The sequence below is a fragment of the Pelodiscus sinensis genome, chromosome 1 (genome assembly GCF_052426305.1).
Source record: "Pelodiscus sinensis isolate ZL-2025 chromosome 1, ASM5242630v1, whole genome shotgun sequence".
NCBI lineage: Eukaryota > Metazoa > Chordata > Testudines > Trionychidae > Pelodiscus > Pelodiscus sinensis.
The window spans coordinates 356,429,190-356,499,799 of NC_143052.1; the positions used below are offsets into that span (position 1 = coordinate 356,429,190).

Here is a 70,610-nt window from a genome sequence, read left to right on the forward strand (position 1 = left end):
GCCAGGCCGATATTGGCCACCATGCCATTTGTGAGGATAGAGGGATGTCTCAGGGGATTACAAATGGCTACGTAGCGATCAAAAGCCATGGCCACAAATATCCCAGATTCCATCCCTGAGAAGCAGTGAATGAAGAACATCTGGGTGAGGCAGGCATTGAAATCGATCTTCCTGGAACTGAACCAGAAGATGCTCAACGTTTTGGGCTGGATTGACGTGTACACTGTCTACACTGGCCCTCTTGTGCAAAAGCATTTGAGCAAGAGAGCTTTTTCCCGAATGGGAGAGTCATTGTATTTGCGGAAGAATACTGACAATCTTACATTAGATCGTCAGTGTTCTTGAGCAAATTCAAAGTGGCCAGTGTAGACAGCTGGCAAGTTTTGCCGCTAAAGCGGCTGCTTTTGTGGAAAAACTTGCCAGTCTAGATGCAGCCTGACATTTCTAGCAATGGATGTGAATCTGCAGTGTTACAGAGCTGGGAACGGGAAGGCTCTGGGGTCAGCGATGTTTGTATCTTCCCTTCCTGCTTCAGTTTTGTGTTGGGGGTGTGATGTTCCTGGAGTGTGATATGTCTTTACAGATCACTGCTGCAACCACTGTCATATGATTGCAGTAAATCTTGTACGAAGGGGGCCACACCATGTGTCTATAAGAACATACAAATAATAGAATAATAGAATACAAGGATTGGAAATAACCTCAAGAGGTTCATCAATCCCAGTCCCCTTCCCTCACGGCAGGTCCAAGCAGCATCTGGACCATCTCCGACAGGTGTTTCCCCAACCTTACCTTAAATATCTCCAGGGATGGGGATTCCACAACCTCCCTGGGCAATTGATTCCAGTGTCTGACCACCCTGACAGTTAGGAAGATTTTCCTAATGTCCAACCTAAACCTCCCTTGCTGGTTCAGGGTGGGGCTCCAGGAAAACAGTGTGCGACGGCCCAACACTTTGTACAGGATCTACACAAGGGAGGTCTCCTTGCTCAGGAGGGCTGCAGGCAGTTCGCCAGCCTTGGTGGAAGGGGGAGGCTGCCACCCAAATGGTGGATGAGGGGAGCACAGGCCCGCCTACTCCACAGTACCCCGGCCCAGTGCCCTGGTGGCAGCAGTTTATTGCTGCTGGATCAGCGGGGGCTCCTGCCCAAAACACACTGATCTAGCCACGTCTATGTTCATGCTGTCCCCTAGGCCACGTCCCTCCTCTCCCTCAGCATGTACCTGACAGTCGCGTGGGTCTCCTGAGGGGTCACAGGGAGCCAGGTCCATTGGCCACTCCTCAGCGGCTTGCAGGGTGTTTGGGAAGTACAGGGAAGACTGTTTTTCCTCCGGCCCGTGGTGCAGCACGGCCCCACTGGTCCACACCAGCTCTCCACCTCCCCACACCTTAGCTCCCTTCCTTGAGGTGTAGGGGAGTCCTCTGGCCTCTCCAGTGGTCAGCGTCTCACTGGCCTGGTGGCAGTCTTTTTACCTCCCTGGCCCCGCCCCTTGGCTTCCGGCCTGGTGGCTCATCAGGCCAGGTGTAGCCCACCAAGGCTCTGGAAGGGGCGCCAACCCTTCGGGGTCAGTGGGCGGCCAATCCAACCTACTACACACCCTCCCTAAACTCCAGCTCCCAGGTATTGGTGCTGGATTCTTGACCTTTTCCGACTCATGATAGAAAGTCCGCATTGGCGTTCTATTACCAAGGCCGGGGCTGGACGGTAAACGTGTAATGGGTGAGGCACCACCTCATTATTCTGCCATTTATTTGGTCCTCACCCCATAGATGTTGGGGGTGAATGTGGGGGGCACCAGAAGCTTGGCCATGAGAATGTGGAAATGTAGGGGCACATTGTGGACAACCTGGTAGGTGAGAGAGGAGAATAAACCTGGGATGTAAAAGGAGAAGATGGCACAGAGGTGGGAGATGCAGGTACCAAAACCCTTGAGCCGGGCGTCCCTTGTGGAGAGGCTGAAGATGTTCTGGAGGGTCTGTGCATCTGGCGCAGCAATAAAGACAGAATACACAGAATACAAAGAGGCCGTAGGAGCTACTGATGTGGGTGACAGCACCGGCCGGCTTCACCGCAGCCATGTGCTCACAGTGCATGTGGGGGATGATGTGGGATCTGCAATATGGCCACTGCCTGGCCAGGAGGAGATAGGGCAGTGTGACGATGCCGCTGCACAGCACCACGGTCAGGCTGATTATGGCAATGACTCGGTTTCTCCTACTAGACCCCAGTCAATGTCTCCTCCTTAGGTGACTGGTAACTGCAGCAACGTCCTGGACAAGAACATGTTGTGATGTTATGTGATTGAACAGGTCCATTTTTATCATATGCAAACACTTGGAAGGTAATAAAGTGATAGGGAATAGCCAGCATGGGTTTGTGAAGAACAAGTCATGCCAAACTAATCTGATAGCTTTCTTTGATAGGATAACGAGCCTTGTGGATAAGGGAGAAGCGGTGGATGTCATATACCTAGACTTTAGTAAGGCATTTGATACAGTCTCGCATGATATTCTTATTGATAAACTAGGCAAATATAACTTAGATAGGGCCACGATAAGGTGGGTGCATAATTGGCTGGATAACCGTAGTCAAAGAGTTGTTGTTAATGGTTCTAAATCCTGCTGGAAAGGGATAACAAGTGGAGTTCCTCAAGGGTCTGTTTTGGGACCCATATTATTCAATATCTTCATCAATGATGTAGATATTGGGATAGAGAGTACGCTTATTAAGTTTGCAGATGATACCAAACTGGGTGGGGTTGCAACTTCTTTGGAGGATAGGGACATAATTCAAAATGACCTTAGCAAATTAGAGAAATGGTCAGAGGTAAACAGGATGAGGTTTAATGAAGAGAAATGCAAAGTGCTCCACTTAGGAAGGAACAATCAGTTCCATACATACAAGATGGGAAGCGACTGTCTAGGAAGGAGCATGGCAGAAAGGGATCTAGAGGTCATAGTGGACCACAAGTTGTATATGTGTCAACAGTGTGATGCTGTTGCAAAAAAAGCAAATATGATTCTAGGTTGTATCAACAGGTGTGTTGTAAGCAAAACTCATGAAGTCATTCTGCCGCTCTACTCTGCACTAGTTAGGCCTCAGCTGGAGTACTGTGTCCAGTTCTGGGCACCACATTTCAAGAAAGATGTGGAGAAATTGGAAAGGGTACAGAGAAGAGCGACAAGAATGATTAAAGGTCCAGAGAACATGACTTATGAAGCCAGGCTTCATGAACTGGGCTTGTTTAGTTTGGAAAAAAGAAGATTAAGGGGGGACATGATAGCGGTTTTCAAATATCTAAAAGGGTGTCACAAGGAGGAAGGAGAAAATTTGTTCCTCTTGGTTTCTGAGGACAGGACAAGGAGTAATGGGCTTAAAGTGCAGCAGGAGAGGTTTAGATTGGACATTAGGAAAAAATTCCTAACTGTCGGTGGTCAAATATTGGAATAAATTGCCCAAGGAGGTGGTGGAATCTCCCTCTCTGGAGATATTAAAGAACAGGTTAGATAGACATCTGTCAGGGATGGTGTAGACGGAGCTTGGTCCTGGCTTGAGGGCGGGGGGCTGGACTCGATGACCTCTTGATGTCCCTTCCAGTCCTATTATTCTATGATTCTATAATCACTCGTGCTGTCAATGCTACGTGGTTGCAACAGCTCTTGTGCAAACCATCTTCTGTCAGGTGTTAATGGAGAAGTCACTGTTTGCTAAGTATGATCATCTTGTTTATATGTGTAACCCCCTTTTTCCTCCCCGGCTTACTGGGGAGCAGGTCACACTCACAGGTGTGCCTTGGCGCCTGGTGTTTTAACCCAAAAGAGATCCTGAGCATCCCAGTGGTGATGGGGTTTAATTGGGGAAAGCCCTGTCCACCCCCTTGCTGCAGTCCCTTGCTGGCAGTGAATGTAAAGTGGCGGTGCCTCCACCTGGCTGGCCTTGTACACACACTGGTGCCTTGAGAGCCTCCAGGAATATCCTCATTCCAACTATCATATGGATCCAAAACAACAAGTACAACTCATAGACATCCCATAGAATACTTTAAAATAAACAATCTTTACTTAACTTAAATCAACAGGGATTAACAGATTAGCAATGAATAGCATTAACAAAACACAACAATTATTGAAGTTTATACAGCTACCATTGGTACTAATAGTGACCCCACCCCAGAGTGTGCACACCCCTAGACTCAGCCCCAGACGCTTGCGTGGGCGCGCTGATGTTGCAGCTGTAGTGAGGATTTGGTCCAGGCTAAACAGCAGCTCTGTCCCAGGCAGCACTCTTCCAGCAAGGCCCAAACTTACTGCCTCATGCTGTGCCTATAGGAAGCAGCCTGCTAGCTCCCAGTTCCAACAGGCATCTAGTAGCTGCAGCCAACAGCCCAACATACCTCCAGGTATAGTCATTTCTTCCGGTGTATCCACTAACAACAACTTATCCATAGGCTGAACAGAAAACTTTGGGATACCAGTGACTTGACAGGCACTGCCAGGTGGTATGTGTAATGTTCTTTTCTGTGTGTACCATACATTGCCAGACCTGGTAGAATCCTTATCAGAAACAGAGAGAGACTTTCTGTGGAAGCCTATATAGGCCTCCTAGATCTTAGGGTGAATAGGCAAGGTACTGATGCATCCTTCCCCAACAGTGTCTTTGCATAGTTTAAAAAATCGCTGGACCAGACTACTATTGGTGCCAAGCAATACTGCAACATTACTTTTGACACAAGAATCCGGGCACACTAGAATTAAGTATCCAGCTTCTCAGGAACTCCCATGATGGGCGGGAACTCAATTTGAAGGGATAAGTAGCCCTCATATGGGTATTTTTGGTTACTCAACCCCCAGGTTTCCAAATTGTCCAAGGGTTGAATAGGCAAATGGCGAAGGTAGGTTTTGTAAAATGGCTTGTACAAAATGGTGACTTGTGAACCACTGTCCAGGAGACCATGAGTATAAATGCCTTCTATTTGAACAGGCACAACCGGAGCTAGGCCTACCAGTCCACGGGGCAAATCATTCCAGCTATTTGCACCCTGTTGGTAACACTTAGTGGAGCGTATCTTCCTCGAAGCACCAGTTTGCTCCTTCACTGGGCTCCTCTGAAGTTTTCCCAAATGCTTTCTTGCCTGGATGAGCTTGCGGTTAACTTTCCGTACATCATCTTCTGCAACACAGTCTCGTTTCGTGTGACCATTCTCCCCACACTTGTAGCAGATGACGTCACTCCTACCCTTAGTTTCAACAGAAACTCTTGATTGGTGAGTAGTACCACCAGACACTGCGTCATTGCTTCTCACAAGGGCACTCCCCCTTTGGACACGAGAAGGTCTTTCAGGCTTTTCCACTCTAGTATTCAGCTGAAGTAGCTGATTAACTTGCTCAGTCAGACTCCACAGAGCTTCCTTGAGGTCAGCTATTTCGCTAGAAGGAGCAACAGAGGTGACAGTGCATGCTGAAGCCATGGGAATGTGACGAGCTTCACGAGCAGCCAGTCGATCTTCCTCTTCCCTGATATCCCGTACCAGTTTGGAGAAGGAGGGAGGATGTTGGTGGGAGTCAGAAAGCTGCAGCTTCAGGGCTATTAGGTTGCCAGAACAAGCACCCTTCAGTATTTGTTCCATTCTCACCTGATCCAAGCGGCTGGCAAGTATCCCCTTCTTTACCAGTACCTTATGTAGGAGCTTCTCTAGACAGGATACGTACTGTGACAGTTTCTCACCCTCTTCTTGATAGGTGGTGTGAAAACACAGATACAAATCTTCTCCACGCTCCGTAGTCCCGTATATATCATCCAAAGCATGGAGATACTCCATAGCACCAGCAGAAGGTTTACTCATCCATAAGGATCTAATAATATCAGAGGCTGGTCCCCTCAGACTTTTAGCTAGTCGTTGCCGTTTCATAGTATCTGAACACTGCCATTCCTCCATCATCCGGGTGGCTTGGTCCATCCAAGATTCAAAGTCATCCTCTCCAACAGGGGTAGGATGAATCCCAGAGAAAAATCTCAGCTTCCGCTATCCAACTCCTTCATAGGAGGGAGGGGTATAGCGTTCCATCATTTTTCCTAAAGCAGCTATCAGACCTTCATTAGTGACAGCTGATGGCATAGATGCTGGAGTAACAATGGTCCTCACATCTTCCACTGACTTTCCCTCTTTTTGCAGAAAAACATTCAATTTAGCTGCAAAATCAGAGCTCACAGCTTCAGTTGTCTCCTCCTCTGGGACATTCCCAGGCAGAAACACAGGCCAGGGGCCAACTTCCGGGGATACACACTGTGGGTCAAGATCAGCAGCTGCTCTCACCGATACTGACGCAATCTGGGTGTTCAAGTCACCCTGCCAATCGTAAATAGTAGTTTTCCCAAAGATTTTTACAGTTCCTAATGCCTGGTAGATAGAAGCATCCTCAGTATCTATAGGCACTTTACCCAGCATAAGCGCTCGGCTGGGTGGCATTCCTACATCTCTACACCAGGACAGTAACTTAAGGGGTTCCATGATGTTTCCACTAACAGATTTAGTAACACAAAACAAGATTTCAAATACCAGCAGATCTCAGAAAACAATCATCACTACAACACCATTAAAGAACGCAAGGAAAATTTTTCTTGCAGCAAAATTAGAGATGGTAAAGGGGATCCCTGCGGTGCCTCCACGATGTAACCAGGTTACTGGGGAGCAGGTCACACTCACAGGTGTGCCTGGGCGCCTGGTGTTTTAACCTAAAAGAGATCCTGAGCACCCCAGTGGTGATGGGGTTTAGTTGGGGAAAGCCCTGTCCACCCCCTTGCTGCAGTCCCTTGCTGGCAGTGAATGTAAAGTGGCGGTGCCTCCTCCTGGCTGGCCTTGTACACACACTGGTGCCTTGAGAGCCTCCAGGAATATCCTCATTCCAACTGTCATATGGATCCAAAACAACAAGTACAACTCATAGACATCCCATAGAATACTTTAAAATAAACAATCTTTACTTAATTTAAATCAACAGGGATTAACAGATTAGCAATGAATAGCATTAACAAAACACAACAATTATTGAAGTTTATACAGCTACCATTGGTACTAATAGTGACCCCACCCCAGAGTGTGCACACCCCTAGACTCAATCCCAGACACTTATCATAGAATCATAGAATAATAGGACTGGAAGGGACCTCAAGAGGTCATCGAGTCCAGCCCCCCGCCCTCAAGGCAGGACCAAGCTCCGTCTACACCATCCCTGACAGATGTCTATCTAACCTGTTCTTAAATATCTCCAGAGAGGGAGATTCCACCACCTCCCTTGGCAATTTATTCCAATATTTGACCACCCTGACAGTTAGGAATTTTTTCCTAATGTCCAATCTAAACCTCCCATGCTGCACTTTAAGCCCATTACTCCTTGTCCTGTCCTCAGAAACCAAGAGGAACAAATTTTCTCCTTCCTCCTTGTGACACCCTTTTAGATATTTGAAAACCGCTATCATGTCCCCCCTTAATCTTCTTTTTTCCAAACTAAACAAGCCCAGTTCATGAAGCCTGGCTTCATAGGTCATGTTCTCTAGACCTTTAATCATTCTTGTCGCTCTTCTCTGTACCCTTTCCAATTTCTCCACGTCTTTCTTGAAATGTGGCGCCCAGAACTGGACACAGTACTCCAGCTGAGGCCTAACTAGTGCACAGTAGAGTGGCAGAATGACTTCACGAGTTCCCCCATCTTATCTTATTTAGACTTTCAGCATTTGTATTCAGGACCAACACTTTGGGGTGCACGAAGGGTCACATGATCCGAATGCTATACTGGGTAGGGCAAAGGGCCAGCATCTGCCACAGCTATCCTGCCCATTGGATGGTTTGAGGCAACTGCAGTGGTCCTGCAAGACCTGAGGTTGAGCACTCCCCCTCCCTTAGGTGGCTAGCAGCTGTAGCTGCAGCATGGGACAAGAACACAAGGTGATGCTGTAGGACTGAATATGGCCTTTTGAATAATTGTTGCTGCCACTTTATTCAATTGTAAAAAAAATCTTATTGAACATATGTCCTGTCAGGTACCAAGGGGACAGTGTTGATTTTGCTTGGTGAGATTATGCTGTATATACAACGGTATCGTTGTCTGCAGTTATGACAATTGGGGATGAACTGGTACCAGAGGAACAGGGCCAGTTCATGACAGAGAAGTGGTACTGGGCAGACAGTCAGGGTTCTCAGTTTCTATTCCCAGCTCTGCCACCAACTCCATCTGTCTTGGGTGACTCATTTTACCTCTGGGTGTCTCAGTCTTTCCAGGACATGGGGATAATGCTACCTAGCAGCCTAGCTAAAAAGCTTCCAGATACAGTGAGCAAAAGCCTGATGCAGAGCGTCTGTTAGACTCAGCCTCACTGATTAATGCTGGGTAATGGGTGCCCTGTAGTTCAAGAGAGGGTATCGTGTATGCTTGTAAATAGCCAGCACGGCACAGACCTTGGTCTGAAAACCAGACATTAGGAGAAATCTTTCATCCCTTTATGGGCAAAGAACCCTAAAACCCTGCTACGGATCTGTTTGGTCCTCACCCCGTAGATGATGGGGTTCAGCATGGGGGGCACCAGGAGGTACATATTGGCTGTGAGAATGTGGAAATGCAGGGGCACATTGCGGCCAAACCGGTATGTGAGGGAGGAGAAGAAACCTGGCACGTAAAACGATAAGATGGCACAGAGGTGGGATATGCAGGTCCCAAAAGTCTTGAGCTGGGCATCCTTTGTGGGGAGGCTGAAGATGGCCCTGAGGATCTCCGTGTAGGACACAGCAATAAAGAACACATCCAGACAGAATACACAGAATACTACAAAGAGGCCATAGTAACTACTGGAGCGGGTGTCGGCACAGGCCAGCTTCACCACGGCCATGTGCTCACAATATGTGTGGGGGATGATGTTGGTTCTACAATATGGCCACTGCTTTGCCAAGAGGACATAGGGCAGGACGAGGATGCCACTGCGCAGCAGCACGGCCAGGCTGATCTTGGCAATGACTCTGTTTGTCAGGATGGTGGAATGTCTCAGGGGATGGCAGATGGCCACGTAGCGATCCAACGCCATGGCCACGAAGATCCCGGACTCCATCACTAAGAAGCAATGAAGGAAGTACAACTGGGTGAGGCAGGCATTGAATTCGATTTCCCTGGCATTGAACCAGAAGATGCTCAGCATTTTGGGCAAGGTGGACGTGGACAATACCAGGTCGGTGACGGCCAGCATGCAGAGGAAATAGTACATGGGCTCATGGAGGCTCGGCTCCCTCTTCACAATGAACAGGACGATGAAGTTCCCCAGGAGGGCTACAGCATAAATGCAGCAGAAGGGGATGGAGATCCAGACATGGGCAATCTCCAGGCCAGGGATGCCCATCAGGATGAAGGTGAAAGGGTTGGTGAAGTTAGTGGCGTTGGAATCTGACATGGAGTATGGGAGAAGATAGCCAACTGTGAGGCAGAACGGCGTCTCCTGCAGTTACCGCAAGTATCCCTGACTCCTTTACGTGCTCAGAGTCTAGGGTAATGGTCAGAGCACAAATACCTGGATAGGGAGACAATGTTAATAGGAGAGATTAAATGCGCAACTGTGGACTATTCTCCTGGGTGATGCATATTGGTCATTCTTCACTCATTTTGATTCCCTATTTTGATTACTCAGAGCAATTAACTTAGAACTGCTGACCCTACTAATGCTAGTCCCCTATTTTATCGTGTTCCTTGCATCAGATAATACATACACATCATGGTGTGGGAAATGTACAACAAATTCTTCCCCTGCCCACCTCCTCTGGAGAGTTGTGCAGCAGCAATCATGTGGTAGGCGGCTACTCCAGCAGGTAGGGTCACCTGAGACAGTGTGCTGAGGGAGATGCTGGGGTGGGGGGCCAGGACCTTCTATGGCTGCATGATGGAAAGGGGAAGCCTGCTCTGGTGTCCAGGGCTACCACATAGATGGGGGGGAGGCTGATTTTTGTGGTGGAGGCCGCCACGTGACAGGGAGTGTCGGAGGCTGTTCTGGCAGCTGGGGTCAGGAATGGGACCTGCCGCATGGCAGGGGAGGCAGGGGGTTCTGGTTCGGTGGCTGGAAATGTGTGTGTGTTAAGAACTTGGATGCCACCGTGACACACGTCCAAACCAGCATATATGACCTCAATATTAGTGCGAAGGCAAAATTCACTCTGCTCATACTTGGAAAATCTTAGGGAATGGATAGACTACAAGTTTTTGTTGGAAAAAGGGACGTCAAATGTGCTCCACATTTTGCATACCTTTTTCTGATTCTTTTGTTGGAAGAGGCTTTTCTGACATTTGGCCCATCTAGACTGGACCCTCTTGGAAGCCCCTTTCTTTCTCGTAGAAAGAGGAATACAGGGGTTTCTGAAAGAGCACGTTCAGTCTTCCACAAAAACAAGAGGAAGAGCATCACGTTCCCTGGACACGGTGGAGTTTTTTCGGGATACTGGAGGTATCCTGAAAACCCCCTACAGTCTAGCCATACCTTTGGAGGTAACATTGGGGGACACTGCTACGGGTGGGCAGACTGAAAGATCTGGGACAGATTAGTATAGAGAAGTGGCAAAGAAGGGCGGCATATGATAAAGCAGAGGAAAATCAAGAATCAAACTGATTACATTCCAGTGGACAAATAGAAAACAATTGCTATCCAGTAATATCTATATACACTCAGGTCTCTGACGCTACTCATACCACATAAACTGATTAAATATTTTCAGTTCCTTTAGAACTCAAAGAGGAAGTTTGCAGCATCCAACGTAGAACTTTAGAATTATGAACAGCAGAATTATGCACTGGCCAATCACACAACTCATTCAGAACGAGCAGAGTGCAATCAGGCAGCAGAGCCAAAACAAGAAAAAAAACCAGGGCCTGATGAAATACGTCCTAGAATATTCAAAGAGCTGATAGAGGAGGTATCTGAGCCTTTAGCCACCATCTTTGAAAAATCATGGAAGACAGGAGACATTCCAGAAGACTGGAAAAAGGCAAATCTAGTGCCCATCTATAAAAAGGGAAATAAGAACCACCCAGGAAACTACAGAACAGTCAGTTTAAATTCCATGCCAGGAAAGATTGTGGAGCAAGTAATTAAGGAAATCATCTGCAAACACTTGGAAGATAATAAAGTGATAGGGAACAGCGAGCATGGATTTGTACAGAACAAATCATGTCTAACCAATCTGATAGCTTTCTTTGGTAGGATAACGAGTCTTGTGGATAGGGGAGAAGCGGTGGACGTGCTATACCTAGACTTTAGTAAGGCATTTGATACGGTCTCGCATGATCTTCTTATCAATAAACTGGACAAATACAACTTAGATGGGGATACTATAAGGTGGGTGCATAACTGGCTGGATAACCATTCTCAGAGAGTTGCTATTAACGGTTCACAATCCCGCTGGAAAGGTATAACAAGTGGGGTTCCAGAGGGACGCAGTCTAGACGTAGCTTGAGAAAAGAAAATTGTTTTCAGCATACATATCCGGCATGTAAAACTCTTTGTCACAGACATTTCTACAGCTATGAGCACGGCTGAATGGGAATCACAAATGGATTGTCCGTGGGAGGTGGTGCTGGTGGTATGACCATTAGTTAAGGATGTCTGACACCTTCAATTAGAAGACCTCATTTTCAGTTACTTATAAGTTTGCCAGGCTTCAGCCTTTTGGACTGAAATTTCTCATGATGGGTGTCTGCTTCCAGCTGATTTTTTTTAAGTTTCAGCCATATCAGTTCAGCCAAGTCCTCGAATAGAACTAAGAGACACGTCTCTCCTATACTAAAACATTCTTCTAATTGGTTCAAAGAGGAGCCTTAGCACCTCCAGCGTGTCCTGTAGATAAAAGTCAGGTGGCAGCCCTCTGTTATTAGCCAGAGCAGGGGAGGAGATGAAGATGGCTGTGAATTAACACACAGCTGGCTCCCAAAGTCTACCTCTTTCTTACTCCAATGGGAGTTTTGCCCGAGTGGGGCCTGGGCAATGTATGGGCCACGGTCTCAGAAGTTGGCCTTGTTTTGTACATCTACTAGCAACTTTCATGCTGAAGGATCCAATGGGCAACTGAAATGCAGCCCCCTCTGGCCTCAGTTGGGGGGGGCATTGCAAGGAGTGACCTTTTGGCCCAAAACACTGAAACAAACCCATCACCTGGGGATGAGGGCCCTGGGGTGTTGCATAGCTGTGCAGAGCTGAAAGGAGCACTGCCTTATTCCCTATCCCATCAGTGCCCCTTTGCATGGGGTTGGTCAAGTAGGTAAGTTCCTAAGAAACAGACGGGTACCTGTGAATTCCGAGGTGGAAGTGTCTTCCCTGGGAATCCCCCTCAAGTAGCCACGAGACAAACCTCTCTCACGCCAGTGGCAGCCCACGTCGAGAGCCGACGCAGGGATGTGCACTGTTTATAATATCGCTCTGTGCAATCCCAGGGGGGTTCGCTCGGCCTCGGGGGGAGAAGCGGACGTCTAAAATGAAAACAGGCTGGAGATTGGAGACACACTAGCCAATGTCTCTATTCCCATGTCTGGGCTTCTGGGGTTTTCATCCAGCTTTAGAAGTAAACAACAATTAAGGGCCCTCCTCAAAGGGAGAGGAGAACTCCTGGGCTCTGGGCTGAGTTAAGAGGAATTGGATTTTTGTGTATTTGTGTGTATTTAGCAATTATGGTTGATTAGTAGGACATCTAAGGAAGATGCCTAGCTCTTCAAAGAGGCTCCTACCCCGTAACTGCTCAGGCAGGATGATGTGGAAGCCATTTCATATTTAGCTAGAAGCCACTTTGTATAACAGAAGCCATTTAAGTTTCTTGTTTCTGCACGTATACTAGAGAGTGAACTGACCTTCTCCGATGTGAGAAAGGCCGGAAGGATGAGCTGTTGGAATGCGTTAATGAACTATTTTGAATTGAAACTCTCACTCCCTAAAACCTGTTTCTTTCTTTGCTGATAATTTCTCTTTGAAGTTTGCTCTGATTGAATGCCCTGGCATCAAACTTGTTTGGTTAAGGTTAATACTAGGTTAATAAAATACTTTGGTTAATAAAATACTAGGATTGATTGTGTTGAGCAACCTTACTGGGCCCGGTCCTGCTGGGTTCATGTTTGGCTCACTCTGTGCCTTATTCATAGAATCATAGAATAATAGGACTGGAAGGGACCTCGAGAGGTCATCGAGTCCAGCCCCCCGCCCTCAAGGCAGGACCAAGCTCCACCTACACCATCCCTGACAGATGTCTATCTAACCTGTTCTTAAATATCTCCAGAGAGGGAGATTCCACCACCTCCTTGGCAATTTATTCCAATATTTGACCACCCTGACAGTTAGGAATTTTTTCCTAATGTTCAATCTAAACCTCCCCTGCTGCACTTTAAGCCCATTACTCCTTGTCCTGTCCTCAGAAACCAAGAGGAACAAATTTTCTCCTTCCTCCTTGTGACAACCTTTTAGATATTTGAAAACCGCTATCATGTCCCCCCTTTATTGATCAATAAAGCTGGTTGTTAGCCTCCTAAACACAGAGAAGTCTTCTGCTTCGACAATGGGTAGATGTAGACCAGGGATGGGCAATAAAAAAAACGCAGCCTGCAGGATTAGTCCCTGGCGAGCCACCCCCACTATGTTTACCTGCACCTCAGCAGGTATTGGAGATTCTCATCTCTGGTTGGCCATGAATCACTGTTCGCAGCCAATGAGAAGTGCAGGAAGCGCCACAGACCGGGATGCCATTTCCCGCCACTTGCGTTGGCTGTGAACGGTGATTTGCGGCTGTAGGGAATAATTCCGGACACACTGGGTGCAAGTGAAAACAAGCAGAGGATTTATTGAAAACCAGCACTGGTGGGGTACCAACCAGGGGTTAACCTGGAGAGCACTAACTTAACCAAAACATACATTAGGTTATATAGGTAGCAGATGGACAGAAGAGAAGTGATTTGATAGGTCTAGCAGCAGAAATTAATGAGCACATAAGCCAATGAACTACAAAGGTTACATAGTATCTCCGCCCATTGCCAGTTAAACACGTTATCACTAATACAGGTAGTTATTCCTAACAAGCTGAATGAGCCAACATAAACAGAATGGACATATTGAGGTTAGCTTGTTTTGCTGAAATTGTGATGTGTCTACTGCAAGATGACTACTTCCTTGTGTTGGCAGAGTCCTAGGAATCCAAGGTGATTAATCTAAAATTATAGAAGACAGTATGAAAAACCGCGCAGCTTGGCTGGTATCAGCCAGGCCTTATCAGAGTGAGACCCCTTTGGAATGTAGTTGCCAGGGGAACCAGGGTCACGGTAACTGTATGCTTCCCTGGCCTGGCCTACTGACTTAGGATTTGAGCTGCAAGTTCTCAGCAAGATACCACGGTCTACCTCAGTTTACCCTATAGCAGCCAATCAGAGCTGCAATCCTTCAATACTTGTGGAGGCTTAGGTAAACAAGGAGGTGGAGGCCTGTCAGGGACTAACCTTGCAGACCGGATCCTGCCCGTGGGCCAGAATTTGTCCACCCCGAAGTAGACAGACAGATCTGGGGACAGATGACTTAGGGAAGATACAAATACATTTCTGCACATGCATGGGACCGTTGATAAGGATAAGTGATCAGTAATTGTCATCGGTATCTATAGTTATATTGAACTACACATTTTGTTCATGGATCCTCAAAATACCTGTGACAAAATGACAGATGGACCCAGGAGTCCTGATTTCCCTTTTCTAGCCGTTGTCTTTTCAGTGGTAACGGAGTGACAAGGGGAACTGGAGTTAGAGCCTAAGTTCACCCCAGCTCCGCAGATTAGCACCCCATTGCTGAACCATCTTGCTCTGGCCAGAAGCCTGATAAATGAGAGCTTTATGACTCAGTTCACACCTCCCTCAATCAATGTTCCCTCTATTTTTTCCCATCCATTTGTGGAAAACATTGTATTGTGTGCACAGAGGCAGGCTGCTGGCTGTGGGCGGCTCGGGGCGCTCTGCTGATCACCTGGGCAGCATTTGAACCTCTCCTGGGCGGCCACCCAATGGCCCAGCATACAGGGAATCCTGCCCTCAATGTGGAGAGGACCATGCACCAACCTCTGTTCCTCAACAGATTTCTCGTTTTCATTTCAAACAACACAGTTTTAGGTTTCCAAAAATATAAAATAGATTCATTAAGTACAGTAAGATAGATTTTAAGTCATTATAAGTACTGCATGTACAAATCAATGTAGATTACCTAAGAAATGAAATAAACTCACAATCTGCTTTCTGGGGGAGGTCTAGGTTGGATATTAGGAAAAACAATTTCCTAGGAGGGTGGGGAAGCACTGGAATGGGTTCCCTAGGAAGGGGGCGGAATCTCTCTAGAGGTTTTTAAGTCCCCGCTTGACAGAGCCCTGGCTGGGATGATGGAGTTGGGGTTGGTCCTGCTTTGGGCAGGGGGCTGGACTCTATGACTTCCCGAGGTCTCTTCCAATCCTAGGATGCTAGGATTCGAGGATTCTAAGATATGTACTATCAGGAGCTCCAGCTGTTGCCCAGTAGTGATGGCTTGTGAGTATGGGAGACAGAACTTGCATGGATATTTCATTGGAGCTAATATTGTGCAAACAAGTCTCAGTGGATTCAGACACAGGACACATCCTCCCAGGTCTGTGTGAGTTGAATGTTGGATCAAGCCCTGAGACAAGCGTTCCCATACTCTTTGCTGGCACAACCCCATTTTCGTGAATTGTTTCCTCCTGGCACCCCAGACAACACGGAGGATGGCGTTTCGAAGAGCAAAATGGCACCTTCCCACACAGCGTGACGTCTTGCATATGGTGCCGGTGAGGTCACTCCCTGCAGAAGTGCCATTTTGTCAAGGAAAACGGTGTCCTCCGTGCATCAATGGCCTTGCACGCCCCAGACATGGGAGGTCCCACTATGAAGATCCAAATGGGGTCCTCTGTACACTCGGCATCGACCCAGCCTCGGCCACAAGACACGGTTTCCAAAATGCTGCCCTGACAGCCTCCCAGGCTGGGCACCTTTCATTCAGCCTTCCAAGCAAGGCATATTCCAGGTCCCGGGCCTATCCCAGTGGCGTGGGCCCCGCATGTCGAAAAGAACCTAAATCCCTGGGGTGCAGAAAGGACGTCCCTGCTCTTCAGGCTCAGTGGCTGTAAAGCTGATTTATGCAGCCGACAAAACTTTCCCAGGGGCCAGGCCCAGACTGTGGAGCACAATCCCGTTAGAAATATGGACCAGCCCCAAACTTCCCCTCCATCTGTTCCCTGTGCCAGGCGCACGTCTTCAGCCAGCCTTCTCTAGCAGGAGCACAGGGCCTTGTGGGCATTGGAACCCCCACATCCTGTCACAACGAACCCTCCACAGTAGCTGAGCAGCCACGGCTGAGAGGAGAGTGAGGGTATGTCTACACTACCCTCCTAGTTCGAACTAGGAGGGTAATGTATGCATACCGCACTTGCTAATGAAGCCCGGGATTTGAATTTCCCGGGCTTCATTAGCATAAGCGGGGAGCCGCCATTTTTAAATCCCCGCTGCTTCGAACCCCGTGTAGCGCGGCTACACGGGGCTCGAACTAGGTAGTTCGGACTAGGGTGCCTATTCCGAACTACCGGTACTCCTCATTTCACGGGGTTCGAAGCAGCGGGGATTTAAAAATGGCGGCTCCCCGCTTATGCTAATGAAGCCCGGGAAATTCAAATCCCGGGCTTCATTAGCAAGTGCGGTATGCATACATTACCCCGCTAGTTCGAACTAGCGGGGTAGTGTAGACATACCCTGAGAGACAAACAGGTCCCTGCTTTTCCTTGCCGGGGCGTACAGCATCCCATCTCTCTGCCCAACGATCCACCACTGCTCAGAAAGAGTTGAGGGCAGGAAGTGGAAGGGAAATGTCCAACCAGGTGCCTCTGCAAGGGAATCTTTCAGGCGATGCAAAGAAATTCCTCCAGTTGAAATTGCACCCGGACACCAGATTGAATGCTCCTAAATCCTTCATAAAGTCCCAGGGGAGTTTTGATTGTCACAGGCCTCTTTCTCCCCCCACCCCCTCGTGTTTGGGTCTCGCCAATCGTCTGTAACCCCAGCAGGTGAGCAGGCTGGGTGAACCCAGTAGGAGCCAAAGTCAAGACATTTTCTGGGATTGGTATTGGGTGACCCCCTGGTTCTTATACAGCCAGTCCCCGAGTTGCGAACGGTTGAGTTATGACCGTTCGCATTTACGACCAAAGTGGTCCTAAATGCGGTCTCTGAGTTACGAATGAGATCCATGCTTACGAGCAGCGCAGCTGCCATGTAACTCAATGGGGTCTCAGTTACGAACACGTCGAGTTACAGCCAAGTGTTTGGTCTGTAACTCGTTCGTAACTCGGGAGAGGCTGTATTATGGGAAGGCTTAAATTATGCTGCCTTACTTTCGCCGCTCCAGACATAATTTGATAGAGCTCCGCCACATGTTTCTGTGAAGGGCTCACCCTCTTGTAAGCGCCCCCCTGTGGCCAAGGGCATGTCCACCACTTCTCTGCCCTGCCTGACTTGGGGGGATGGAGGTTTCCCAGATGGCTTTTTTGGTCAGTTGCTTGGGACTAGGCTTCTTCTTATCCCCTTTTGCTAGCTAGTGTGGGTTTGGGGAGCCCCAGGCCCACACATTCCTCTGGGTCCCAGCCCAGGGACCCTGTAAACAGTGGGTGCCCATTGTCACTGCCATCCACTGCTACCTCACTCCCTGGGCCACTTGCTCAAGAAGCAGCTCCGTCCAGCCCCCTCTCTCAGGGACTGAGGTCAAGTTCTTACCATGCCCTGTCCAGGGTTCTGCAATTTATTTGTAGTTTATCATAGCCAGTCTTCAGCCACCAGCCCTGGGTCAGCCACGTCTGGAGAGCAGCTCTTCTGCTCTTCTCCCTGGGCTGGGGTGCGGCAAGGCCTCCAGCAGGGGGCGTCAGTTCTAGTCCACCCCATCACAGTTCCCTTCATCATCTCTTTTCCAAGCTAAAAAGTTCCAGTCCCATTAATCTCTCCTCATTCAGTTGCCCTTTTCGGTACCTTTTCCAATTCCGATAGACCTTCTATTTACACAGAAGTAATATGGTATCGTTCTGCCCCTTTGCCAATGATTTCCACAGTGACTCCAAGGTCTCTTTCTTATTGATCGGTAAACTAAAGGTCAGCCCTGGTGCTGCCTGTAGCAGGATGAGGGCCTGAAACATAAGCCAGTTGTGAGCCCTGAGGTCAAGACTTTGCTAATATAAAGCAAAGGGAAGCTGGAAACCAGGGGCAGACCCTGCCCTCAGATGTTGGCAAGAACAGGGCTGATATGAGAGAAACTCTCACACCTAAGAGGTGCTAGGTATAGGCCATAAGCACATTCCAAAGGGGTCGCAACAGAAACACCTCGTGAAGAAACCTCTCAGGACCAACCTCCTCCCCACAAATAACAGGCCTTCTCACCTAGGTTCAGGACCGGGTCCAAACCGACAGGTTGATAGACAGTGGTTGAATCCCTCAGGCATGAGGTGGTATATAAGTAGTGTCAGAGGGCAGCAACCTGGTACATCAGGAGTGACATGCAACTTGTCTGTATCTCCGTGTAAAATTTGTACCCCAAAGGAGTTGTCTTTGCCCAGGCTAAGGAGCAGTGTCTCTTCCCTGGGACTGACTGAGCTCTCCGTCATCAGGGGGTACGTGTACATAGTGGCTTGGTAGAGTCTAGTGACAGCCATTACCGGATTTGTTTGATAATAAACCTGTCCGGACACCATGGATCGTTATCTGATTTTGTGTCTTTGGGGGCTCTCTCAGAGTCTGCTGTGGTGGCTATTTGCACCAGGCAATATGGCACCCAGAGGAGCACGTGCCCACAGCCGAAGGGCTGCCATCCCTGAAGGAGCAGGTCTGTCAGGACACCACGCCAGGGAGCCCTGACTACGATGCTGCCTATTGCAGGGTAGGCCGAAATGACGGAATTGCTTCGGTATAAATACGCCGCAAGGGTCGTGACACCTCCCCACAGCTGAGCGCTACCGCGATACCAGCCTAAGCAAGAGTGTAGACGGTGCTGTGCCAATGGGAGAGCTTCTGGCCAAGGGGGTCAACTGTGCTGCATCCACGTGGCGCATTTAGTGGAACCCTTATCCTAGATACTAGACCTGGAATGGGTTGCAATGCTCTCAGATACCTACCATACGGTACAGGAAGAGAAACTGTGATGCAATGAGGGACTTCAATCCGGGAGTCAGATGCTGAGTTGGCAAAAGGGTCCTTTGCCCTCCGATTGGGGTTACATGTTCCCCTAGATCTGATCCCTGAGCTCTTGAGCCAGCCCCAGATCAGAGACCCATGGTGGCCTTATGGGAAACTCTCCAGTCCCAGAACAAACCCTGACTCCCACTTCTCCTTGGGGACGTCCTGAGCCTGAACTCTGGCATGACCAGGCAGCCACAGAGTGTGGAAACCTCAAGGTCATGGAGGAGCCAAACTGCTGAGGGTGCCCAGTCGGTACCATCACACAGAGTTGGCCAGACCCAGAGGCAGTGCGTAGCATTGTCACCTGGGCTGTGTGTGTGTGTGTGGGGGGGGGGCGTCTTACTGCCACTCAAATTTGCAGCAACTCTCCAATGTTGTGCTTTCGGCCACCAAATGACACTCAGCGATTCTCTTGCCTCCAAATTTCTGAATGACTTCAAGAACCTACAGCAGTTGAATGGGGCCAAGAGTTCCTGACCTTCAGCAAACTCTGCCTGGCCTTTCATTTGTCTGATAACTAAACAAACAATTTGTTTGATAATTACACGGTGTGTTTTCCCCATTGTCTCTGCTGGGCCCTGGCTCATTATCCTCCCCAGCTCCCTCGGGGCGTCGAATACCGAATACAGTTTGTCTCATGCACTCTGCTCAGGGGAGGCCCAAACCCTGCTGGGATTGCACCGCGATGGCTATAAACCTCCCCGCCCAGCTCTCCTCCGGCCCAGCACAGAGCCGCTCAGGACACCGCCCATTGCCCACGTCAGCCCCTCTGTGTAGCTCAGGAGCTTGGTGAGTTTGGGGCTGGGGAACTCAGAAATAACCCTGGTTAATAGTCACACTAGAGCCCAGAAGAAGCAGAGAGCTGAGATGGGTGTGGGGGACCCTGCAGGTCGTCAGAAGGCAGGGAACCTCAGAGCAGGTCGCTGGGAGCCACGTCCAGACGGCTGGTCTGCAGGAAAGGTGCTTAGCCTAGGAACATTCAGTTCCATTCCACTTTAACTGCTCAGAAGGGCAAGGCTGTCCCGTGGGGCTTGGCTGGGAAAAGTGAACTCAGGAGTGAATTTCCCTCTCCCCAACAGGCTTCCCAGCTCTCCTCCTTATGGCGGAGTCCCCTGTACATTCTGGGCGGGATGAGTGGGGCGATATTCTGTGTCTAGGCTCTTCCCTGTGAGGTCTGATTCCGCCCTCACAAAGTGGCTGCTGCCTTAGTCGCATCGGATCCAACAGCCCCCAACTGCACCGGGCTGGAGGCCGAATTTGGATGGTGGGGGACTGTAATTGTGATGACGATGTCTGCAGGCAGCTTCTGCCCTCGGACACTGCAGCCCCTGGAAATGGGGGATTTATTCAATGTATTGATAAGGGTCTCTGGTCTTCAGTTTCTGTCTCCTGGGTGTGTGCTCTCCCACAAGGTTTGTGAATGGTTCAGGTCCCATACGTGTGCGGGGCAGGGCTTTCTCTGTGGGTGGTCTGGTGTTGTTTGTAGTACATCAGTCCTCAGACGCCATGATGATCAACTCTGCCAAATTCACTCTCTGCCTGACCCACAAAGGACAGAAGAGTTTGCATCACCGCACGTGGGATGGAGTGAGCTGATTCCCGGAGCCGGCTCCGTTAGGGTCCTGTCCAGCTGCCTGAGCGTTAAAGGGGAGATTCCAAGAGAAAACCATCTCCCACGAGTGACCTGCAGGTTAGTCACACTCCTCTGGCAGCAGATCCGTCCCGTTCACATCCAGGTTAGCAGGAGTCATTTGTGTAAAGGCGTGTGCACAGTGCTTCCCGGAGCCAAGCTCAGACTTTCGTGGATCCCACATCACCACTCCCCACGAGGCTAGCATGACTGTGAGGATTTGCCCCCCACTTTGGGATACCACCTGGGATAGTGGGATACCACCGAGCCCACGTATCCTGCCAGCCTGGATACCTCTTACTATGTCCTGTTGAGCGAGTCTCTGCTGGCTCCTTCAGCACCCACACGGGCAGGGCCACACCCAGCTTCAGAAAGATACAGGCACTGAGACCAGCTCTGGAAAGACTCTGCGTTAGGGGCTTGTCCCAGCACTCAGGTGCCCACCTCCCAGGGGCTACATCTAGACGACACGCCTTTTTCGAAAAAAGCCTCTTTTGAAAGAGAGTGTCTAGACGACCAGTACTTTCGAAAAAGCGAGCCACTTTTTTGAAAGAGAACACCCCGGCAGTCTGGATGCTGTCTTTTGAAACAACACAGTTTGCATTACATAGCGCCTTTTTTCGAAAGAGCACTTTTGAAAAAAGGCCTTCTTCCTCGTAAAATGAGGTTTTCCGTGGTCGAAAAAACTGCCACGTTCTTTAGATTTACTTTCGAAAGACCGCGGCGGCAATCTAGAGGCAGGTACAGATTTTTTGAAAAAAGGCTACTTTTTCCAAAAAATCCCTGTAGTCTAGACACGCCCTGGGAGTGAAAACAGAAAATTCTGCCCTTCCCTCCATGTGGAGAAGGATATTGCACAGACCTTTGCCCCTCCCGATTATGAACTAGAGATGTAAAGGACTAGTCGACTAGTCGATTATCTGATAAGCAAATGCTTATCGGACAGTTGACAGGATAGTCGACTAGTCACTCCCCCCCTTGCTGCCTCCATCACATAAAAGTGGCGGGGGAGAGGAGGGAGGGAGAGAAGAGAAGGGGAACTTAAAAGCGGCAGCGCCAGGTGGAGCCTGGGATCAGCTGGGGACTGCTGACCGCGGGTTCTGCCACTTTGAAACGTCGGGTGGAGCCTGGGATGATGTTCCAGCAGAGCAGAGTCGCTCCAGCTCTGAGTCCTGCCACGAGAGACTCTAGACACCACAGAACCATCTGGCTGCTGGGTTTGCTCCCCTCCCGTGAGCTTACGGCTGGAACCGAGGCTGGCTTGACAGCCCTGGAGGAAGCAATAGTCCCCCATGCTATGCCCACACGCGGCATCTCTGACCGAGAGAAGCTGTCTTTAAGGATACGGAGGTCAGCTGAGTCTTCCAAGCCCACCGTGTCCTTTATGTGAAGATTCCCTCCAAGGGACCAATTAGCCCTCACTGCGCCACAGCCATCAGGATGGAGCCGTCCAATCCCAGAAGCCACGTGACTGAGAATCCTCCCTTCACTTTCCCGCCCCTCCCCTGCTGCAGCCAATCAGCCGGCAATGCAGAGTCAGTGGAAATGGTTCTGATCTGGTCTCTCTTTCAGCAGGCTGCCCTACGTTGAATCTCCGGCTGGCGTCAATGGAGACAACTTTAGTGGTTCTCTGCCCATCCGCACTAGCTCAGGACTGGGCCTGATGAGTCTCTTCTCAGCAGTATTTTTTTTTCTCATAGACCACTCACAGGGCATCTAACAAGAGGAGTGTAGGGAAAAAGAACCACTGGTCTGCATTGACACTAAGCCTCGCTCACTGCTAATCCCCGTGTAATACGGATGGAATGGCTGAGGGCAAGAGCCAAGGATACTTTCTGTCTGCTGTTAGCCCAGGATAGATGCAAAAATAATGCTAAGAAAATCCCCCTTATCCTCTTCCCATTGGCCAATTAATGATTAATTAATCGTTCATTTCAGGGTCAGGAAGCAGCCATGCTGTGGATCTGAATGCACCCAGTCAGCCTCACCATGGCAGCTTCCAACTGGACCACACCCCACCCCTCCACCTTCATCCTACTCGGCATCCCGGGGCTGGAGGCAGCCCACGTCTGGATCTCCATCCCCTTCTGCTCGGTCTACATCCTGTCCCTCCTAGGGAACTGCCTCCTCCTGGCTGTGATCAAGACTGAGCCGAGCCTCCATGAGCCCATGTACCTTTTCCTCGCCATGCTGGCCTTCGCCGACCTGGTTATCTCAACTGCTGCCATGCCCAAAACCCTCTGCATTTTCTGGTTCAGGGACCAGGCCATTCATATCGACGCTTGCCTGATCCAGATTTTTTTAATTCATTCACTTCATACCATGGAGTCCGGGTTCATGCTGGCCATGGCCTTCGATCGCTACGTTGCCATCTGTAACCCGCTGCGACACTCGGCCATCCTGACCCATCAGGCCATAGCCAAGATAGGTCTTGTTGTTGTGGTGAGGGGGATCATGTTACTAGGCCCACACCCGTTCCTGCTGAAGCAGCTCCCATATTGTGGGACCCATGTCATTTCTCACACCTATTGTGAGTTCATGGCCCTGGCAAAACTGGCTTGTGTGGACACCACAGTCATAAGTGCCTACAGTCTGGCCATAGCATTTTTCACTGGGGGGTTAGATTTCATTCTTATTGTCCTGTCTTACATCCTGATCCTCCGGGCTGTCTTCAGCCTGCCCTCCAAGCAGGCCCGGCGCAAGTCCCTCAGCACCTGCAGCTCCCACGTCTGCGTCATGCTGGTGTTCTACACCCCAGCGATCTTCACCTTCCTCTCCCACCGCTTTGGCCACGTGGCTCCCCATGTCCACATCCTCATCGCCAACATTTACCTGCTCCTCCCTCCCATGATGAACCCCCTCATCTATGGGGTGAGAACCCCAGGGATCCGGCAAAGTGTGCTCCACATCTTGGGCCTCAAACCAGCCTGATGGCCCATGGGATGGGTCAGCCGCTGCGGTGCAAGTTCCATGCAGTCAACATCAGGACCCACAAGGCAGGGGATCCAGATGGCTCGGTCACCCCCCTGCGGTAGAATCTCACTGCAGCCTGCCTGGGCAGCAGGGATAAGAAACATGATTGTCAGGCTCTTTTCACTGCCGTAGAGCACTGTTATTGGTGTATTTTCACCCAGTCCAATGAGACCAGGCCTCCTCGTATGAGGTGCTGTGCAAAATACAGCTAGAGACTGTGCCTGCCCCAGGGGGGTCAATCCAAATTGTGTTGCAGGCACCCATGTCACAGCCAGGGGGGTACAGCCTACGGACTTCCCCAAGGATCACCCAGGGAGTCTAAGACAAAGCCAGCAATTACTTCAGGCCACCAGCCGATCTCTCCTGATTGGAGGTCAGGAGGAAAAGTCCCCTAGGGGCAGGTTACCCCCTGCCTCATGCAGAGGGTCTTGCACCTTTCTCTCAAGCGCCTAATTTGGTCACGGTCAGGCAGAAGAGATATGAGTAGACTGCACCCTGGCCTGAGCCAGTAAACCCAGATCTAAGCCCTGGTCCAAACCTTACCCGCCCCGATCTACCATGTGAAGTTACTGGATTTTTGTTGGGAACATGCAAAGCTTTGTTACACCCACGGCTGTGCGGTCTCCCCAAAGGTTACATAAAGTGGGCTAAGTGAGGTGTCTATTGAAAGCTAATGCTTTGCGGATTCTCTTTATACTATTCACACGCCTGCCTTATTTTGTATAGGAAGTTGTGAGTATTGACTCTGGACAGATCTTTCAAGTATTCGTTCCTGAGAGACACCAGCAGGCCTTTCCTATCTATTGTGGACTGACAAAGGACCTTAAGTGTTGCCAATGCACATCTGAGGAATTTTGCTGTACACTTGCAGTCAAGCAGGTATGCCAGGGATGAGTGCCTAAAAAGGACACGGACCGGTGACTTGCTTGCTTGAAAATCTTAATTTTGGGAGGTATCTCTGTACAGGGAAAACAATAAGATGCCCTCCACGTGGCCAAGGGTATAAACGGAGTCCTGGGGGTTCCTCCATCTCTGTCTTCACTCTTGCTCTTCACTGCAGAATTCCCTTTGCTATGAACAAAGGGCCGAGAAGGATTTTGACCCATCCTAAGAAAGGATGTAATGTGAAGACTTTTAAGGCAGGAGAATATTCCATCTCTGCTACAAGCCTGCACCAGAATGTGGTAATTTGTCAAATCTCATTTGTTTCCTAAAACAATTTTACTCTCCACCTTTTATTTCTTTTATCAATAAACCTTAATAATAAGGGAGGGATAGCTCAGTGGCTTGAGTATTTCTTCAACATCTTTATTAACGACCTGGATGAGGGGTTGGATTGTACACTCAGCAAGTTTGCAGACTAGGGGGAGGGAGAGAGAGATACACTGGGCAGGGATAGGGTTCAGAGTGACCTAGACAGATTAGAGGATTAGACCAAAAGAAAACTGATGAGGTTCAACAAGGACAAGTACAGAGTCCGGCACTTGGGGTGGAAGAATCCCAAGCATTGTTACAGGTAGTTCTGCAGAAAAGGACCTGGGGACTACAGCGGATGGAAAGCTGGATGTGAGTCAACAGGCGCCCTTGTAGCCAAGAAGGCTAATGGCATATTATGTTGCATTAGGAAGAGCATTGCCAGCAGATCTAGAGAAGTGATTAGTCCCTTTTATTCGGCTCTGGTGAGGTCACATCTGGAGCATTGTGTCCAGTTCTGGGCCCCCCACTACAGAAAGGATGAGGACGCAGTGGAGAGGGTCCAGTAGGGGTGACCAAAATGATGAGGGGGCTGGAGCACATGACCTATGAGGAAAGACTGAGGTATTTGGGTTTGTTTAGTCTGCAGAAGAGAAGAGTGAGGGGGGATTTGAGAGCAGCCTTCAACTTCCTGAAGGGAGGTTCCAAGGAGGATGGAGAGAGGCTGTTCTCAGTGGTGGAAGATGGCAGAACGAGGAGCAATGGTCTCAAGTTACAGTGGGGGAGGTCTAGGTTGGATATTAGGAAAAACTATTTCCCTAGGAGGGTGGGGAGGCACTGGGATGGGTTCCCTAGGGAATGGGTGAAATCTCCATCCCCAGAGGTTTTTAAGTCTCAGCTTGACAAAGCCCTGGCTAGGATGATGTAATTGGGGTTCGTCCTGCTTTGGGCAGGGGCTGGACTTGATGACTCCTGAGGTCTCTTCCAGCTCTATGAGTCTATGATTCTATAATTGACTTCACAAGAGCCCCCAAAGACCACAGTCTCAGATAAGATACGAAGGCACCCGAGTCAGGTTCATTGTCAAACAAAGTTCATTAATAGCTGTCAGTAGCCAGATGGCCTGCAAGCCCCTTTGTGTTTGTACCCAGAACAATGGACACAGGTCAATCGATAGTATGGATATCACTATCGCCCCATAGGGCTGGCCAAAGAAGTAAGTGAGGTACCCCAACATTTATAGACAGAAATGAACAATCCATGATACCCAATGTAAATTCATCTTACCCACTAATCACATGTTTGGTACCTCCCCTTGGACTTTCCTCCAAAGCAAATTCACCTCCCATTTTTATGCTTTCACTCTTGTTTCAAACTATTTTATCGTGTACTTATCTGGTTGTCTCTGTACTGTCCCGCTGGAATGTATTTACACACTTCATGTGCTTTTAGCAGCACTAGCAGGTCTAGTGCCGAGAAACACGGACTCGCAGGCAAACATCTGCTTGTGACACGGCCTGTCTGTGACTTGTAGCATAACTCTCGCCAGCTTCGGTTCAAGCACCAGGCCTGTGCGCCAGGCTCTTTCCTTCTCCTCCTGTGGATTACTTCTCAGAGCCTCTCCTCTGTGTAGCCAGTGGTGCTGGTTGTGGCACAGGAGAAGCTGGGGAGTCTTGCTGGCCAGTGTGGCAAACAGAAGTGCTCTGGATGGCTGGTTTGGTTCTTCTAGAGGAGGATCCCCCGTCATCAATGGATATAAAATGGCGAGTAGGAAGTTTAGGCTTGAGATGAGACGAAGGTTTCTAACCATTAGAGGAGTGAGGTTCTGGAACGGCCTTCCAAGGGAAGTAGTGGGGGCAAAAGATCTAGCTGGCTTCAAGATTAAGCTAGATGGGTTTCTGAAGGGGATGGTTTGATGAGATAACATGATCTTGGTAACTAATTGACCATTCATTATCAGTGGGAAATAGATCAATGGAGGGATGATAGGAGTTACTATAGAGAACTTTCTGGGTGTCTGGCTGGTGAGTCTTGCCCACATGCTCAGGGTTTAGCTGATCGCCATATTTGGAGTCAGGAAGGAATTTTCCTCCAGGGTAGATTGGCAGAGGCCCTGGAGGTTTTTCGCCTTCCTCTGTAGCATGGGGCACAGATCACAGCTAGAGGATTCTCTGCATCTTGGGGTCTTCAAAGTATTTGAGGGCTTCAGTATCTGAGATCTAGGTGAGAGGATTATTCTAGGAGGGGTGGGTGAGGTTCTGTGGCCTGCACTGTGCAGGGGGTCAGACTAGATGATCAAGGTCCCTTCTGACCTTAAAGTCTATGAGTCTAGGAGTCATGGGCTGTACGAAGCCCTGGTTTTAAGCAATTTTCCCCTGTTTTACCTCTTAGCGGTGCCCCCAGAAACCTGATATGTAACAGTGGGCGCAGAGGGAGCCGGCCAAACCCAGGGGCAGCGAGTGGCACTGTGACCTGCCTGATGGGGTCACAATGCCGCTCAAATGTGCAACGACTATCACAGGTTGTGGCTTCTGCCACCAAACCCAGGTGAGTGATTTTCTTGCAGCAGATCTGTGAATGCCAAGGTCATAGCCCTTAGCAACTGAGCTTGGCTTCTAATTGGTCGGATAATAAGGACCGTTTCCCCACTGTCCCTGGCTAATTGCCCTTTACGGCTCCCCGGGGACACTGTACACCCAGGCAGGGGGACTGTCTCCATTTCTCCCTGGGGCATTACCCTCCCTCACTCCCTTAGGGTGCCGTACACCCAGGCAATGGGAAAAGCATGGGTCTCCTGCTCTCAGCTGCTCAGGGGAGGCCCAGACCCTGCTGGGATTGCACAGCGATGGTTATAAATCTCCCCACACAGCTCTCCTCTGGCCCAGCACAGAGCTGCTCCGGACACCGCCCGCTGCCACGTCAGCCCCTCTCTGCTGTGCCGGAGCTGGGTGAGTGCAGGGCTGAGGAGCCCAGAAATAGCCTTGTTAGCAGCACCCGCCCCTGCCTCACAAGGTAACACAGAGGAAGCACGATGCTGAGACAGATGATGTGTGGGGTGGAGAGGTTCCCATATGTTCTTCTTGGCCAGGGAAGCTCAGAGAGGGGCAGGAGCCGGGTCTGGGGAGAGTCACACGTCGAGAAGGCAGGTCTGCAGGAACGGTGCTTAGCCTGGGGACACTCACAGTTTCACCCTCCTTTACCTGCATGGAAGGGCCAGGATATCCAATGGGGCATGGCTGGGAAACGTGAATTTAGTGAGAATTTACCCCACAGGCTTCCCAACTCTCCACCTTGTGCCAGACTCCCCTGTATGTTCGGCCAGGGCGGGGGGTGGGGGTAATATTCGGTGTCCAGGCTCTTCCCTGTGAGGTCTGATTCCACCCTCACAAAGTGGCGGCTGCCTTAGTCTCATCAGATCCAACAGCAACCGCTTGCACTGGGTTGGAGGCAGAATTTGGCTGGCGGGTTATTGTCAGCGTAGCATTGAATCCTTCCATGCTGGGTATAATTGTGATGACGGTGTCTGCAGGCAGCTCCTGACCTTGGACACAGACCCCTTGAACCGTGCGATTAGTTCAATGTGTCGACAGCGGCCTCTGTGCTTCGGTTTCTCTCCGCTGGGAAACGGCTCTCCCGCGGGTTTGCGAATGGTTCACATGGCCTGTGTGTGTAGAGCAGAGCTCCCCCCGGAGGTTGTCTGTTGTGGTTTGTAGCACAGCAGTACTCAGACGCCATCATGAGCCGCTCTCTGCTGAGTTCTCTCTATGCCCTTCCCGCAACAGACAAAAGAAGGCCCATCCAAAATAGCTGCAAGACAAAGTTTGACAAATGCAGGTCTAGAGTCAACAAGTACAAATAACCCCTCAGTGGGGATAGAGCGATCCTGCTGCCAGGCTGCCTGAGGGCTGAGATCTGTCGGCTAAATGAGAGATGCCAAGAGAAATCCTGCTCCCAGGTTTGTAACACTTCTCTGACTGCAGATCCGTCTCATTCACTTCCACGTTAACAGGAGTGAATGATTCCAAGCCTAGGGAGGTTGTGGAATCTCCATCACTGGAGATATTTCAGAGCAGGTTGGACAGACACCTGTCAGGGATGATCTAGACGGTGCTCAGCCCTGCCGTGCGGGCAGGGGACTGGACTCGATGACCTCTCAAGGTCCCTTCTAGTTCTAGTGTTCTGTGATTCTATGAGGTAGAGGCGTGTTCATAGAGCTTATCAGAACCAAGTGCAGATACCATATGATCCCATATGAGGAGAGGTTAAAGCGACTGGGACTTTTCAGTTTAGAAAAGAGGAGACTGATGGGGGATATGATAGAGGTCTATAAAATCATGAGTGGTGTGGAGAAGGCCGATAAAGAAAAGTTATTTATTAGTTCCCTAAATAGAAGAACTAGAGGACACCCAATGAAATTAATGGGTAGCAGGTTTAAAACTAATAAAAGAAAGTTCTTCTTCACACAGCAGGTAGTCAACCTGTGGAACTCCTTGCCAGAGGAGGCTGTGAAGGCTAGGACTATAATAGAGTTTAAAGAGAAGCTAGATAATTTCCTGGAGGTTAGGTCCATAAAAGGCTATTAGCCAGGGGATAAAATGGTGCCCTTGGCCACCGTTTGTCAGAGGCTGGAGAGGGATGGCAGGAGACAAATTGCTTGATCGTTGTCTTCGGTCCACCCTCTCTGGGGCACTTGGTGCTGGCCACTGTCGGCAGACAAGATACTGGGCTAGATGGACCTTTGGTCTGACCCAGTACGGCCGTTCTTATGTTCTTATGTACTTGTGGATCCCACCTCAGCACTTCTCCCTGAGTGTCACAGTTTACCCCTTTGGGAAGCTAACTGAGATAATGGGTTACCACTGAGCCCACCTGTCCTGCCAGTCTGGAAACCCCTTACTATGTCCTGCTGAGCCAGTCTCTCTAGCATGCACACAGGCAGGGCCACATCCCACTGCAGAAAGACACAGGCACTGACACCAGCTCTGGGAAGACTCAGCATTAGGAGCTTGTCCCAGAACTCAGGTAACCACCTCCCTGGGAGTGAAGAGTTAAAGTGATAGAAAATTCTGCCCTTCCCTCCACGTGGAAGAGGATAAGCACAGCCCTTTGCCCCTTCCAATTATGAACTGTGTACACCGGGTTTGAGACTAAACAAAAAAACCCACATTCATCAGCCAGAGACCACTGGATTTTAAGTCATTATGGACTACACTGCACTATTAGTTCCAGATAACTAGCACTATTTCAAAATAACAAGGCGAGCGTCTACACAGCCATTCCGTTATCTCGAAACAATTTTGAAATAACGGACAGCTTATTCCGAAATCGGTAAACCTCATTCTATGAGGAATAATGCCTATTCTGAACTAGCCCTCACCGCGGCCATTCTAAGTTATCCCTCCTGAGGCTCTGAATTGCGATACCACATCTACATTAGGGAATCCTGCCTCGGACTAATTCTGAGGCTTCCCTATAGTGTAGACGTGCTATTTTAACTATTCCGGAATAGCTTATTTCAAAATAGCCGTGCAGTGTAGATATACCTATTCGAGCCATCAAACAGAACAAAGCAGATTCTGGAACAAATAAAACAGACGCACAAACTAGACTTAATACACTAAGGACACTGGCTATAAATAACATTTTCTCACCCCAAAGCAGGGTTTCCCAACCTATGGGTCAGGACCCACGTATGGGTCGCCATTACATTCCAAAAGGGTCACCAAGTGTCTTCCCAGGCCCTCCCTCCTCCCCCCATTTTTGAATTGCTGTGGATCACCTGAATTGTCAAAATGGGTCCCCATCTGGAAAAGGATGGGAACGACTGCCCTAAAGGCTGTTTCAGACAGATTGCATGGGTTCCTGGAATCCATCTGTACTGAACTGAAGCTTGAAACTTAGCTACTTTATGTGTATAATGGAATCCTTTGTCTTCCCATGGGAAAACATTGGCCTTCCAGGATAGGATCCAGTTCAAGGTGACTCAGTCACTTGTCTCTGTAGGGTTGTAGCCTGGTGGGGGTTTGAAGTGTCTACAGGAAGACTAAGCATGTTCATAGTCTATTCTCTTTGTGGATGCGCGCTCAGCCCTGTTCGGTTTTTTCCTTGTTGGACCTGAAGTTGTGGATGCCACCCAACAGAGCACATGTAAAATGCAGTTACAAGTTCGATATCCTTTCACTTCAGATACAATTTTGATACATATGTACTAACATAATTAGTGAACCGTAGCTTTCCCAATGACGCCTTACGTGAGTCCTCTTGTATGAAACAAGTCTTCTTTATGCCATATTCACATCAGAACAATAAGTCAATGAAAAATATGTGAGGCAAGGACACAGTGACCCTCAAAATACCAGCTGGGGAACTGAAGGTGCAAGAGGGAGGCTGAAACGCATCTGTCTGTCTTGGAGACCCAAGTCGGTATCTTAGCCACAAGTCCCTGGGCAGGATGTGTGCGTTGGGGAGCAGACATGCCACAGGGAGCGTTGGCTGGTTGATTGGACTGGCAGTCCTGCAAACCAGTCCGATGGTCTGTTTTGTCCTGGGAGTGTCCTGCCCTTGAGCCCAGGGGGTGAGGAACCCTATGGAACAGAAATGGGTTCTTTCAAAATGTGACAGGAAGCTGCGATTCCAGGACAGGTTCACTGCCCCTCACTCCAGCTTCTGGGCTGGAACATCACTGCTGCTGGACTGATACCTTGAGTGGAGTTGTCCTTACGATGTACAGGGCCCAATGGAACTACAGCCACCCGCACTGCATGTCTTCTGCCAGGGCTCAGGGTCACCCTCCCCACCCATGGACAGTCCCCCTGCCCCCTGCTGATGGCGCTCTGGAGCTTGCCTTCCTCCCCCTTGACCTGGCTCCTTCTGGGGCTTAAGGGCTTCCCAGGTGCCATGGAGCCACACAGCCGATGGGCTCCTCTCTGTCCCCATTCTTGCAGGAAGGTGCCCTCTGTTAGTTCCATGCTCCCAAGAGGAGCACATGGGGGCAGGAAGAGGGGAGAAGCCCTGCTGGGCGGCTGCCAGCAGGAGACAGCAGTTGGGTGTAGGTGCCCAGAGGGGAACCAGGCAGTAGATTTGACAGAGCCACCCTTAGGGTTACAAGCACCAGCAGATATGTAGGGCCACCAGAAAATCTGGAGCTCACCACTGTGTCCCCCGGCACTCCCGCAGGGGAGACGTAAATCCTGCAAGATGAGACTTCCATTTAGACACCAAACTCAGTCCTGCTGAAGGGTTTCTCCTCTCGCATGAGCTTACAGATGGAATTGATGCTGGCGTGAGAGCCCTGGAGAACCCTTCCGGGGAGCCAAACAAGAGTCCCCGATGACAGGCCAACCCACGGCATCTCTGATGGACAGGCAGGGCTGGATTACCCAATAGGCAGACTAAGCACATGCTTAGGGCACCAGCAAAGCAGGGGCACCAAAAAAAAATTGTGACAGTATAGTATTGTTTTTATTTTGAATTACAGAATGGGGGCACCATAATCAGTTCAGTGCTTAGTGCTTCTAAAGCAGTGGTCCCCAATAGGGTGCCCGCAGGGGCATTTTTGTGCACCCGCCAAGTGCTCGGGGCTGGCCTGGCCCTGGACATATGGTGCATGCGCTGTGCCGGAGCCAGCCTCGGGCGCATGGCGCACGGAGAGTGCCGGCCCTGGGAGTGTGGCGAACTTGCCGCCCGCGCTCCAGATGCGCAGCACATGGGGAGCACTGGCCCCTGGTGCGCTGCTATGGGGTGCGCCAGCCCAGGCACGTGGCTCATGGGGGTGTGGCATATGCGCGGCCCCACCCCCTGGTGCGCTGCTATGGGGTGCGCCAGCCCAGGCACGTGGCTCATGGGGGTGTGGCATATGCGCGGCCCCACCCCCTGGTGCGCTGCTATGGGGTGCGCCAGCCCCAGGCATGTGGCTCATGGGGGTGTGGCATATGCGCGGCCCCACCCCCTGGTGTTCTGCTATGGGGTGCGCCAGCCCCAGGCACGTGGTTCATGGGGGTGTGGAATATGCACGGCCCAGCCCCCTGGTGCGCGAGTGTCCTCGCCCTCTGGTGCCCGGCAGGCTAACGGCCATGCCCCCTGGTGCCCAGCGATGTCAAATGGTTGGGGACCACTGCTCTAACGGTCTTAATCCGGCCCTGTGGACAGGGGCTGCCAGTACGACAGCCCACTCCCACTTGTCCATTAGGCTGAGATTCCCTCCAAGGGCCCAATTAGCCACAAGTATCCGGGCGGAGCCGTCCATTCCCATGAGCCGCATGAATGAAAAGCAGCCAGCGAAAATGGTTCAGATCTGGTCTCTCTTTCAGCTGGCTGCAATGGGCCAAATGTCCAGCTGGTGTAAATGGGCACAACTTTAGCGGCACCCAGTCATTTAGTCCAGCTCAGGATTGGCCTGATGAATCTCTGTTCAGACAGGGTTTTCGTGGACCGTTCGTAGGAGGAATCCAGAGAAAAAGAACCGCTGCTCTGAATGGATCCAGAGCCCTCTCTTCCTGCCTGTAATGAGAGTGGAATGGCTGCAGAGCAGGAGCCAAGGAAACGTTATTTGTGACTCCCTTTCCATCTGCCGTTAGCCCAGGTAGATGCAGAACTGATGCTGAGATAATGCCCCCTTGTGATGTTCCCATCGGCCAATTAATGATTGTTTTCATGGTAAATTTCAGGGGCAGGAAGCAGCCATGCTGTGGAGCTGAACATACCCAGCCAGCCTCACCATGGCAGCTTCCAACTGGACCACACCTCACCACTCCACCTTCATCCTCCTCGGCATCCCAGGGCTAGAGGAAGCCCACGTCTGGATCTCCATCCCCTTCTGCTCCGTCTACATCCTGTCTGTCGTAGGGAACTGCCTCCTCCTGGCTGTGATCAAATCCGAGCCGAGTCTCCACGAGCCCATGTACCTTTTCCTCGCCATGCTGGCCTTCGCCGACCTGGTTGTCTCCAACACCACCGTGCCCAAAACCCTCTGCATTTTCTGGTTCAGGGACCAGGCCATTCATATTGACGTTTGCCTGGCCCAGATTTTTTTGATTCACTCACTACCATGGAGTCCGGGTTCATGCTGGCCATGGCCTTCGATCGCTACGTCGCCATCTGTAACCCGCTGCGACACTCGGCCATCCTGACCCATCAGGCCATAGCCAAGATAGGGCTCGGCGTTGTAATGAAGGGGGTTGTGTTACTGGGCCCCCATCCATTTCTGTTGAAATGGCTCCCGTACTGTAAGACCAATGTCATTTCTCACACCTATTGTGAGTTCATGGTGCTGGCAAAACTGGCTTGTGCAGACACCACAGTCATAAGTGCCTACAGCCTGGTCATCGCATTTTTCACTGGGGGGTTAGATTTCATTCTCATTGTCCTGTCCTACATCCTGATCCTCCGCACAGTTTTCAGCCTGCCCTCCAAGCAGGCCCGGAGCAAGTCCCTCAGCACGTGCAGCTCCCACATCTGCATCATACTCATGTTCTACACTCCTGCGGGATTCACCTTCCTCTCCCACCGCTTGGGCCACGTGGCTCCCCATGTCCACATCCTCATCGCCAACATTTACCTGCTCCTCCCTCCCATGATGAACCCCCTCATCTACGGGGTGAGAACCCCAGGGATCCGCCAGAGGGCTCGCCACATCTTGGGCCTCAAACCAGCCTGATGGGTCAGTGGCTGGGGAGCCGGGTCCATGAAGTCAACATCAAGGCCAGCAAGGCCGGGGATGCAGATGGCTCAGTCACCTGCTGTGGAATCCCAGCTCCACCTGGCTGGGCAGCAGGCAGAATCATCATGCTGCTGGGTTCTGTGGCAGATCATGGCATTGACTTTTCGCTGCCCCGGAGCCCCGTTACTGGTGCATTTCCACCCAGCCCAGCGAGATCACGGCCTCATTGTGTGAGGTGCTGTGTGAAATACAGCCAGAGACTGTCCCCGCGCCAAGGGCTTCAATCCAGAGAGAGAGGACAACCAACCGTGGGCAAGGCAGTGTTGTAGTCACCCCACAACACAGGTGGGGAGTGCGGCCCAGGCAGCCCACGGACTTGCCTAAGCTCACACAAGAGTCTAAGGCAAAGCTTGCATGTGCGTCAGGGCAGCAGCCACACTCTCCTGATTGAGGGTCAGGAGGAAAAGTCCCCTGTGGGAAGATTACTCTATGCTGCCCCATGCAGATGGCATGTGCCTTTCACCTGATCTGGTCCCGGTGAGACAGAGGAGACCTGTGAACCTAGATCTGAGCCCTGACCCAGAGCCTTACCCACAAAGCCAGGCCACGAATATACCATGTGGCAAACGCACACCCAGTAAGCTTACTCCTCCCCCTCTCATGCCAGACATCTCTCTCTTTCCCCTACAACGAGCTGCCCCTCTCCCCTCTCATCATCTTCCCCAGCGGCGGGAGAGGGTTCCTCTCGTCCTGGCCTGACTCCATCCCATCCCACACTGTCTGGCATTATTTCTGGACCCAGATCCTTCAGAAAGTTTCCTAGAAGGAATGAAGAAGAGACAGACTCCTCAAGCAATCCCTCCCTTGTCGCCCATGCCACGCATCTGACACAAGAGGCTAGGGACAAGACAAAAGCAACAAGAATGATGGAAGGTCTAGAGAACACGAGCTATGAAGGAAGGCTGAAAGAACTGGGCTTGTTGCATTAGGAAAGGAGAGGATTGAGAAGGGATATGAGAGCAGTTTCCAGGTATCTAAAAAGGTGTCACAGGGAGGAGGGAGAAAAATTGTTCTTGGCCTCTGATGATAGGACAAGAAGCAAGGGGCTTAAACTGCAGCAAGGGAGGTTTAGGTTGGACGTTAGGAAAAACTTCCTAACTCTCCGGGTGGTTAAACACTGGAATAAATTGCCCAGAGAGGTTGTGGAATCCCCATCTCTGGAGATATTTAAGAGTAGGTCAGATAAATGTCTGTCAGGGATGGTCTAGACAGTACTGGGTCCTGCCATGAGGGCAGGGGACTGGACTTGATGACCTCTCAAGGTCCCTTCCAGTCCTAGTGTTCTATGATTTTATGATTTTATGACAGCCGAAGCATGGGGCTGTATCCGTGCCCAGCCTGGCTAATAACGACTGGTGGACCTACCCTCTGGGAACGTGTATGGTTCTTCTGTGAACTCAGTGATAATTTTGGCCTTCACAACACCCCCGGAAAAGGGTTTCCCATGTGGGCAGTGCATTGTGTGAAGAAATTCTTCCTCGTGTTTGTTTGAAACCTGCTGCCTTAACTTCCTGGGGTGTGTAATGGGAAGGGGTGAACGACTCGTCCTTATTCGCTCTCTCTGCACCACTCACAACGGTCCAGACCTCGATCAGATCCCCACTCGGTTGTCTCTCTCCCAAGCTGAACAGTCCCTGCCCCCAGGAGTGGCTGAGTTACAGCCTGACCCTATTCCTGGTCACCTACATGCTGGGCCGAGCCGGTGTTCCCCTCCCCCTTCCCACACCCGCTCGGGAGGCAGGGCACCTCCCCTGCGCCTGTGCCAGAGCTGAGCTGTTCTGGGTGCTAGTGCCACAGTGGGATCCCCTTCCCGTCCATCCATTGCCAGCCAGAGTCGTAGAGATTCCTGGGCACCAGCCACCCTCAGCTACAAGGAGCAGGCCCTAGACAGTGCTCAGCCTGTAGCCACTGATCTGCAGTGGTGTCATGGCCCCCAATGGAGAAGGTGACATACTCTGGGCACCCTGACTTCATCCCAACAACTGCCTGTTTCTGCTCATGCTATGGGAAGGGGACAACAGGAGACTCCCCTCCCTCCAAGAACTTTTACTAAGCTCTACCCAGGGCTGCCTCCCCATTACTGATACGTGTGTATAACAGTCTCTGTAGGAAATAATTCTGGACACTCTGGATGCAGGTGAAAACAAGCTGAGGAATTATTGTGCACCAGCGCAGATGGAGTACCAACCAGGGGTGAACCTGGAGAGCACTAGATAATCAAAACATTACAATGAACTATATAGGCAGCAGATGGGTGGAGTGGAAGCAATTTCATAGGTCCTGGCAGCAAGACACAATGAGCACATAAGCCAATAAACTACAAAGGTTACACAGTATCTCCGCCCACAGCCAATTAAACATCTTATCAACGATACAGGGAGTTATTCCTAACAAGCTAAATAAGCCAACATCAACAAAAGTCATGTTGATGGCAACTTTGTTTGCTGAAATTATGATGTGTCTACTGTAGGATGATTACTGCCTCACGTTGGCATGGTCCTTGGGATCCAGATTTATTATCTAGAATTAAGTGCTGTAGTGTAGACATACCCTGAGTGAGGCCCTCTTGGAACGTGGTTGCCAAGGCGACCAGGGTCATGTTAACTGCTTGTTCTGTGTGTTCCCAGGCCTTGCCTTAAATTTAGGATTTGAAAGAGAGTTCTTAGCAGAGTGCCATGGACTGCCTCAGTTTACCCCTACAGTCTCCACATAGGGATGACCCCTCATGTGAGCAGACACCTGGATCCCTGGAGGACAGCCAGCGGTGGCAGCGTTCTGCTCCAGGAACACCCTCTCCGCCCCCCCGAGAATGCCCCTCCCAGCACAGATTCAGGTAGCAAGGTGTGACCCCCTCTACTCCCACCATGCTTTATGAAATTGACACAAATTGACATAACTCAAAACTGCTCTGGACAAATTGCCTCATGTAACCCATCAATCTTCACACCATAATCCGATACATCTGTCTATCTTATTTTGGTGCATGTGTGTAAAATTAGACATTTGGGCTGAGTCTAGACTGGCATGATTTTGTGTAATTTCCCCCCACCTCTACTGCAAGCCTGCACTAGGGACTTCTCCAGGACAGGCATAAGGATCTTGTGCACAATGGGGTTTTGCGCAAAGAACCCATCGACACTGCTCCTTTTTGCGCAAAAACTCCTTGGCTGTGTCTACACTAGGCCACTTATTCCGGAAAATCAGCCGCTTTTCTGGAATAAGCTGCGAACTGTCTATACTGGCCCTTGAATTTCCGGAAAAGCAACGATGCTCTACTGTACAAAATCAGCCGCTATTCTGGAAAAACTATTCTGCTCCCGCTCGGGCATAAGTCCTTATACCGGAACACTGTTCCGGAAAAGGGCCAGTGTAGACAGCCCAGTAGTCTTTTCCGGAAAAAAGCCCCAATCGCGAAAATGGCGATTGGGGCTCTTTTCCGGAAAAGCGTCCGTGGCCAATGTAGATGCGCTTTTCCGGAAAAAGGGCTTTTCCAGAAAAGCAGTCTGCCAATGTAGACGCTCCTTTTCCGGAAAAACTGAAAACGGAATAGTATTCCGTTTTAAGCAGTTCCGGAAATTCATGCCAGTGTAGAGACAGCCCTTGAGCAAAAAGAAATGGCAGAAAAGATTCTAATGAGATCACAACTTATGCTAATGAGTCTCTCTTAGCATATTTCCTGCCGGAAGAACAGGCAGTGAAGACGTAGCCTTGGGTTTTAGATTCTAAGGGATCGGCACAGTGTGCTCTTTTGGGTATGAACTGAGGTATAAATTGCCGTGGGAATGTGGCTGATCCTTTGGGACTTGGAGACCCTGTTCAGAGTTGGTGAGCTTGGTTTTCCTAAACTCTCACCTGTATAAGGAGTGGCGCTGGTTGTGACACAGGCACAGCGGGTGTCCGAGGAGGCTGCTCTTGTCACTTCTTGCGGGACAGTGTGGCAAACAGAGGTGCTCTGTGTGACTGGTTTGGTGTTGTCCAGTAACGGACCCCCAGGCTTGGGCTGTACAGCTACATCTAGACTGTACTAGATACTGTCGACCAAGCCTCTGTCGAAAAAGAGCATCTAGACTACAGCCAGTTCTGTTGAAAAAGGAAGCTACTTTTTTGAAAGAGAGTGTAAAGTCCCAGTCCGCGTCCCAATTCGCGTATGGAGAAGTCCCAGTCCGCGTATGGAGAATTGGTGAACTATTGTTTGCCCATCAGGCGAAACTGCTTGATTCCAATACTGTCTAGTTGATAGAACTCAGCTTGCAATTCTGCTTGATTTCTTAGGCAATCTACTTCCATCTCTACACTTATTACCTATAGGCTGTGTCTAGACTGGCAAGTTTTTCCGCAAAATCACATGATTTTGCGGAAAAACTTGCCAGCTGTTTACACTGGCCACTTGAATTTCCACAAGAACACTGATGATCTCATGTAAGATCATCAGTGTTCTTGCGGAAATACTGTGCTGCTCCCGTTCGGGCAAAAGCCCTCTTGCGTAAATCATTTGCACAAGAGGGCCAGTGTAAACAGCACAGTACTGTTTTGTGCAAAAAAGCCCCGATGGCTAAAATGGCGATTGGGGCTTTTTTGCGCAAAACCGTGTCTAGATTGACCACGGATGCTTTTCCACAAAAAGTGCTTTTGCGGAAAAGCGTCCTGCCAATCTAGACACGATTTTCCGAAAATGCTTTTAACGGAAAACTTTTCTGTTAAAAGCATTTCCGGAAAATCATGCCAGTATAGACGTAGCCATAGTACATGTCTACACAGCAGGGCTGAAGCCAAAATAAGCTACACAACTTGAGCTACGTCAATTGCACAGCTTAAGTTGAAATAGCTTATTTCGGCTTTTGTTGCTGTCTACACAGCAAGAAGTCAAAGAAAGAGCATTCTCCCTCTGACTGCTCTTATCCCTTCTAAAATGAGGGTTACGGGAGTCGGAGTAAGAATGCTTGATAGTATTTTGACATTATGTCGAAATATCTGCTTGTCGTGTAGACACACACTACGTTATTTCAGAATGACGTCAGTTATTCCGAAATAACACTGCTGTGTAGCTGTACCCATAATGACTTACAGCATATCTTTCTGGGGTTAGTCACCCGATTTAAGGTTTTAACCGAAAGCAGTCTGTTTGAAGTGCAAAGGGAAATGTGTTCAGGCATAGGGACCGTGCCTTGGTTTACCTATGTGTAGAATGTGGATATATTCCTAGAGACTTTCCTTTGCTTGGTATATGGAAGATCTTTCAATGAAAGATGCTGCACAGTATAAAGATAGTTACTGAGGAGACTTATGATCTCTGATTCCAAAGTCACAGGCTTGTGTGTCTGCAGAAAGTGTTTGCTTCTCCCTTTCCTAATGTTTCTTCATGTCTGTCCACTTTTCTCTTGTTTTCTTACTGATTAACTATAATTTGCGAATACACACAACTACACAAAACAGCCAATTCCTCCTTGACTCAGCCCAGGGCCCAGGAGTTCTCTCACCCTGTGGGAAGGGCCCTTAATTGCTGTTTACTCCTACAGCCGGGTAACGAACAGAGACGCACAGACATGGAAGAGAGAGATTGGCTGGAGTGAGTCCCATCTCCAGCCCGTTTACATTCAGATGCTTGTGGTCCCTCCCCCATGGCTCAGTGTACCCCACTGGGATAGCACACAGCTATATTACAGAGTGGAGATGCCTGTGTTTGCCGTCATTGGAGGAGGCTGCAGATGCTGGCGTGTGGGACACGGCCGCTTGAAGGGGCTCTTAGCCAATTTCTCAGGTACCCATCTCTTGCTGAGGAGCTCAGCTGCTCGGCAGACCTGGTGCAGTGATCGCCTGGCCCTTTCTGCCCTGCCCGGCCATGACACATCCCGGGGGACAGGCCCCAGGTGACGAGGTTCCTCCAGTTCCACTTGGCAGCATGTGTTGTGTTGCTGAGCCCCCTGACTGGCTGCCGGCCGGGGCTCCGAGGCAGCTGCGGGTCAGTGGCAGAGGGAATCCTTTGGGTGAAAGGTGTTAGTAGATGGCCCATGCAACAGCAAAGAAACACCTCAGGAGGCAGCTGTGTGCTGAGGCACAGCCACTGTTCCCTCCTCTAGCACGTCAGGGCTCTGGCTGGTAACCGGGGAGTGGAGGGGGCAGTTACTGAATTTTTACCTGCAGTAAGGCACGGAGGTGCTAGGGCGCCTCACTGGAGCAAGCATAAGAATTTTTCAACCAGGACAAGACATCATCTCTCCGGGCTCCAGTTGAGAATTGGGCTGAACTGTTATGTCTGAGCTGCAGGGGGTAGCCGAGTTCGTCTGTTACAGAAAAACCAACAAATGGTCTGGTAGCACTTTCTAGTCTTACATCTCCATGTTTTGTTAGTCTATAAAGTGCTACCAGACCATTTGTTGGTTTTTTTGTTGTGTCTGAAATGTTCAAAAAACAATTCCACTGGAAGCAGACCCCCAGCATGGGAACTTTCAGTCCAAGTGCGTCAGTGTTTTGGCAAATTTATAAGCAACCGGAAATGAGGTCTCCGAATTGACAGTGTGAAAGAGACTTTGTCAAATGTGGTGTCATCAGCACCACCTACAATGACCACTCCATTTGTGAGTCCCACTCATCTAATCTCCTAGGGTACATCTACACTAGCCCCCTAGTTCGAACTAATGAGGGTGACAGAAATTGCTAATGAAACACGGGGTTTAAATATCCTCATTCCACGAGGAATAACAGTTAATTAGAACTAAGGGGTTTATCTCGGAATCCCGCTTCTCTGACACATGTAGACGCAGGCAGTTACTTCGGGCTAGTCAGTTTCCAAAATGGCGATGGCCGGGAATATGCTAATCAAGCGTGGGATATTTAAATCCCGTGCTTCATTAGCAATTTCCGTTGCCCTCATTAGCCTCCCTAGTTTGAACTAAGGGGCTAGTGTAGACGTACCCTTAGTTCCAATAATGTCGGTGGCGAGGAGTTCCACAGGCCCACTATGGAGCAGGTCAACAGTTTTATTTTATCCACAAGCCCACAGAGCCAATGGGGAACAGTTTAACCCTGGGTGGGCAATAATTTTCACTTGGAGGGCTACTCCCCACAGTTTCACAAGTCATCGTGGGATGGCTCCAGGCCTCTGGAAGGGGCAGGCTTAAGGTGAGAAAGGGAGAGAGAGAGACACAGAGACTTTGTCTCACAGATTGTATGTGTGAAGTGGTCTGCGACACAGAGAATGGGAGAGTGTGTGTTGCATAGTGTGGGTGTGTCTCAGTGACTCTCTGTGTGTGTGACACTCTGGGCATGTCTAAACTACATCTCTCTTTCGCAAGAGGAATGTAAATGAGACAGATCGAAATAGCAAATGAAGCCGGGATTTGAATTTCCCACGCTTCATTTGCATAATGGTGCCTGCGCGTTCTTTCGAAAAAGGGCTTTTGGAAAGTGAAATTGCCATTTAGACATGGTTCTTTAAAAAAGAAAACCTTTTTCAAAAGATCCTGTCCTCCTCAAAAAATGAGATTAGGGGCGTGTGTGTGTGAGAGAGAGAGAGAGCAGTGTGTGACACTGTGACAGTGACTCTGTGTGTGTGTGTGTGTGTGTGTGTGTGTGTCACTGAGACAGGGTGTGGCAGACACAAAGTATGGACACAGATTAGTTGTGTGACAGACTGTGAGTGTGGGTGTGTAACACAGAGTGTGTGTGCTGGCTGCAGCCTGGTATGTTTCTAAGAGAGGCCGTGCGGTATTTCTTTAAGACAGGGAAAGTTGCCCCCTTGCTCTGTCATCTCAGCTTCCCTGCTCTGAAGAGATGGGTGATATGGGTGTGAGAGTGCGTGTGTATTTGAGTGTGTGTGTGTGTGTGTGAGAGTGCGTGTGTATTTGAGTGTGTGTGTGAGAGTGCGTGTGTATTTGAGTGTGTGTATTTGAGTGCGTGTGTGCATGTGTGCATGTGTATTTGAGTGTGTGTGTGTGAGCGTGCGTGTGTATTTGAGTGTGTGTATTTGAGTGTGTGTGTGCATGTGTATTTGAGTGTGTGTGTGTGAGTGCGTGTGTATTTGAGTGTGTGTGTGAGTGTGTATTTGAGTGTGTGTGTGTGTGTGTGCGCACTGCCTCTCTAAGAAAGGCATTCACCTCAGTCATTCACCAGCCCAACCTGAGCTGCCCCGTGTGCGTCCCTCTCCCGGACCCCTGCTCTGCAGAGATGGGGGACAGGAGGATACCCTGACACCCGCACTCCCCTCTGGAACCCTCTTCCCCCTGCACAACTAGCAGGAGGGTCCTGGCAGCAGCTCGGCTGCAGGACGGCGCAAGGGGACGGGAGGGGCAGCGGAACACATGGCTGCCGGCTGTAAGTCTGCTCTCTGCTGATCAGCTGGAGAGAAATGACGGGCTGAGTTAGACTGGCCATCAGGCTGTATTTTGCCCACTCCTGTTTCAACCCCTTCCTTGAGAGCTAACGGACTGGAAAGTGTCACAGCACCTGAGGAGAGACGACCCCATCCTACGGCTTCTTTCCAAAAGCAGAACACATCCGCCCTTCCCTTTAACAACCTTCCTTTCCCTCTCTCGGAATTAGCCTACACCAGGCATGTCCAAAGTCCGGCCCACGGGCCAATTGCGGCCCGTGTTCCGGTTTAATACGGCCCCCCAGGTAATTTGCCAGTATCTATCTTTTATGGCCCCCAGCGAATCCATATGTATTGAGATGAATACATTGTAAAATCTCAGTTAATGTCAGTTGGTCTAAATCAGTTATAAATATATTTGGACACAACATGTATACTTGGTGTTATGTTCCTGTTCATATTTTTTGAACTTAAAAGTTGACAGACAACCTTTATTACCAATAATATGTAATGTACTTTACAATGTTCCTGACATTTATTTCAGCTTCCTGGATTTTTTTTTCATCTGGCCTTCAGATATGAAAGGCAGAGTGATTCAACACCTGTTTAGATTTGTCATCCATGTGACGAAATGAAAAGTATGCCGTTTGCAATAAACTTTGCATAAAATAGTTAATTTGCATTTAATTTTAATGGTTCAAAGAATGTCAGGCAAAATGGTCGGCCCTCACGCTTGTTCACTTCATCAAATCTGGCCCTCTTTGAAAAAAGTTTGGGCACCCCTGGCCTACACCCTTTCTGGGAGGTTTTTTTTTTTTTTGGTAATATACCTAATAACCTCCTTTCCGTCATCCTTAGCCCTGACTAGAATGTGGTGTGTCCTGATGACTTTAATGCAGAAAAAAATAAAGGATTTCTTGAACATATCAACCTTTTCTGTAACTTTAACAAGTTTCCCTTCTCCCTCTAGGATTGGGCGTCAACCTTTTCCAGGATTTTTGTGGTTTTTCGTACACTTAATAACATCATTTTTCTTATCCTCAGCCCCACCAAGCTTGGATTTCTCCCTGAAGTGTTTAATGTGAGTTATCTATTCTCGTATCTTGTATCTATTTTGCCTTTCTCTCGTTGATGGTTTTGTTTTTTTCCACTTAGGGCATGTCTATACTGTGGTGCTATTTCAGGATACTTCCGGTATCCCAAAATAGCTATCCCACATCTTAGAAACAAGCCGCTTATTTTGAAATACAATGGGCTCACTGTTCCGACATCCCTGTAAACCTTATTGCACGAGGAGTAAGGCATGTTTCAGAAGAGCAGTTTATTTTGAAATTTGCCACTGTGTAGACAGCGTCACATTATGAAATAAGCTATTTCAAAATGAACTCGAAATAAGCGATGCAATTTGCGTAGCTCAAATTGCACCGTTTATTTCAAGCTAAGAGTGCAGTGTAGACGCACCTCTAATGACTACCTTACCATGTCTCTAAGTCAGTTTTACTGCCAGATATACTGGCATTGGAAAAGGTTCAGAGAAGGGCAGTTAAAATGATGAGGAGTTTGGAACGGGTCCCATGTGAAGAAAGATTAAAAAGACTGGGACTTTTCAGCTTGGAAAGAGGAGACTGAGGGGGGATATGAGAGAGGTCTATACAATCATGAGTGGTGTGGAGAAAGTGAATAAGGAAAAGCGATTGACTTGTTCCCATAAGGACTAGGGGCCATCAAATGAAATTAATGGCCAGCAGATTTAAAACAAAGAAAGGGAAGCTGGTTTTTTTTCGTTTGAATGTAATTAGTAGTTTCATTTTGTTCTCCTTTATCACAGGGGTGGGCAATCTTTTCTGAAGGGGGGCCCACGAATTCCAGAAGTATTGTAGGCTGTCTTGGACAGGCTGATGTCTCAGGTGGAAGGGGCGGGGCCAGGAGACTTCACACACTCCCCCACCCACAGACCCTGACTGGCCCCGGGGGTGGGGAAGTACGTGAAGTCGTTGCCCCCTATCCCTGTCCTGCCGGGGCGCATGGAGAGATCCACCAACTGTATTCAAGAGCTGGCAGTTCCCTCTAGGCGACACGCACCTCTGACGGTGGGAAGAGGTTTCATGCGCTCCCTCATCCTCAGCTCTTGATTGGCCTGGGGGCAGGGAAGCGGCAGGGCAGTCTCAGGCCACATCCAGTGGCTTGGCAGCCAAATCTGGCCCTCAGACTTGCCCACCCGTGTCTTGCCCACCCCTGTTCTATCATATATGGGGGGAGGGATCGCTCAATAGTTTGAGCATTGGCCTGCTAAACCAAGGGTTGTGAGTTCAATCCTTGTGGAGGCCATTTAGGGCAAAAAATTTTCAGGGATGGTACTTGGTCCTGCTGTGTAGGCAGGGGACTGGACTCAATGACCTTTCAAGGTCCCTTCTAGTTCTAGGAAATAGGAAATCTCCATATGCCCCCTTGTTTGTCTTATTCCTCAATAGTCCCAGACTTTTCAGTGCAGCCACATGCAGCCTCCCCCATAACATAACTCAGAACCCCCCTTGCTATCGGCTGTACCCTTCAGAGAGACAGGGGGACCACAACTGAGCAGGGGTCCAGATCTAGTTATTCTTCAGCCCTTTGCTTAGACCTCCGGCCACTCTCTTTGTCTGTGAATGAGCAAGTGTTTCCATGGATCTACTATCAATGACACCCATACAGTTAATAGACTCATAGAATCATGGGTTGGAAGAGACCTCAGGAGTCATCGAGTCCGGCCCCCTACTCAAAGCAGGACCAAGCCCAACTCAATCATCCCAGCCAGGGCTTTGTCCCGAGCTGTGTTCTACTTAGGATATTTCCCCTGGCACTTGTCTTTGAAAAGGGTTAGATTGTTTCCTCTCTCAGATTTTGAGCAAGCAGATGACTCTCTAGCTTGGCATGCAATGAGGGATAACCAGTAACCATCCTCATGTTTCCTGCGGGTGCCAATAAGGTTCCCCACACTACAGCATCCATGTGGCACCATCAAATATGGCCTTGACATCAGTAGGGTGAGTTGTCCCTAATTCATTTCTCTCAATAATGAACATGTCATTTTTTCAGTGTGAAGACCGACTGTGCTACTTCACCCTTGAGAACAGCCTCCAGTAATACTCACATTGTCTCATAGGAACATTTTCCCTGCATCCAGGCATTTGTACTGTCACTATCATCCTAGCCTCTGGACATATACAGGAGGTCAGGAGATCATAAGGTACATGCAAGAGACAAAATTCTGCTTCAGCGGTGGACACCTCTCCTGCTCCATGTCAGATTCCAACACAACCGACTTCACTAACCCCTCCATCTTCATTCTGCTGGGTATCCCTGGACTGGAGGCGGCCCATGTCTGGATCTCCATCCCCTTCTGCACCATGTACATCACAGCCCTCTTGGGGAACTTCACCATCTTGTTCATTGTGAAAACGGAGCGAAGTCTCCACAAACCCATGTACTATTTCCTCTGCATGCTGGTTGTCACTGACCTGGTTCTATGTACTTCCACTGTGCCCAAAATGCTGAGCATCTTCTGGTTCAATTCCAGGGAGATCGATTTCAGTGCCTGTCTCACCCAGCTGTTCTTTATTCACTGCTTCTTAGTGGTGGAGTCTGGGATCTTCATGGCCATGGCGTTTGATCGCTACGTGGCCATCTGTGATCCCCTGCGACATTCCACCATCCTGACAAACCACTGCATGGCCCAGATTGGCCTGGCTGTGCTGCTGCGTGGCAGCCTGCTCTCATTGCCCTATCCCTTCCTGGCCAGGCAGTGGCCATATTGCAGAACCAACATCATCCCCCACTCGTACTGCGAGCACATCGCCGTAGTGAAGCTGGCCTGCGCCGACATTCGCATCAGTAGTTACTACGGCCTCTCTGTGGCACTCGTGGTGACTGGTCTGGATGTGATATTTATCGCTGTGTCCTATACCCAGATCCTCAGGGCCATATTCAGCCTCCCCACCAAGGACGCCCGGCTGAAAACTTTCGGGACCTGCAGCTCCCACATCTCTGTCATTTTAGCCTTTTACATCCCAGCTCTCTTCTCCTTCTTCACGCACCGGTTTGGCCAGAATGTGCCCCTGTATTTCCACATTCTCATTGCTGACATGTATCTTCTGGTGCCCCCCCTGCTGAACCCCGTCATCTATGGAGTGAGGACCAAACCCATCCGGGACAAGCTGCTCCAGCTGATTCCACGGGCAGACTAATGTTTTCTCCTGGCTCCCAGACAGAACTGTGTGCAGAGTTGGCTGGCGACATGGTGCTGGGCCCTTTTTCTCAATTCACTAAAAAAAATCTTTCCTCCACCTTTCTGTGTTGTATCTATGCTATAATCTGGGGAATCCACCTACGTACAAGTCACAGGGTTGTCACTTTTCCAGCTGGTCCTCTGAGCCTCTCCCCCCCACACTACCCCACCTCTTCCCCCGTGACTCCTCCTCCAGTCCCATCCAGTCTCTCAATGCCCAGGCTCCTTCTTCATCACTTCTCCATGGTCCCACCCCATCACTCACATCTCTCCTCCACCATCCCATCACTCTCTGGATCGGCCACATCCTTGCCCACACCAGCTGCATCCTCTCTGCTCTGAGGCTGGGACAGGCAAGGAACTTGTCTGCTGGTAGGAGCAGCCCCAGTTGAGGAGGGGCTGAAGAGGGTTAATTCCCCAACATCTCTTCCTGCTCTGCTCGCACTCAGCACTGCCGAATCCCCCGTTTGACTGGAGGGGCCAGTTTCAAACCTGGTCCCTGGCACTTGGAGACAGACTCAAAAATCAGACTATCCAGGAAAATCCAGACAGATGGAAAACCGATGGACTCATTACCGCACAGTGTAAACCAGCTGTACCCTTGTCTTGGGCATTTCCTATACTGTTCACTGACCCTCCTTGTGCTCAGAGGAGGAGGCTGGGATGGAGCGGCTGTCACCCAGGCAGAAGAAGGGGTGCCTTTATTCGAGATATTCTGGAGTGTTGTGTGCAGTTCTGCTCCCCTTCTCCCCACTACAGAAAGGATGTGGACACATTGGAGAGGGTCCAGCGGAGGGCAACCAAAATGGTGAGGGGGCTGGAGCACATGACCTACGAGGAGAGGCTGAGGGATTTGGGTTTATTTAGTCTGCAGAAGAAAAGAGTGAGGGCAGCGGGGAGGAGGGGGGATTTGAGAGCAGCCTTCAACTTCCTGAAGGGGGGGATCCAAAGAGGATGGAGAGAGGCTGTTCTCAGTGCTGGCAGATGGCAGAACAAGGAGCAATAGCCTTAAATGGCCGTGGGGGAGGTCTAAGTTGGATATTAGGAAAGATTATTTCCCTAGGAGGGTGGGGCAGCATTGGGATGGGTTTCCTAGGGAGGGGGTGGACTCTTCATCCCTAGAGGTTTTTAAGTCCTGGCTTGGCAAAGCCCTGGCTGGGATGATGGAGTGGGGTTGGTCCTGCCTTGGGCAGGGGGCTGGACTCTGACCTCCCAAGGTCCCTGCCAGCCCTGGGATTCTATGATTCAGAGGGTGGGGATGGGACCTTCCCAGAAGAGGGAACAAAGTGAGGAGAGGGTGGTGCAGCCCTTTAAAAACAGCCTGGGTGACCCAGAAGATGCTGGGGCAGGAGAGAGGAACAGGGACATCAGTACATCAGTGGGGACTCAGTTGCAGGGTTATGGCTGCAGCAGAAAGAGAGGTTCCAGCCGGGGAAAAGGCCAGGAGGTGCAGGAACTGACTTCGGGGTACCCCAGCGGGCTCTGACCAATCCCAAAGAAAGCCCCCGGGTGGAGGACACCGAGGCAGGGAAGGCCTGGCCGGTGTTGTATCCTGTTTACTGAGCCCGGGGGATCCCTTGTGATGTTTAAAGTAGAGGAAGAGTTTCAGCAGCCCCTTTTGCCAGGCCTGGGTCTGGTTGCTTTCACCACCCTGTGCCCTGAACGAGAGAACCAGGAAACAGCATGAACCCCTCCCCAGGGGCCTGCTCTAGGAAGAGCGCGCTGACCAATGAGGAAGTCTGAGAGAGCTGAGTCAAAGCTGGTTCCAGGGCCTTTGGCCCAGCATGCAATTCTCCAGTGCCCAGAGGGAGGCACGACAACGCGAGCGGCATGCTCAGACTGGGCCAAGAAACCGAGCCCCATAGGTGGGGCCTGAACACTGCTGTGGGGCTAGGATTGGCAGTCATGGGGGAATGGCGCCTGGTAGGGAAAACTGGCAACTCTTACCCAACTCTAGGGCATATGGGCTCAGTGTGGGGGACCCAGAAACAGCCACCTGCTGGGGGTCCGGCCACCAGAGGGCTGGGACCACACACTTGGAGCTTCCAGGGCTGAGAGAGGAAGGCCACAAGGTGATGTCTTCACCCAGATATAACGCCTCTGTCCTGGGGGTTTCCCTGAAGGCTCCTCTGAAGCAATGTTTCTTCCAACAGGCAATGCTGCTTCTGTCAATGTCAATTCCCCACTCTGGTGCGATGAATGCAGAAGTGGGGGCCAGCAAATGTACCCCCAAACCTTCTCCCAGGCTTCGGTATAAAACTTCCCCCCAAAATCTTAACAACCTAGATTTTGGGGATGAAAATCCACTCCCACCACCCAAGTAATGGTCAGAAAACCAGGGACGAGATCACTTGGGAAATCTCAGCCCTAAAGGAAAAACAGGACCAAAAATTAACCAATGCCAGGTTAATAAAAAAGAAAGAACTTGTATTATCACCACAATACTCCTGTTACATGCATAATGACTAGATGGAAAAGTCACCAATTGATAAACTCATGGGCTGTGTCTACACTGGCCCCTTCTTCGGAATAGCCATGCTAATTTAGAACTTTGGAATAGGGAAATGCATTGGGGATTTAAATATCCCCTGCGGGATTTAAATAAACATGGCCGCTGCTTTTTTTCCGGCTTGGGGAAAAGCCGGAAAAAAAGCGTCTAGACTGGCGCGATCCTCTGGAATAAAGCCCTTTTCCGGAGGATCTCTTATTCCTACTTTCAAGTAGTTCTAAATTAGCATGGCTATTCCGAAGAAGGGGCCAGTGTAGACGTAGCCATGGGGAATTCCACCCTGGGCCAAAACTTAGTTGCAAAACAGAGGAAACCCCGTTTTTAAATGCACCGACATCAGATTCCCATTCCCAAATCATAAAACATCTAAACATTACCCTACATACAGATAGTGAAGAGTCTTTTCTTGGGCTATGTCTAGACTACACCTCTCTGTCGACAGAGAGATGTAGATTAGGCACATCGAAATTGCTAATGAAGCGGTGAATGAAATATCCTGTGCTTCATTAGTATAAACATGGCCGCTGCTTTTTTCCGACATGGAGTTTTGTCGACAAAATCTCGGCAGTCTAGAGGCAGATCTACAGAAAATAAACCCTTTTTCGACAAATCCTGTAAACCTCGTTTTTGAGGCATACAGGTTCTTTCGAAAAAGGGTTTATTTTCGACAGATCCACGTCTAGACTGCCTAACGTAGTGAATACAAGCAGAGAGAGGGTAAGTTTAGAAGATAGGATACACAAAGAACAAGTTAAAAATCACATAGGAAAGTTAGATGTCAGCAAGTCACCAGGTCCTGATGAAATGCATCCAGGATACTCAAGGAGCTGATAGAGGAGGTATCTGAGCCTTTACCTATGATCTTTGAAAAATCATGGCAGACAGGGGAGATTCCAGAAGACTGGAAAAGGGCAAATATTGTGCCCATCTATAAAAAGGGGAATAAGAACAACCCAGGAAACTACAGAACGGTCAGTTTAACGTCTGTCCCAGGGAAGATAATGGAGCAGGTAATTAAGGAAATCATATGCAAACACTTGGAAGGTAATAAAGTGATAGGGAATAGCCAGCATGGGTTTGTGAAGAACAAGTCATGCCAAACTAATCTGATAGCTTTCTTTGATAGGATAACGAGCCTTGTGGATAAGGGAGAAGCGGTGGATGTCATATACCTAGACTTTAGTAAGGCATTTGATACGGTCTCGCATTATATTCTTATTGATAAACTTGGCAAATATAACTTAGATAGAGCCACGATAAGGTGGGTGCATAATTGGCTGGATAACCATAGTCAGAGAGTTGTTGTTAACGGTGCTAAATCCTGCTGGAAAGGGATAACAAGTGGAGTTCCTCAAGGGTCTGTTTTGGGACCCGTACTGTTCAATATCTTCATCAATGACGTAGATATTGGGATAGAGAGTACGCTTATTAAGTTTGCAGATGATACCAAACTGGGTGGGGCTGCAACTTCTTTGGAGGAGAGGGACATAATTCAAAATGACCTTAGCAAGTTAGAGAAATGGTCTGAGGTAAACAGGATGAGGTTTAATAAAGAGAAACGCTTAGGAAGGAACAATCAGTTCCATACATACAAGATGGGAAGCGACTGTCTAGGAAGGAGCATGGCAGAAAGGGATCTAGGGGTCATAGTGGACCACAAGTTGAATATAAGTCAACAGTGTGATGCTGTTGCAAAAAAAGCAAATATGATTATAGGTTGTATCAACAGGTGTGTTGTAAGCAAAACTCGTGAAGTCATTCTGCCGCTCTACTCTGCACTAGTTAGGCCTCAGCTGGAGTACTGTGTCCAGTTCTGGGCGCCACATTTCAAGAAAGATGTGGAGAAATTGGAAAGGGTACAGAGAAGAGCGACAAGAATGATTAAACGTTTAGAGAACATGACCTATGAAGCCAGGCTTCATGAACTGGGCTTGTTTAGTTTGGAAAAAAGAAGATTAAGGGGGGACATGATAGCGGTTTTCAAATATCTAAAAGGGTGTCACAAGAAGGAAGGAGAAAATTTGTTCCTCTTGGTTTCTGAGGACAGGACAAGGAGTAATGGGCTTAAAGTGCAGCAGGGGAGGTTTAGATTGGAGATTAGGAAAAAATTCCTAACTGTCAGGGTGGTCAAATATTGGAATAAATTGCCAAGGGAGGTGGTGGAATCTCCCTCTCTGGAGATATTTAAGAACAGGTTAGATAGACATCTGTCAGGGATGGTGTAGATGGAGCTTGGTCCTGCCTTGAGGGCGGGGGGCTGGACTCGATGACCTCTCGAGGTCCCTTCCAGTCCTATTATTCCATGATTCGATGATTTTTGTCGAAAAATCTCTGTTTCAGAAAATCGCTTGATCATTGTCTTCGGTCCACCCTCTCTGGGGTACCTGGTGCAGGCCACTGTCAGCAGACAGGCCACTGGGCTAGATGGACCTTTGGTATGACCCAGTACGGCTGTTCTTATGTTCTTATGATGGAAGACACAGTGGCACCGAGCAGAGAAAAGTTCAGTCAGGCAGAGAGCAGGGGGTTACATGCTTCTGTGGAAATTTGACGAGCTGTGCGTACCGCAAAAAGAGCAAAATATTCCAAGAGGAAAAGGTTCGTCTTGGAAGCAAATTCTTCCAAGAATTCCTAGCCGATGGACGTGGAGGAACAGTCCTGCTCTTATGGGAACATCTGTGGGGTAGACACCAACCCGGTGGAATTGGCTAGCAAAAAGATCTGAGTCTCCTTTTACCCAGAGGCCTGGCTGACTTTGAGGGCTCCCCTTCCACTGCTCTGGGTGTTGGAATCCTCGTAATCCCTACAAGCCTGGGCCCGGGATTCCAGGGAGGTCGACCCCCCAGCCTTGTTTTCCTTTTTAGCCTTTCCCTTTAGCCTTCGGGTTTAGTTTTAGTTGGTTGCTGTTTAATGAATTGGGGCTGCTGACAGGCAACACCTGGGAGTGAGGACGCCCTACTTCCCTGCTAAGTGACCACAGCGAGCGAGGGGTCGAATTCTGACCTCTGCTCCTTTAGCAACAGCCCCGTGTATCCCCAGGAAGCGCTCCTGTCACCGCTGAGTCATGACTCTCCACATGTCATTCGACCCTCTCCCCAGCCACCCTGGGCATTGCCATGGTATCCGCTAATGTCCACAGAGGCACACAAGTGCCCAGAACAGCCAATTCCTCCTGGACTCAGCCCAGAGCCCAAGAATTCTCCTTGCCCTTTGGGATGGCTCCTTAATTACTCTGAAATCTGAATACTGGGTCATTAGCACAGAAACACAGACAAGCTTCTCTCCCGGCCTGTACACAATTAGACCCAAGCTTATCCACGAGGGACTGAGGAAATTCCCATGGGGCTGCACAGAGCTGTATTATAGAAGGCCCACAGCCCTGTCTCAGCTCTCGGCGCGGGACGCTGCTGCAGACGCTGGGCTGAGAGAGGTGCGGGACGCGGCTGCCTGAGGGGGGTTCCAGGGAAGACACGTCCCTCTCAGCACTCACAGGTACCAGCTCTGGCTGAGGGGCTCCCCTGCTCCACAAACCGAGTGTAACATTAGTGTGATCGGCTAGGGACTGGGTCTGTGGTCATTGCTGCTCTGCACAGCCATTAAACATCCCAGGGCCCTTGGTACACATTTGGCATAAGAGGATAAGAACGGCCAGACTAGGTCAGACCGAAGGTCCATCTAGCCCAGAATCCTGTCTGCTGTCGACAGTGGCCAATGCCCGATGATCCAGAGGGAGTGGCCACTCTTTTCTGTGCACCTCTCCGCATCCCAACTGATGGGCTGCAGGACCAAGGGGACATGGCATGTCAGTGGCACAGTGGATCTTTTACAGTAGACGGTGCTAGCAGTTGTACAATAGGAAGGCCAAATTCTGAAGCCCATGTTTGCTCAGGCCTCAGTAAGGCAAATCTGTGTGTGTTAATGCACAGAGAGGGTCACCTCCTCTTCTTGCACCTCAGGGCTCTGGCTGTTAACGGGGATGCGCGGGAGCTGTTACCTGACTTTCCTGCGCTTGAGGGCATGTAGCTGCTAGGACAACTCATTACAACAGCTTACAGAATTTTTCAACCAAGGCAAGACGTCTTTTCTCCCGGCTTCGTTCAAGAGGTCTGCTGAACTCTTTTGTCTGAACCGTTCCTCCCAGCCGGAACCAGACACCCGATATCACACAGTTCAGTCCAGACGCTAAACGTCTGGCACACTTCTCAGCAACTGAAAGTGAGCTCTGCCAAGTGAAGGTGACGGACTCTCTTATCTAAGGGTGGTGTCACCAGCACCGTCTACAATAGGCAGTCCATTTGTTAATCCCAATCAGCTAAATTCTTTTCTCGAATATATCTGTGGCAAGGAATTCCACAGTCCAAGCATGGCTTAAGCAAACATTGTCATCAGTGTAATATGCCCTGACTTTCAATGGAATTGAATTTTCCCTTGTTCCTGTGCTGTAAAAGTAAGTGTAAATGGCTGAGCTACTTCCTTTACCAAAAGATCAATAGGGTTTACACGCAGAATAGACCATCCGGGCTGACTTCCTGTTACCCCTGTATTGGGCTCTGTAGCTTCATGATTTTACATCACAGAACCATGGAGCTACATGGTGAGAGGATTGTGACAGTTATCTAGCCTAATGCGCTGAGAAGATGCAGGATGTGTTGTGCCTAATCCATCCGGGGCAGATGAGTATGCAGCCTCCTTTGGTAAATATTCAGTGAAGAAGATTCCACAACTTCCCAAGCGTGTCTGTTTTATTGCCGTCCCCTTCTTTCAGCAAGGAAGGCTTTTTTGTCCCCCCTGAGATTTCATCTCAATTGGCTACACTGTAGTTTGAACCCACCAATTCTTGATCTGCCCACCATGCTAAGACAGATAATCTTTCCTCCCTCCTTTTTTATGGCAGCTTTTCAAGTATCTCTGTCCACTGTTGGGTCATCTTCTCAATCTCCTCTTTTCCAAACTCAACGTGCCCAGTTCCATCAGCCTTTGTTTGTATGGCCCATGCATTCGATTTGTTTAACAATAGTAAGAGACCCGCACTCCTGAGAGATGTAGCTATTTGAACCTAAGTCACATGCACACAGCATGAGGTCAAGGAAAGAATTCAGAAAAAGGGCAACAAAAATTATTAGAGGTTTGAAACAGGTGCCAGATGAAGAGAGATTAAAAAGATTGGGACTTTTCATCTTAGAACAGAGGAGACTAAGGGGAGATATGACAGAGGACTATATAATCATCACAGGAATGGAAAAATGAACAAGGAAAAGTTATTTACATGTTCCCATAATATAAGAACCCAGGGTGACCACATGAAATTAATAGGTAACTGTAGTAAACAAAAGGAAGTTTTTCTTCACTCAGCGCATAGTGAACCTGTGGAACTCCTTGCCAGAGGATGTTGTGAAGACCAGGACTTTAACAGGGTCCCAAAAAGAGCTAGATAAATTCATGGAAGTTAGGTCCATCAGTTGCTATCAGTCAAGATGGGTAGGAATGGTGTCCCTAGCCTCTGTTTGTCAGAGGCTGGAAATGGATGACGGAAGAGGGATCACTTGATTATCTGTTCTGTTTACTGACTCTGGGCCATCTGGCATTGGCAACTGTCAGAAAATAGGACACTGGGCTTGATGGACCTTTGATCTGACCCAGTGTGGCCATTCTTATGTTCTTGCAACAACCTAGTCAGCCAATGCCAGGGTGATGGATTACCTATGCTGAGAGCAGAAGCCCCATCAGTGGTCTAAATCGTATCGACACCGATGTTCTTTGGCAGCGCTGCTGTAGCATTTTACGTGCAGACAACCCTCAAGCAGATCTTCCAGAAAGGCATGTAGTCTGGAGGGAGTTAGAGAATCTGTCACTTCCCTTCGCAGCATTTTCCAAAGGCTAATCCCCCTCAGTGCTAAAGCTCTGGCCTTTGTTTCCACCTGGAATTGGTCTTCCTTCCGATGTCCATCTTTAGGCTTACTTCTGCCTTTCTCTCCTAGGGTACGTCTACCCTACATGCCACTGTCGGCAGAGGCATGTAGATTTGTTTGTTCAGCAAAGGTAAATGAAGCCGCGATTTAAATGATCGCGGCTTCATTTACATTTACATGGCTGCCGCGCTGAGCCGACAAACAGCTGATCAGATGTTTGTCGGCTCGCCGCTAGTCTGGACATTTCCCCTGTCGACATCAAAGCCCTTTGTCGGCAGCCCCGGTAAACCTCATCCCACGTGGAATAACGGGGCTGCTGACAAAGGGCTTTGATGTCGACAGGGGAACGTCCAGACTAGCGCGCTGACCCGACAAACAGCTGATCAGCTGTTTGTCGGCTCAGCGTGGCAGCCATGTAAATGTAAATGTAGCCGCGATCATTTAAATCGTGGCTTCATTTGCCTTTGCCTATCTGTCTAATCTACATGCCTCTGCCGACAGAGGCATGTAGTCTAGACACAGCCCTAGATTCCAGAGCTCATTATACCCATGGCTTTCTCCCCATGCAAGTCTCCAGTCGACCGTCTTTTTGATAAGGTTAATATATGAAGCTCTTTAACTTTCTCTCTCTGTCAGTCATTTTCTTCAGCCTCCGGTCATTTTTGTTGCTCTTCTTGGAACGCTCTCCAACTTTTGGACATTTTACTTCAATGTGACCCTAGAACTGGATGCAGACAGTTTCAGCCATGGTAAAATCCTTCCCCTGCTCCATTCTACCATCCCCGGCTTATGAATCCTCAGATCGTATCTGCCTTTTCCTCCCAGCATCACACAGGGAAAAGGAGACTTCCCGGGTCAGAAGGCTGAGCTGGAAAAGATACAGTTTAGGGCGAGCTGATAATGAATCTGTAATAAGTTTGCCCTGAGGTTTCAGAATAGAAGTCGAGAAATATTTTCTCTTATTTTGAGCTTGTCACCTACTTTGCTCATCCTGTTCTTGCTTACGGCCACTTCAATCCTACTGCTTGTACTTAATAAAATCACTTTTATTTTCTGTCTAGCCCAGTGAAAATCGGCCACTTTTCCGGAATAAGCTGCGAGCTGTCTACACTGGCCCTTGAATTTCTGGAAAAGCAACGATGCTCTACTGTACAAAATCAGCCACTATTCCGGAAAAGCTACGCTGCTCCCGCTCGGGCATAAGTCCTTATTCTGGAACACTGTTCCGGAAAAGGGCCAGTGTAGACAGCCCAGTAGTCTTTTCCGGAAAAAAGCCCTAATCGCGAAAATGATGATCGGGGCTCTTTTCCGGAAAAGCGCGTCTACATTGGCCACAGATGCTTTTCCGGAAAAAGGGCTTTTCCGGAAAAGCAGCCTGCCAATGTAGACGCTCCTTTTCCGGAAAAACTGAACACGGAATAGTATTCCGTTTTAAGCAGTTCCGGAAATTCATGCCAGTGTAGACAGCCCCCCATGAGTTTTCAAAGGAGGCGCTGCAGTCACATCAGTGAACTTGCTGAGCACCCTCAGATGCATTTGATCTGGCCCCATGGAGCTGTGTGAATCATGAAGGTACAAAATGAGAAGGATTTGTTTGGTTTATTTTCAGTTTTACATAAGCCATATTGTTGGCTGGCGTTAATGATATACCGAGATTTTTTTTAAAGAAAAACAATCAAAAAACCATGCCAGCTGTTCCATTGTTTCCTAATGTTGTCAAACATTTTTTTTTATTTTGAACTTATCCTTCTTTTTTAACAATTACATTTAACAGAGATCTGTTCTGAATTTGCCTCCTTTCTTGACCGGTGCGGGGGAGAGGTCTCTGGTGCTTGCTGCCTGATAGCCTATTTCTGGTTCTGAATGAGATGTGCGATTGATTGTTCAGTGCGTAATTCTTGTACTTGTAACACTAAGGTTCTACTGTACATGGTGTTTAATACCTTCCGGTGACAGCTAATGCACTGGGACGTGTTTCATCACTTAAGGTGACCTGAGTACATCGTAAGAGCTTCTTTCCCAATGCAGAAAAAATGTCTTGACCTTTTCTCCATAGTTAACAAATTTCCTTTCATCTTCTGGAAACTGGCCAAAACATTTTCTAAGGTACATTTTTTCCCAAATACAATCAATAGCCTCCTTTTTTTGTAGTACTGATCCCTACCAAGGGTTTTCCCTAATATTGGCCACATCCTTTACCACTTTTCAAAATTTCGTATTTCTATTCTTTGCATCTATTTTTCTTTTCTCCTGAGAGTTATATGGCACATTTTCTCCCTTAATTACTTCCTTCATTTAACCGCTGAACTGGGTTTCAGCCAAAGTATCCACTTTCTTAATCATGGAATCATAATTTATAGGAAATCCCAATTTTCATTCACATTTTCTGCCTAACTTTTCCTCCCAAATGGTTTTGCTGATGCTTTGACACAGCTTCGTGGAATGAGCCCTTTGGAGCAATTAGTCACTAGAGATATTATTGATAGGCAACTGTTCTCCGTTTCTCCACTTGAATGTAATGTAACGAGTCCTGTTTTTTATGTTCCTCTCCTCTGTCTGCCCCAGACCTCTCAGGCTGGCTACATATGACAGCTCCCCCATCCTTAACATTTGCGTCTACCTGCTGTTTCCTATACAAAGACTGGGTGAGCCAAACTAAGCACATAACCATTTCAGCTTTTTTTCCAATCCTTTCCTTAGGCAGCTGAACATGGTCTTTGTTGCAGCCAGTGCCATGACTTAGGTGTTGTTTCCATGGAGTTTTTATCAGTTAAGACCAGGTCTTTTCCCTGGAGTATATTTCCTGCTGGTGCCTATTAATGTTTGCAAACCATAATGTATAGAAAATATTGATGACTGGAGAACTACCAAACATGGAATTATTAGTGTTTATTGTTCATAATTCATGTCTCCAGATAATGAAAGTGCCATTTTTCAGAGTGTGAAGAAAGTACAAATCTCTTTCCCCCACGAGAACAGCCTCCAGTGGTGTATGTGGTATCTCATATTCACATTGTGTCCAACACAGGCAATTACACTGTGACCCTGGACACGTACAGAAAGTCTGCGGAGTATCTGCTTCAAGTCAGAGGCGCTGTCTGCCTCAGAGTTGAATTGCTTCACCTGCCTCCCTCCGACTCCATGTCAGATTCCAACACAACTGCCTTCACCAACCCCTCTACCTTCATCCTGCTGGGCATCCCTGGCCTGGAGGTGGCTCATGTGTGGATCGCCATCCCCTTCTGCGCAATGTACGCCATAGCCATCTGGGGAAACTTTGCCATCTTATTTATTGTGAAGAGGGAGCCCAGTCTCCATGAGCCCATGTACTATTTCCTCTGCATGCTGGCCGTCACCGATCTTGTGCTGTCCACGTCCACCCTGCCCAAAATTCTAGCAAACTTCTGGTTCAATTCCAACGAGATCGATTTCAGTGCCTGTCTCACACAGATGTTTTTCATTCACTGCTTCTCAGAAATCGAGTCTGGGATCTTCGTGGCCATGGCGTTGGATCGCTACGTGGCCATCTGCCATCCCCTGAGACATTCCACTATCCTGACAAACTCCCTGGTGATAAAGATTGGCCTGGTCATTGTGTTACGTGGCAGCATTCTTGTACTGCCTTGTCCTTTACTGGCAAGGCAGTGGCCATATTGCAGAAGCAACATCATCCCCCACACTCAGTGTGAGAACATGTATGTGGTGAGGTTGGCTTGTGCGGACACCCGCATCAGTAGTTACTACGGCCTCTTTATGTTATCGTGTAGGTTTGGTCTGGATGTGTCTTTTATCACCCTTTCCTATATCCAGATCCTCAGGGCCATCTTCAGCCTTCCCACAAAGGATGCCCGGCTCAAGACTTTTGGGACTTGTGGCTCACACATATGTGTCATATCGGCCTTTTACATACCGACTCTGTTTGCCTCCCTGACATCCCGTTTTGGCCACAATTTGCCCCGTTATGTACAAGTTTTCATTTCCAATGTGTACCTCCTGGTTCCCCCTATGCTGAACCCCATCATCTATGGTGTGAGGACCAGAAAGATACGGAACAGGCTGCTCCGGTTCTTCACTCATAAAGGAACTAAAGTTATCTCCTCAGGTGGTAGCTCTCAGACAGAGCTTTGTGTGGGTGCTGGTTGGTGAGATGGTTCTCTTCCCTGATTCGCTGACTGACCAATCAAAGAAAAATTAAATTCCTTGCTGACTTAACTGTGCTTTCTCAGCCTGACATACTGGGGAATCTATCTGTGTACAACTTATAGGGTTGCCTCCTTTCTAATTGTATTTCTAATTTTAGCTGGACACCCCAGGTCTTGCCTTTGCCCCTCCTATTTCCTCAGAGCCCTACTCCCTCCCATTTCCTCCCTGCCACAAATCCCTTCGAGTCTCCAGCCACTTCTACGTCTGGTCCCTCAACTCCCCATACTGGTTGCTTATTCCTCTTCTGCCCCTCTGCCCGCTTGGATCATCTCTATGTTGGGTCCCTCTCAGGTGCCTCCTGGGCCCGAGGTACAACTCAGCTCAGTGTCGCACCAAACTGGCAGATTTATTAGCAACAGATGGTTGCAGGGATGGTGGGTGGCAGCAAACTGGTGAAATTCAAGTACGATAAGAAATGAAGCAAACCCACAATCTCAACGTATTTCTAGTGAGGATTGTAATGGAGCATTGTCGTAGGGAGAGTGAGAAACAGTCATCATGCCATGGCTTCTTTTATATTTTCTTCCAACCGGTTAGGAGCCCGTTGGCTGTGATCAGGGTTGAGCCGTTCCCGTTGTGCAGGACTGCATGGGAGAGGTTTCTGTTGCTCTCCGTTCCTGGGCAATGCTTGGGCATGTCTGAATTCCCTCAATAAACTGACACCGTTCTTTAGCCCTTCCATTGCTGTACCTGAAAGGTGGCTGGAGGGGGGATCCCAGCTTCCCCCCACGTTTCTTCAGCACAGACAGAGCCAGACTCCAGACCTGCCTAGGCTTAGGCCACCTGACAAGCTGTTCACACTCTGCAGATGGAGCCTTTCAGAAGGACCCCTCCTAAAGCCCCACTGAAGCCAGGAGGACAAGGGCTGAGAGAGGCAGAAGGATGAGTTCCTGTGTTAGCAGGCGAGGTGGGATGCTGGGCAGACACCAGGACATAACTACACAGCTCACAACACACCAATAGCCTCATTATATGTAACTAGCACAACCCAGAGGAGCAAGACCAGCTCGGGCCCGGAGCAATGGCAGGAGGTGGTCAGCACTCCATGCTGTGGTCTCCCGTTTCCCTGCTTCCCTCCTGCTACAGGTGAGGAGGGGGCTGCTCTCCAGCCCTCAGAGTGAGAGTCCCCAGCAAAGAGCTGGGGCAGGTAGAGAGCGCTGAGAGGGATCCACTGGTGAACTGAGCCATCCCATGGCTATCTGGGGAGCACTCTCAGCCAGAATGCTGATTGGGGGATGAAGTGAGCTGGGGGCAAATCTGGAACATTTTCCTCCATCAGCTTATCTGACAGCTCAGGCTATGTCTAGACTGCATCCTTCTGTCGAAAGGGGGATGCAAATCAAGCACATAGAAATTGCTAATGAAGCCGGGATTTAAATACCCCATGCCTCATTAGTATAAACGCGGCCACCACTTTTTTCAAAACTGATTTTTTTCGAAACACCCCTACCCCCGGCAGTCTAGACATAGATCTGTCGAAAGTAAACCCTTTTTTGACAGATCCTGTAAACCTCATGGCTGTGTCTAGACTGGCAAGTTTTTCTGCAAAATCTTCTGCTTTTGTGGAAAAACTTGCCAGCTGTCTACACTGGCCGCTTGAATTTCCAGAAAAGCACTGACGATCTCATGTAAAATCATCAGTGCTTTTCCGGAAAAACTATGCTGCTCCTGTTCAGGCAAAAGTCTTTTTCCTAAAGACTTTTGCGCAAAAGGGCCAGTGTAGACAGCATAGTACTGTTTTCCGCAAAAAAGCCCCGATTGTGAAAAAGGCGATCGGGGCTTTTTTGCGGAAAACCGCGTCTAGATTGGGCACGGACGCTTTTCCGCAAAAATTGCTTTTTCCTGCCAATCTAGACGCGCTTTTCCGAAAATGCTTTTAACGGAAAACTTTTCCATTAAAAGCATTTTCAGAAATGCATGCCAGTGTAGACATAGCCCATGCCTGTAGAAACCTTTCTTGTTTCCCTTCACATCCCCTTGCTAGCTACAGTTTGAATTCCACTTAGGCCTTCCTGATCACACCCCTGCATGCTCAAGCAATATATTTCTACTCCTCCCTAGTCATCTGTCCCTGTTTCCACTTCTGGTCAGCTTCCTTTTTGTGTTGCTTTTCTTACTGCGCATTGGGATGGTTTCTTCCTGAGCCTTCAATAATGATTTTTAAAAATACAGCTAGGTCTCCTGGACTCCTTTCCCCTTCGTGTTAGCATCCCAGGGGACCCTGAGGGAGTCTGAGGTTGATTTTCTGCAGTCCAGGATGTGTATTTTGTTGTTCCCCTTTCTGCCTTTTGTTCGGATCCTGAACTTGACCATCTCATGATCCCTGCTGCCCAATTTGCCATCCACATCTACTTCCCTACCAATTCCTCCCTGTTTGTGAGCAGCAGGTCGAGCTGAGCATGGCCCCTGGTTGGGTCCTTCAGCAGAACAAGGAGCAATGGTCTCAAGTTGCAGTGGGGGAGGTCTAGGTTGGATATTGGGAAAACCTATTTCCACAGAAGGGTGGGGAAGCACTGAAATGGGTTACCTATGGAAGTGGTGGATTCTGCAACTCTAGAGGTTTTCGATGTTCTCCCCAACATTCTCCACAAACTCCCTGTGGCAATTCCCCACAACATGCCTGCTACTGTAAAAGGCCCAGAACATACTTCTGTAGGGAATAATTCCAGACACACTGGCTACGTCTAGACTGGTATGATTTTCCGCAAATGCTTTTAACGGAAAAGTTTTCCATTAAAAGCATTTGCGGAAAAGAGCGTCTAGATTGGCACGGACACTTTTCCACAAAAACACTTTTTGCGGAAAAGCGTCCGTGACAATCTAGACGTGCTTTTGCGCAAGAAAGCCCCGATCGCCATTTTCGCGACCGGGGCTTTTTTGCGCAAAACAATACTGCGTTGTCTACACTGGCCCTCTTGCGCAAAAGCATTTGTGCAAGAGGGCTTTTGCCCGAACGGGAGCAGCATTGCATTTCCGCAAGAAGCACTGATTTCAGACAGTAGGAAGTCAGTGTTCTTGCAGAAATTCAAGCGGCCAATGTAGACAGCTAGCAAATTTTTCTGCAAAATCATGTGATTTTGCGGAAAAACTTGCCAGTCTAGACACAGCCACTGGGTGCAAGTGAAAACAAGCAGAGGATTTATTGGTTCCCACAGCTGGTGGAGTATCACCCATGGGTTAACCTGGTTAGCACTAGTTAAATCAAAACATACATTAGATTTAATAGGCAGCAAATGGGTGGGATGGAAGTGATTTGATAGGTCTAGCAGCGAGGCATAAGGAGCACATAAGCCAATGGGCTACAAGGTTACACAATCTCTCTGCCCAAAGCTAATTAAACATATTGGCTATGTCTACATTGGCCCCTTTTCCGGAAGGGGCATGTTAATTTCACAGGTCGTAATAGGGAAATCCGCGGGGGATTTAAATATCCCCCGCGGCATTTAAATAAAAATGTCCGCCGCTTTTTTCCGGCTTTTAGAAAAGCCGGAAAAGAGCGTCTACACTGGCCCCGATACTCCGGGAAAAAAGCCCTTTTCCGGAGGATCTTATTGCTACTTTGAAGTAGGAATAAGATCCTCCGGAAAAGGGCTTTTTTTCCGGAGGATCGGGGCCAGTGTAGACGCTCTTTTCCGGCTTTTCTAAAAGCCGGAAAAAAGCGGCGGACATTTTTTATTTAAATGCCGCGGGGGATATTTAAGTCCCCCACGGATTTCCCTATTACGACCTGTGTAATTAACATGCCCCTTCCAGAAAAGGGGCCAATGTAGACGAGCCCATTATCAATAATACAGATAATTAATCCTAACAAGCAAAATGAGTCAACATAAACAAAAGGGACATGTTGATGGTAATTCTGTCGGCCGGAAATATAATGCGTCTACTGCGGGGGTGATATTGCCTTGGGTTGGCGCAGTTTTTGGGATACAAGCTTATTTTCTAGGAATAAAGCAGACAGTTAAAACAAGCCCCGCATGGCTTGTTTAGGCACCAGCAAGGGCCTTATCGAAGTGAGGCCCTTTTGGAATGTGGTTGCCAGGACGACCGGGGTCATGGTAGCTACTGTCTGTGTGCTTCCCAGGCCTGGCCTTAATGATTTAGAATTTGAATTCTCAGTTCTCAGCAAGATACCATGGGCTGCCTCAGTTTACCCCTACACTTCTAACAGCCAGGGCAGGGCTGTGCGTTGGAGCTGTCTCACTACCACCCAGCAGCCTGTGTAACCAGCCCTCTTTAGTGATATTACTCCTCTGTCTCTCCCCTAACCCTTTTGTGGTTTGTTTCACACTGTGGGGCTACGTCTACACTGGCCCCTTTTTCGGAAGGGGCATGCTAATTTTGAAAGTGGGAATAGGGAAATCCACGGGGGATTTAAATATCCCCCATGGGATTTAAATAAACATGGCCGCCTCTTTTTTTCCGGCTTGGGAAAAAGCCAGAAAAAAGCGTCTAGACTGGCCCAATCCTCCGGAATAAAGCCCTCTTCCGGAGGATCTCTTATTCCTACTTTGAAGCATAGATCTCTTATTCCTGTAGTAAGTTGAGGTCAGTAACATGGAGTCAGCAGGCCTAAATAGAGGCCTATAACATGAAAACAGCAACAGGCCTGCAATCTAGTGAGCAAGACTTTGGTTCAGTAACAGGAGCCAAGAAAGGGGCCCTATTGCTAATTGTGTGATTGTGTAAGTTAGGTCGAGCATGGAAGGACACAGGAAGGTACTGGGTACAGACTGTGAGCCAAAGGGGAGTATTGGAACATCTTAAGAAGAAATGTCTTGGTACAAAAACTCCCAAAAAACTAATGCACACATCAACCTAGGTTCGGGACCAGGTCGAGATTGACAGCATGAAGGATAATAAGTAAGCTCCCCTTCCATAAGGTGAGGGGTGGTAACTATGCAATAGAGGGTGGTAACCTGGTGCGTAAAGAAATGATGTAAGTTGTTTGTACCTGTCTATAAAAGGACACCGCAGAAGGTGCTCTCCGGCCGACCTGGGGGGGGTGCACTAGGCGCATGAACGGCAGGTGTCATTGCCTAAACTTACAGACTGCACAGTAGCTTAACTTTGACTAACTGCTGTTAATATCTGATATATGGCAATAGGCCTGCCCGGTGTTGGTACCTTGTCAACGCGGGCCATAGTGCCCAGTCGTGTAACATTGTACTGATCTCTGTTGCCAACTGGTAGAGCTTCGCATTTGACAATAAACCTGATCGATTGATTTCAAACCTTGCCTGCATCTGTCGTTTCCGGGGCCTCTCAGAGATCTCTTGTGTTGACCCAAGTGCACGGGGTCTAACGCTCTAGATAAAGGGAGTACCGATTGTTACGCACGCAGCCGAAAGTTTAACAACGGAGTAGAGGTCCTGTCAGGAGCGCGCCAGGACAACCCTGACCAGACGACGCTGACACTGACAGTCCAGACCACCGAAGGTACCGAGGTACGAAAACACGGAGGTACGACAATTCCTACTTTGAAGTAGGAATAAGAGATCCTCCGGAAGAGGGCTTTATTCCGGAGGATCGGGCCAGTCTAGACGCTTTTTTCTGGCTTTTCCCCAAGCTGGAAAAAAAGTGGCAGCCATGTTTATTTAAATCCCGCGGGGGATATTTAAATCCCCTGCGGATTTCCCATTCCCACTTTCAAAATTAGCATGCCCCTTCCGAAGAAGGGGTCAGTGTAGACGTAGCCTGGCTATGTTGTGTCTTAATTCAGTGTTGAGCTCCTTGGACCAAGGCCTGTTTGTCCCTCTCTGTTTGGGAAGGTCCCAACACAAGGGGCCCTGGAGCAGGATCTCTGGAGGCTTCCACAAAACAGAGAATGACCATACATAACAACACAACAGTCCAGCTAAATCAAGGCCTAGCACCCACCCTCTTAGCCTTTAGCTACAGACAAAGATCAAGCCTTGCTTGGCAGCTACAGAGAGTTACGCTATGTCTGCACAGCAGCATTCCAAAATAGCTAGTGTTAGGAACCTGCATATTGATGGACATAATGCCCTGTTTGACTCAGACACAAAAATTCATTCAGTCTCATTCCAGGGCTTAAACACTGAGATGTTTCTGCACCAGAGAAATACCCAGATTAGCCAGAGCAGCAGGCAGAGTCCAGCCCTGGGGATCCAAGTGTCCTCCAGCCGGGCTGAAAAGTTTGACTTAGCCTGGAACATCTGATTCCAATTCCCACTGAGAGACACTGGAAGGAAATGATCTAAGAGGGAGAGGGCCCTCCTCGTTCCAGGGCAATTTTGAGGGATGGTGAAGTATTTGTCCTCAGGACAGGCCCCCAGCATCACCCTACCCATACGAACATCCTGACAGTGTGGCTTTTACTGAGTCTGTTTCCTGAGAGCCACCCCACGGATTGTGATGGCCTGACAGAGATCTTAGTGAGCTTGTCTGCACTACAGGGAAGATTGATGCGGCCACACTTGATTTTCTAGAGTTTGAATTAGTTGTTCTAGTGAAGATCCAACAAATTTGAATGGAGATCCCTCTCTCTTCAGCCCCAGTACTCCTGCTCCTTGTAGTAAGGTGAGGGTCATTAACATGGAGTCAGCAGGCCTAAATAGAGGCCTGTAACATGAGAATAGCAACAGGCCTGCAATCTAGTGAGCAAGACTTTGGTTCTGTAACACAGGAGCCAAGAAAGAAGCCCTACTGATAACTGTGTGGTTGTGTAAGTTAGGTCGAGCATGGAAGGACACAGGGAGGCACTGAATACAGACTGTAAGCCAAAGAGGAGTAGCAGAACATCTTAATAAGAAATGTCTTGGTACAAAGACTTCCTGAAAACTAATGCACAGACCGACCTAGGTTCAGGACTGGGTCAAGATTGACAGCATGAAGGATAGTAAGTAAGTCCCCCTTCAGTAAGGTGAGGGGTGGTAACTAGGCAACAGAGGGTGGTAACCTGGTATGTAAAGAAGTGATGTAAGTTGTTTGTACCTGTCTATAAAAAGACACCGCAGAGGGTGCTCTCCGGCCGACCTGGGGGCGGGGTGCACTAGGCGCCTGAACGGCAGGTGTCATTGCCTAAACTTACAGAATGCACAGTAGCTTAACTTTGACTAACTGCTGTTAATATCTGATATATGGCAATAGGCCTGCCCGGTGTTGGTACCTTGTCAACGCGGGCCATAGTGCCCAGTGGTGTAACATTGTACTGATCTCTGTTACCAAGATTGATTTCAAGCCTTGCCTGCATCTGTCATTTCTGGGGTCACTCAGAGATCTCCTGTGTTGACCCCAGTGTATGGGGTCTAGCGCTCGAGATAAAGGGAGTACCGATTGTTACGCACACAGCCGAAAGTTTATCACCACCAATGGAGTAGAGGTCTGTCAGGAGCACGCCAGGATGATCCAGACCAGACGACGCTGACACTGACTGTTCAGACTACCGAAGGTACCGAGGTACGAAGACACCAAGGTACGACACTCCTTATGAGGAGTAAGGGAAATCAATGTGTGTGTGTGTGTGTGTGTGTGTGTGTGTGTGTGCGTGCGCGCGCGCGCTCGTGTCTACTTCCCACTGTATGGATGGTATAAAAAGCCAATTTAAGATACTTCAACTCCAGCTACATAATCAACCTAGATGGAATTGTGTGCCTTAAGTTGGCTTTCCCCTTTAGTGTCGATCACACCAGTAGGAGCAGAAGTGGAGTCCAGGAAATCACTCCTCCCAGGATCCGGGAGCTCATAAAGTCCAGCTAGTTCTGAAAGCATCAGATTCACCTAGAAAGAATGGCTCAGGCTCAGCATCCCTCTTCCAGCCTTTCCCCGACCTCCCAATCAAGGAAACGTCCCTGATCTAGAAGGATTGTGGGTACTGCAGGGAAGTCAGGACTCCTGGTTGTCTGTCACCCTTCTACTCAATCTATCTTACCCTGGCCAATTCAGGTTTCCCTGATTATCTGTATGATGGTTCACAGTGACTTTCCTTTGCAAGGTCTTTTCAATGTCCGTCAGGGAAAGGTGCGGCACAATGATAGAGGATAGTTACTGATGAGAATTATTGATCTCTGATGACATAATAACAGCCCCACATGGCTGCCAAGAGTGTTAGAGTCTGTCCTTAGTCACCTTTCTGCAGCTCTATCTGTTGATATACTGGGTATGTACAGCATATCAGACCCTAGGGAGACACAGACTCATAGGCTGTGTCTAGACTGGCAAGTTTTTCCGCAAAAGCAAGTGCTTTTGCGGAAAAAATTGCCAGCTGCCTACACTGGCCGCTTGAAGTCCGCAAGAACAATGACTTCCTACTGTCTGAAATCAGTGGTTCTTGCAGAAATACTATGCTGCTCCCATTCGGGCAAAAGTCCCATTTGCGCAAAGCTTTTGCGCAAGAGGGCCAGTGTAGACAGCTCAGATTTGTTTTGCGCAAAAAAGCTCCGATTGCAAAAATGGCGATTGGGGCTTTTTTGCGCAAAAGTGCGTCTAGATTGGCACGGACACTTTTCCACAAAAAGTGCTTTTGTGGAAAAGCATCCATGCCAATCTAGACGCACTTTTGCGCAAATGCTTTTAATGGAAAACTTTTCTGTTAAAAGCATTTGCAGAAAATCATGCCAATCTAGACGTAGCCTGTTACTTTAAGGTAAGAAGGGACCATTATGATCATCTAGTCTGACCCCCTGCACAACGCAGGCCACAGAATCTCACCCACCCACTGCTAGAATAATCCTCCCACCTATATCTCAGATACTGAAGTCCTCACACGAAGGTTCAAAGACCCCAAGATGCAGAGAATCCTCCAGCAAGTGATCCGTGCCCCATGCTACAGAGGAAGGCAAAACACATTGTCTCTCTTTTTCTTCCTAATCAACTACAATTTTTAAATAAACACAAGTGCACAGAGCAGCCAATTCCCCTCGGACTGATGTCAGAGCCCAGGAGTTCTCCTCTCCCATTGGGAAGGGCCCTTAATTACTGTTTACTTTTAAAGCTCGATAAATAGCCCAGAAGCCCAGACAGTCTTGTCGACAGCCTTTTTGCATCAAGATGCCCATGTGAACCCAACGAGGGTTGCACAGAGCTGTAATACTAACGGTGCTCTCAGTGTGGGATGCTGCTGCAGATGCTTAGGTGAGGGACATGGATGCCTGAGAGGGTCTCCCAGGTAAGTCACTTCTCTCTCAGAATTCACAGGTACCCAACGAACCCAGGGCATCAGAGGATAGAGAGTAAGGCTGGGATCCTTTCTGCTCTGCACAGCCAGGAAACAGCCCAGAGCCCTTGCCGGTATCCCCAGGCAAAATGTGACTCTTTTCTGTGTATCCACGCCCCTTCCGGATGATTACCTAGAGCTGCAAAGGGTCTGCATTTCACTGGCACCAGGCATCATTTAGCTGGCAGAGAATCATATGTTTGGAAGAGACTTCAGGATTCCATCGAGTCCAGATCCCTGCCCAAAGCAGGACCAACCCCAACTCAATCATCGAAGCTGGTGCTTTATCAAGCTGGGGCTTGAAAACCTCTAGAGATGCAAAATCCACCACTTCCGTAGGTAACCCATTTCAGTGCTTCCCTACCCTTCTGTGGAAATAGGTTTTCCCAATATCCAACCTAGACCTCCCCCACTGCAACTTGAGACCATTGCTCCTTGTTCTGCCATCCGTCACCACTGAGAACAGCCTCTCTCCATCTTCTTGGATACCTCCCGTTAGGTAGCAGAAGGATGCTCTCAAATCCCCCTTCATTCTTCTCGTCTCTAGATTAAATAAGCCCAAATCCCTCTGGGTATGTCTACACTACAAAGTTAGTTCGAACTAACTTAGTTCGAATTAGTTAATTCGAACTAAGCTAGTTCGAACTAACGCATCTAGAACTAAAAACTAGTTCGAATTAGCGTTTTGCTAGTTCGAACTAGTAAGTCCACATTGAGTGGACTCTGAACAGGGCTTAAGGATGGCCGGAAGCAGTGCTGGCAGGGCATAAAAGGAGGACTTAGAGCATGGAGATGCTGTCTCAGGCTAGCCGAGGGCTGCGCTTAAAGGGACCCGACCCCCACCCCGGACACACAGTTCTAAGGGGTGCCCCGCTTGCAAAGAAGTTCTGGCTTGGAGTGCCCTGAGTGCCCACACTGGGCACATCACACCACTCGGCCATCAGCCCGGCTGCACTTGCCGCAGGCTGCCATCTGGGGAGAGGGAGTAATTGGGGGGCTGCAGGAGAGCTTCCACCCTCAGAAGCCCACAGAGCCAGCCCAGTCCTCCCCATTGGGGGCTCGTACCCCATTCCTCCCTCACCTCCTTCCACTTACCCTTCCCTAGCCCCCCTTCTTATTGATGTACAAAATAAAGATAACGTTTCTTCCAACATTGACTCTGTCTTTATTGAAAAAAACTGGGGGAGACTGGGAAAAGGAGGTGGGAGAGGGGAAGAGAAAGGCTGGGAGAGGGGAGGGCAACTAACATGATCAGGGGTTGGGAACAGGTCCCAGATGAAGAAAGGCTACAGAGACTGGGACTGTTCAGCTTAGAAAAGAGGAGACGGAGGGGGGACAGGATAGAGGTCTCTAAAAGCAGGGGTTGGGTGGAGAGTGTGCATTCAGAAAAGTTCTTCCTGAGTTCCCATAAAGAAGGACTAGAGGACACCAAAGGAAAGGAATGGGTAGCAGGCTTGAAACTAGTAAGA

At 49.1% G+C, this 70,610-nt stretch overlaps 4 protein-coding genes and 1 pseudogene across 5 annotated transcripts; 4 read left to right on the plus strand and 1 right to left on the minus strand.

Moving 5' to 3' along the window:
* Positions 1-8,474: 8,474 nt before the first annotated feature.
* LOC149526102 (olfactory receptor 52E4-like) lies at positions 8,475-9,434 on the minus strand. The gene has a single exon (XM_089777291.1). The coding sequence runs from the start codon at positions 9,432-9,434 to the stop codon at positions 8,475-8,477; it is 960 nt and encodes a 319-aa protein (XP_089633417.1).
* A 12,038-nt stretch (positions 9,435-21,472) lies between these two features.
* LOC102453166 (olfactory receptor 52K2-like) lies at positions 21,473-24,516 on the plus strand. Its single transcript, XM_075923151.2, has one exon. The coding sequence runs from the start codon at positions 22,857-22,859 to the stop codon at positions 23,817-23,819; it is 963 nt and encodes a 320-aa protein (XP_075779266.2). The 5' UTR covers positions 21,473-22,856; the 3' UTR covers positions 23,820-24,516.
* An 8,956-nt stretch (positions 24,517-33,472) lies between these two features.
* LOC102452917 (olfactory receptor 52K2-like) lies at positions 33,473-34,906 on the plus strand (annotated as a pseudogene). The gene is made up of 2 exons (XR_016349219.1): positions 33,473-33,636; positions 33,722-34,906. The product of XR_016349219.1 is annotated as an olfactory receptor 52K2-like (transcript).
* An 11,438-nt stretch (positions 34,907-46,344) lies between these two features.
* On the plus strand, positions 46,345-49,602 carry LOC102452654 (olfactory receptor 52M1-like). The gene is made up of 3 exons (XM_006127848.4): positions 46,345-47,290; positions 48,289-48,378; positions 49,499-49,602. The coding sequence occupies exons 1-3, from the start codon at positions 46,360-46,362 to the stop codon at positions 49,600-49,602; spliced, it is 1,125 nt and encodes a 374-aa protein (XP_006127910.4). The 5' UTR covers positions 46,345-46,359.
* A 9,302-nt stretch (positions 49,603-58,904) lies between these two features.
* LOC102452407 (olfactory receptor 52R1-like) lies at positions 58,905-59,909 on the plus strand. The gene has a single exon (XM_006127847.4). The coding sequence runs from the start codon at positions 58,905-58,907 to the stop codon at positions 59,907-59,909; it is 1,005 nt and encodes a 334-aa protein (XP_006127909.4).
* Positions 59,910-70,610: the final 10,701 nt, after the last annotated feature.

What these genes read in the sequence shown, in the direction of transcription:
- LOC149526102 (XM_089777291.1), bottom strand. Translation starts at nt 9,434, where the DNA reads ATGTCAGATTCCAACGCCACTAACTTCACCAACCCTTTCACCTTCATC.
- LOC102453166 (XM_075923151.2), top strand. Translation starts at nt 22,857, where the DNA reads ATGCACCCAGTCAGCCTCACCATGGCAGCTTCCAACTGGACCACACCC.
- LOC102452654 (XM_006127848.4), top strand. Translation starts at nt 46,360, where the DNA reads ATGTCAGATTCCAACACAACCGACTTCACTAACCCCTCCATCTTCATT. An exon ending in CAAGCTGCTCCAGCTGATTC is followed by an intron (nt 47,291 to 48,288) that starts CACGGGCAGACT and finishes CTGAAGGGGGGG; the next exon opens with ATCCAAAGAGGATGGAGAGA. An exon ending in TGGCCGTGGGGGAGGTCTAA is followed by an intron (nt 48,379 to 49,498) that starts GTTGGATATTAG and finishes TTCTTCCAACAG; the next exon opens with GCAATGCTGCTTCTGTCAAT.
- LOC102452407 (XM_006127847.4), top strand. Translation starts at nt 58,905, where the DNA reads ATGTCAGATTCCAACACAACTGCCTTCACCAACCCCTCTACCTTCATC.